Source organism: Physcomitrium patens, chromosome 19, assembly GCF_059467195.1.
Source record: "Physcomitrium patens ecotype Gransden chromosome 19, ASM5946719v1, whole genome shotgun sequence".
Lineage (NCBI taxonomy): Eukaryota > Viridiplantae > Streptophyta > Bryopsida > Funariales > Funariaceae > Physcomitrium > Physcomitrium patens.
The window spans coordinates 15,362,451-15,434,539 of NC_143428.1; the positions used below are offsets into that span (position 1 = coordinate 15,362,451).

The window sequence follows — 72,089 nt, forward strand, 5'->3', positions numbered from 1 at the left end:
AACAAATTTGGGGCTCTTTGGCCTTTCATTTCCAAATGCTTCACCTTCATTGCCACTCTCCTTTCCTCTATTGTTTCTTGATTGTCTGAGGTCTCGAATGCAGGAAGAATCTCCATTGTCAACTGGGGTTGTTTTTGGCTATAATGATTCCACAGACTTAAGTGTTGGATCCACGACCTCTCCAAAGATATTCTCTCTCAAAAATATTTTGAATAATATTTTTTTAGGCTTTGTAGTTCTTAGGCCCAGATAATATTTTTGAAGCAACTACAACAGAATCCATTGTTTCCATTTATGCCTTGCTACTGTGGATCTATTGACTTGCTCAAGTAACTTACACGTTATATTGTTGTACTTATAACTCTCATACAAAAGACAACTCGAACCAAATATTCATTCATCCATTTTCACATCCATCCTCGACGTCCTCCTCCTCCTGCTAATGCTGTCGCATTTGTTGCCCCTCTTTGTTTCGCTTGGCTTTGAGTGGCAGCTCCACGAAAATCTCCCAAGGGGCAACGTGATCAAGGTCATTCGGTGATGGATGGATGGATGGGGAACGCCCACTGCATCTGGTGGATCAGAAACCAATGGGCAGCAGGATGCCGCCGTAATGAAAAAAGGAGGAGGAGAAGAAGCAGCAGCAGCAGCAGGAGACGAGGGGATTGAGGAGGAGGAGGGAGGTGACCATGGATGAAAACATGGAGCCCAGAAGAAGGGAAACAGGAGCCAACGCAGGGGACGGGGGCGGGGGAGGGGGGGAGGGCGTGGCCCAGATGTATTGTGGCTCGCTCCTGGCCCCCTCCCTGCCAGCGTGGCGCTCCCCCACAGGCCCTCCGGATACGATAGGGGAACTCGGGGCGCCTGCCGCAGCAGCATCTCTCTGAAGTGCCCCCACCCCTCGGGCATCCAAGTCGGGTCGGAGGTGTGAGGTTAGGATCCTGGGCCTTGCGCTGCCTGCTGATGGTGCAGTGGTGGTGTGCTCTGGTGCCTGCGTCTCCTCGTCATCCCCCCCCCCCCCTTCCCCGCCTCCGTGTCTGGGGGTCCTTGCTCTGCCCTGCCTGTCATTCATTCATTGCCCAGGTGCGATTCTCGCATCGAGTTGGGACGTCGATACGCCACCACCACCACCACCAGGGGCTGCTCCTCCCTCCATCACCACCATCAGGTCGACCAGCACCAGCACCAGGAGGAGGTCGTCTGTCTGTCTGGGTGGTTCCATGGCGCCGGGGCTGGGACTTGCCGCTGCCCCGCCGTCCATGCGCGTCGTGGAGAATCCGGGAGTGGGATTGTGCTCGACGACCCATTTGGAGTGCTGCAGCGGGGGTTGCTCTTCTTCCATTGCAACTGTGTTTCACTTGAATTATGGTATGGCCGGTAAGGCTGTGTGGATAGGTTCTGGTACCCGGGACAGAGAAGTTGTTAGCGTGTGGAGGCGCTACGGCCATGGAAAGGACCAGGGGCGAGGGAAAAGAGTGGTGCAGTGCTTGGGGATGAGTGAGAGCTCCAGCAGGAAGGATCAGCAGGCGGGGATTGTGAGGATTTTTGACGTGGAGGATCCGCGTGGGGCTAGTTCGTCGCTGAAGAAGGGCACCATTGACGTGAATACTGCGTGGGAGCTGTTGCGCCAGGATGTGCTGTATCTGGATTGGAAGGCCCGGCAAGACGTACTCACAATTGTCCACGCCCACGACAAGGTCAGATTCCTGTTGCACTTGGGTGGGTTCTTCAATTTATGTAGTCTTTAGCGATGGACTCAATTGGGACCTTCTTGCGTCCTGCCTAGGTGATCACTTTTGCGAATGGGAATGTGTTAGGGTACATTGAGTTAAAAAAATGGCTTGCAACAGGTTGTTGAAGTGCTGAACCCTCTTGTGAGAGATGTCAAATCTGTCGAAACTCTTCGCTCCGAGCTCGCTGGACTGCAGGAGGAACTTTCCAAAGCTCATGCCCAGGTGCGAGTCAGGATTCCAGATCTGCTACTGTGTATTAGTATCATTGATACACATTTTACACCTCAATCCTAAAGCATTATCGTTACACTTGATACGAAGTACCCAAGATGTGACAACGAGGACCTAGCATTACATTCTATCCATGGAACCCGCACCATTGTGAAGTCGAAGTTGTTTATCAAGGATACCCTGGAATGCAAAGGTCCTTCAAGCATACCCTAGTCTGTTGATTAGTAGTCACAGTAACCAATCGTCCTTCGTCCATTCGGGGTTCCACGATCCTTCAATCAAATGCTACGCCTTCCTCAACAGTGCAGTCATTGCTTTTCAGAATGACAAAGATAATATATCTGTGAGGCAGGTCCATTTGTCGGAGGCCAGAGTGGAACATACTCTTCGGAAGCTTGGTGAGATGGAATCACTGTTCAATACTAAGTTGCTGCAGAACCAAGGCAGAGAGCGAGGAAGTACTGTTCCTAAAGCTACCTCGGCCCTGCAACTGGCCCTTACGGGAGAGGCGGAGGCTGATTTAAGTGCACGTCCCAGAACTAACACGTCGAGAGCAAAATCCCTTGAAGTCTCTGGTCCCATAGGTCCTTATCCTGCGCAGTTGAAGAATTATTGGTATCCGGTGGCCTTCTCTGCCGACATTGACGATAAAACCATGGTGAAGACCACTCGTGACTTTTTGTCCAGTATTGTACATGCGTTGTGAATCTTTGTCTGGTCTTTCAACAGCCTGGCCATGAACTTATTTGTCGCTTTACCCTGGCTTAACGAAAGGTTGATCCTGTAATGAGCTGTATCAGGTGCCGTTTAATAGCTTTGAAGAAGCATGGGTTATTTTTCGAGGGAAAGATGGCCGTCCAGGATGCGTGCGAGATTCTTGCGCACACAGGGCATGTCCACTATCGCTTGGGAAAGTTGAGGAGGGACGGATACAGTGTCCCTACCATGGTGAGTTAGTTTCAGTGATACTTTTGTATCTAGTCTCTCTAAACTAGAAGTCTATATCTATCGTCGATGTTGTTAACTGCACTTTGGGATTGGCATGTCAGGATTAAGCTTGTGTTAAAGATGTTGCAAGTTTTAAGAGTTGTAAGAGAAATGGACCTGTATCCATCAGTGAAACCATATATGTTTTGCTGAGATAAGTAGAATCAATCGACTAGATATGCAGTATTGTCTTAAAACAGGTAATAGCTGATTTGTAAAAGGTTGAGGAAACAGGATGGGAATACAACACATCTGGTAAATGCGAGAAGATGCCATCTACGAGGTTTGTGAATGCAAAGCTCGATTCTCTTCCTTGCATTGAGCAGGACGGCATGGTATGGATATGGCCTGGAAATGAAACCCCGTCTACAAATCTTCCTTGTTTGAATCCTCCATCGCATTATACTATTCATGCACAGGTGCGTTCAATGTGTGCAAGTATGCCTTCTTTATGATCTTAGCTTCTTGCTGGAAGTGCTCAATCAATAACCTCCTTAAAATAATCGAATTTCATTTGAAGAATGAAATCACGAAAACGAAATCTAACTAACCAAGAGATGCTGTACAGATTACGATGGAGTTGCCAGTGGAGCACGGATTGCTAGTAGAAAACTTATTGGATTTGGCTCATGCGCCTTTCACTCATACCACCACTTTTGCCAAGGGTTGGGATGTCCCTAAGTAAGTGTGATCGCATACGTATCTGTACTTCTGAGGTACTTGACATCCGTTGGTTTTCTGTTCCCCTTGTTCATTTCACAGAGATTAATTATACGCTTTACTCGGGTGTATGTGCTTTCAGCTTTGTGAAATTTAGGACTCCAATTGCAGCTCTGCAAGGTACTTGGGACCCGTACCCCATAGCTATGGAGTTTAAACCTCCATGCATGGTGCTCTCCACCATTGGGTTAGAGAAGCCTGGCAAGCTAAATGGTTCTGATGTGGAAGCTTGTCCTACACACCTCCACCAGCTCCACGTTTGCATGCCTTCATCAAAGGGCAAAACGCGTTTGTTGTATCGGATGGCCTTAGATTTCGCCCCGTACCTCAAGCATGTTCCGTTCATCAAGTACTTATGGCAACACCTTGCGAACAAGGTGTGCTTTCCAATATTCATATGAATGAGAACTTTAAACATTGACTTTAGGAAAGCCGTCAAGTTTGAGTAGTGTAGTCTTGACCTTTTGGAGTCTTTCTTTGTGGAAAGAAAATGAGGCAAATGTGTGGCATAGTGACCGAGATATTTAAGTTCGCTTCAGGTGTTGGGTGAAGACTTGAGACTCGTGGAAGGTCAGCAGGATCGGATGGAAAGAGGTGCGAACGTGTGGAACGTCCCTGTGGCATACGATAAACTTGGAGTCAGGTACCGAAGGTGGAGAATTGCAATAGAATCCGGAGATGAAAGAATTCCCTTCAGTTCCGATTAGGTGGAGGTTTGGAGGGGCTTTGCAGAGAAGCCCGAGTTATGCAACTGCACGCTGGAAGTTCCATTTGCAGGTTGAAGGCTGTCTTTTCCTCAAGGTAGCAGTTGTGCAGACTCTCAACTATCATTCAAGCGTACCCTATACTGTTATATTGTTGCATGGATTCCTGATGCACACTGCTTTGGAGATGGGTCCTTTTGCCACTGAGCAAGCAAGCAGCGGCGACAGGCCAGCAGTGTGCTTGTACAGTTGTATCATGTGTTGGAGTGCGAAGAAGAGACCCTTATGTTTTTTCATAAAAGAAATTATTTTCTCTTCTCATTCGGGATTGTAGCAGTACGCTGGCTTCACTAGGTGGTAACGGAAGCAGATAGTAGAATTATATGCCAGCAGTCCTCTGTTTGTTGGCTGCTGCGAGAATAGTGCTTAGAGATCTTCCATGCCTCTACTGAAGTATACGTAGTATTCTATCGGCATCTGTACTTGTTTCCTGGTGGAATGTCTCGGTTTCCATGTCAGATGCTTCTTTGATTGATACTCTGGTGTTCAGATGCTGCACGATACATGTTGATCTAACTGCGTCAGTTGTTTATAAGAACATGATACGAGGGTTATACTGCCCTGGTGTCGTAATGTCCTCAAAAGCCTTTGCACCTCTTCTGATGTGTGGAATTCCGCCACTGTTTTTGCAATTTTTGTGTTGGGATCAGTGTGTTGTGTGAGGCATCTCTCTCAGGTTCTGTTTCTGGATGAACGGTTGAAATTCTCAAACGTTAAATATTGAGGATTAAGGATGGAAATGTGACCCAGTCAAACTTGCAAAATTCTAGTTGATTTCTGCTGCCAGCAGTGCCATCGCTAACTATTATGCAAAAATCAACTGTAAATTACACCTCGCATTTCCAAATTTCCTGGACAGACACCGAATTGGCAACACGGTTTACTTAGTCTTCTTCTCATTTTTCTATCTAAAAATATTAAAAAATCTATAGCTATTTTTAAAATCATTATCATTTTGAAAAATAAATTACGTTTTGAGAAAATTAATGGTAATATTTTTCGTATTATATAAATAAATATTATTGAAAATTGAAGGATCATACCACCTTGCTATTTTTTATTTATTTTTTTTTTTTTCTATTTACTATCATTTGCATATAACTTCTTATTAAAAAATTACAAAGAAAATGATCTTGGCCTTTTATACTAATAAATGTACAGGTTGTATTTTCTAAATCTTTTTATTAGTAGTACAAGTTTCAATCACTACATCAAAATTTTGTTTGCTCTTCTAATGGTGTGGATATTATGTTACTGAATCTTTTTTACAAAATATATATATATATATATATATATATAATATTTTATTTTCACAATAGAAGATAAATTACTATAAATTTAATATAAATAGATAATAATTCAGCATAGTTTTTACAAATTACAAAAAATAATTACAAACTTTTTTTAACTTTTAAATTTGTTTTTATGATTATTTATTTTATATATATATATATATATATAGGGAGTTGTTAAAGGCACACCCTCCCTTGCCATCTCATGATTAATTCTGTCTCTATCCCTAACCTAGAACCTTCATACTCCCTCTCTCCCTCCTCTTTCTATTCACAAAACACCCAACCTACAAAATCTATTTGTGCACCTCAAGCATGGTACAAATATATATTGAACTCAAAAATAATACAGTCACAATTAAATAAGATGTAGTTGCTATTTACAAACGTCTCCTCAACCCCCACAAGACTATTTCCAATAATGTCAATAGTTGCTAGTAAGAAACTCTTGCACTTTTCTAGTTTGTTTCTGTAGATAACAATGTAAAGTGACTTTTTTTATGATTTTTTAAGATTTTTTTTTTCTTCTATCTCACCAAGTATTTATTATTAATTTTAATATTTGTCTTAAAATTCCTTTCATTTCTTACTTTTAATATTAGTTTGTTGATTGAGTATGCTTTACACTTCTATTTTTAAAATTCTACATGAAAAAATGTATTTGTTTAACTTGTTTTACAAATTATACATATTTGGAGTTAATAATATTGAGGTGATTTATGTCCAAGTACTTTAAGAAAAATCTTGACGATTTAGAAATCAATAATCCTATTTCAATTCTATTTTCATTTTACTTTTAAAAACTATTTTATTTATTGACTTCTAAATTAATAAAATAGATTATTACATAAAATCCTAACACTATTCTAAATTCTACTTGTACATTTAAGAAAAATGCACACAATAAAAATGATTACTAGTCATTACATCCTGAGGAAATATATGTTGCTAAAAAAAACCATAATAGCAATAATTAAATTAGTAGGAAAAAAAAATGCATTTTGTTTATACTCCTCTTTCTGATAATTATCAAGTTCTTGATCCAATTATTTTATCTTATTTTATTGAACTTTATACCTCATTATAAACGGTAAAAACCATTTAACAAAAAAAATTAAAAGTAAATAAGAAAGAAAAGAAAAGAGAAACTTGCTTAAAGTATCTTCTATTTCTGTTTTTCTATATACTTATCCAATAAATCATTATTAACAAACTTGTATAAAGGCTTATTATGTTTTGGATCAAATAATTATGTAATAAAATTTCATTTATTAAATATTTCAAAGTACAAAGAGTACTTCATGATTATTATTTTGAAAAAGATAATATCAGAATAGAAAATATTGTGGTATTAGCCTTATTTGTTGCTAATTTAAATCCAAGGCACTCTTATTCAAACACAAACAACTTGTTGATTTAAGAGGTTTACATTTGTAGGTTTGTATGATTTTATAAATTCTATATATATATATATATATATATATATATATTTAAAAATATATCACAATATTTTAATATTTTAAGTATATTTAAAGAATTTTTAAAATAATCATTTATTGTTGTTCCAATTTTTTTTAATATTTTCAATATTTCTCTAAATAGCACAAATATTCATTATTTGATTTTTTTTATTGCTAGTTTATTAGTAGATAATTTAATTATTTTCACTTGAACAAATTATGAAAAAGATATGTTCCTTGAATAAGTTGGCACTTCTAAATGTGATTCCCTAACTTTTATCTTAAGCTGATCTATTCTCTTTAATAATCCCTAACTTTTAGAAGTGCTTATTTATTCAAGGATCTATTATGTTAGATTATGACTAACTTTTCACCAACATTATAAAAATGAAGTGTCTTTAAACTTTGTATTTATTCAAAAACAAGCTACATTCTTTCCAAATCTTTCTTCTTTTTTTAATTATGTTAATTTAAAACACCATTATCCAATGCCACTTCCTTTCTAAGTAGGGGGGATATGTACTAATTTTTTAGAATATATCTTTTTTTTGTGTATATTTCAATACCAAATTATTTTATTAATATGTATGAGTTAAAAAGAAAGAGTAGAACTGCTTTACTGTGTTATTGAACTATAGCTGTATAAAATGAAAGTGTCCTTGGGCAAACAAAATAGATATTAGGGTTCTATTACAAAAAATATTTGAAAAGTGATAATGAAATGATTGAGACAAGAATTGATGGTATACACCTACACTTTACAACAGATATACAATGTTGGGCAGGTTAAATTCATATTAATTAATTTCTTGGAACAACGATAATATATAAATTGACACTCTGAAAGAATCAACTATGTTATTTTAAGTTTCCTTGTGGTGAGGGGAAGTTGTGGATACTGTATGCCACATCCATTAATAATTGGAATGCTGCTTTGAAACACATACCATGAGGTATGTAGACCAAGGAAGTATCAGTTAAGACACAAGGTGTGCACTCTCTTGCTGCCAGAGTGCGTGAATATTACATTAGCTCCGGAATTTCTCTCGTAGTGGAGTGTCGGCGGGTCAAAGCGCCTCGCAAGACGCAATGAGGAGCTCTGGCAATGGCCTCGTTCTGAGATGATTCAAGTTGCCACTTATAAATGCAGAGTGGAAAGTGACAGCATTTCTGGAAGGTCAACGTGACACAGGCTTCAAAAAGGTCAACGTGTATGACACACAGGATGCTGCTCGGTCAAGCCACCAGGCTGGAAAGAAATTGGCAGAGAAGAAGAGTGTATTGGACACATGAAGCATCTTGTGCCAGCAATTTGGTTGAGAGAATAAAATCAACGGTTTTTTTTGAAATGAATTCAGCCGCCCGCGAATGCACAAATCTTTATAGAGCGTACAAGAGATATCGTAAAATATTCAGTGAGGAAAAAAAATAGTTCGTGGTGTCAATTTGATAGTCGATCAGGAATAATAATACAAACTTGCTGCATCATTTATGGGTGAACTCCACTTTCTTCATATTAAAAGTCACTTGGAAGAAGGGATAAGGGTTTCACTTCTGGCAGCTCTTCACTTTCACGAGTTCTGAGTACTCGGCAAATGGAAATTCACTTTGACGATTGAACTTCAAAAATGTGAAAATTTCTTGCACGCAGGTTCATCAATACACAACGGTACCTGCACATTTACCAACGGAGCTCGCTGTCAGAACTTATTATCAAAACCCAACTTCGCAGCGTACAAATTGAGAGAACAGAGAGTACAGTATCTGTGGTATTGTGGTATCCTTTGACAAACCTCGTTAAGCGGCACGAATTGTAGCTTTACAGATGTGAATTTGGGTCTGTGGAAGCCACTGCTGTGGTTAATGCTCATTCCAGCGGCTTTGACCACGATTGATCGCAATCCCTGTGGCGAACAAGGATTAGCAGCTTTCCACAGGACACCTTTCCCTGATGATCAAACACCCTGGACCAATTTGAATAAATTCCTCAGTAACATCTCTATTCACCGCACAAGTCCTGCCGCCTAAAATCCAGAAACAGAATGCGAACTGACTTACTGGTGGATACTTCTGAACGATGTGCTTTACTAGTTTCCATTTATTCTCCGTGGTTTCAAGTTCACCCGATTCCCTGCAATAAGGCAACTGTGCTGAGTCAGGATGGAGAATTTGAGGGGGGGCACGCAGATTTTAACATGCACGTCCGAACTCATTCATAATCATTGTCGGTAAGGCTTGCATGGATGAAAGGGCGCCAGACCAACCTAAAAATAAACCGTCACAGAACGGTCTAATAAACTGACAGAACCCGCAAACGAAAACATACCAGCTGAAGATGACGTTTTTCAGCTCATCTCGGATTACTACTTGACATTTGAACACGCTAGGATCGCCTTTCCTGTCCGCGTACCAGATTGAAAACATCATGGGAGGACTGCAATTCAGGAACTTGTTGGAAAATGTTTGGAGACCAACATACTGCTGCACCTTACCCCAGTGCCAAGAGGTCGCCATAAGGAGTTTATCCACGGCAACAGGACAAGGAGAGCAGTCAGATGCGGGACACTCACGCAATACACCGTCGCCACCACCGCGCTGGAAAACTGAGCCACCCTCTGTTGCTCAGTAGCCATAGAAATGAGGCTCTTCGTCGCATTCATCAGTTCTACAAATACGGTCGATAATGAGCCGGTGCTTGGGCTCCCATGGCCGCAAGAATTGATGCTTGAGTCGGTCGGCGTCGAGGTAATGAATTCGTTCGAAGTATGGAGAAGCGATCAAATTGACGCCGTAGACGGAACCGAATAAACCCTTCCATCCGCCAAGGCACTGCATTGCGTCATTTCCTCTCAATCCAGAGCCCTCACACAATTCGCTCCACAGGGTCGCATCACAGGTGGAGTCTCGCCATGCTCTGCACACAAGTGCGCAGGAGCTCGCAATCTGCGAGGACGGCAGTAAAGCAAATATCTTGACAAGGACGGCATCTGGAATGCTCTCAAAAGTGGTTCCTACCCTTCCATTTCGCATTGCAAATGAATGGGAACGGAGAGAAAGAGCTCACTCCTGAGCAAGCGCAATCTCCAACAACTACTTCCTCCAAAATTAAGACTCAAGTACATCTACAACATCCACCGAAATCTAGCGATCGACGGTTTTGCATGTGCTATCAGACAGCGGTTCGAGCTAACGACTCGCCGATTCCCATTCACCTCAAGTTAACTTTTATTTCATTAAAGTACCCGCCTCCAAAGTGGCTGTTACAGTGCAATCTCTGACAAACGCCAACGATTCTGCATATATACTGGGTGCCAGCAACTATGCGAAAGAAACCTGGTTGTCGAGCCTTCCCCTCGCGGACAAAGCCATCAACAGAACATGCTACCCTGTTTCACAAGCTCAGACTTGCCTCACGATGACAACGCGGCTGTTGAGGCGGAAAAAAACGATGATTCTGAGCAGGGGAGAAGGAAGGAGGGAAGGAAGGAGCAGAGAGAGAGACAGTGCAAAGCCAGTAGCCAAGTAAGCAACAGCAGCAGCGAAGCAAGAACGCAGATGTGGGAAGGGGGTGGGGAGGTCATGGGGCAGACGAAGAGGAGATGAGGACAGGAGCTAGGAGAGTGGTAGTACAAGTACTAGTAGTAGGGAGAGGAGAGAGGCGCAAGCACGCAGGCACGCGCGGACACACACCCAGAGACAGACCAGGAGAGAGTGGTTGCGCAGACAACCAGCCAATCCCCCCCCCCCCCCCCATGGCCAGCCAGCATTAGCACCCCCCCCCCGGGCTACGCCTCGTCATCGTCGTCGTCGTCTTGGCGGGAATCGGACGGGAACTGGGTTTGAACCCCGCGACAACTAGCGACCCCAAAAAGGCGGGAACCCTAAGCGTCAATGGATGGGTGGATGGATGAATATATGATACCGTGGTGATGTAACAAGATGCATGCTTCACCTCTCCTTTTGTGACGGGGGCCAGAGAGGTGTAGAGTGTGTGCATCGATAAAACGACCCAAATTTTTACTAAAGCAACCCACCCATCATCACAATTATGAAAAAACAATTGTCTCTAGATTCATTTATCTACTATTGGTTCTACAACCAATGAAAAGAAAGCACATTCATCCACAACTATGATAATTTAATCTTCATTGCTGCCATCCACAATTATTAGCTGTGGTAGTCCTTGATTAGAATCCTAATTATTTGTTTAAAAGAAGGAGGAATGTGCCACATGTTATCTCATTACTTTGCTCTATGTTGAGAAGAGAGATGGGTTGGCCTTCCCTTCTTTACCACCTTCCTCTCCGCATGGCTTCCCTGCCACCCTCACACTTTGATGCAAGATCTTGGAAGTATGTTGCAGAAACTTATGCAATGATTATTGCAAAGACTAGCTTCTAAAGGCCTCATAGTGTTTGTGTAGGATCCATGAAAGTTTAAAGCTTGCCAATCGTTGTCAAAATGATTTTATAGCTCTTTGAGTATATGAGAGTACAAGAGCTTATGTATAATTAATATTGTGGTTTATGGACCATCAACAGTAGCTATTGTTTTACAACACCCATGTATTTGTGAGTTTCTTTCTCAAGTTTGCAATAATATATATTCTTAAAGGTTGACTTGATAGTGGTTGTTGCAAATGTAATCAATATCTTTTTCTTTCTAAAATTGAGATTTTATGATTGTGGATTGAAAACGTGGAGTTATTATTGCAATAATTGTATGTTCTCTCTCTCTTAGAAGTACAATGTGTGATGGCTGGCTTTGTATAGTCCTTTGATAGAAAAAAGGTGGAGGGATGGTGATGGTGTTGGAGAAGTTAGGATTTTCAAAATTAGAGGACCTTGTAAATGACATTCAAATTATTACATGAGCATGCCATTTTTTTTGAAGGTGAGATATATGGAATATATTAAAAATTGATACTATGTGTATTGATTATAAGTAAGTTAGTTGAAGGAAGGAGCTTGGATATGGCTATGATACTTTTTGCAACCACAATAGAGAAGAACCTTAATATTATATCTAGATCACATGCTTGGCTTTTTTTTTGTACTATGTTTGTTAGATTGTAGCCCTTGTTGTATGCTATAAAGTATAAAAAGAATGTCTAGATCTTAAAGTTTTGTAGTAAATTTCTTGCATCAAAGCTAATCTTTTGATGATGCTTAATATTTTTAGTAAATCAAGTATTAGGTTTTAGAATTAAGCAATTGCAATATTTAATGCTTTCAAATCCTATGCATTAATCATCTCTATGAGATAGATACTATAGCACAATATTATCTTTATTTTTTAAAATTTTTTAAATATTTTTTTGCTTTGAATCCAAAGTTTTGGAGTTAAGCAATTATAATATTCAATGCTCTAAAGTCCTATGGATCAATCATCTTTGTGAGGCAAATATCTTAATATGATTTTTTTTGAATTTTTTGGCATTTTTTTGTTTGAATTAAGGATTTTGAAATTAACTCTCCATGATGTTTTTTAATCCACAATCTTGCCATAGGAGTTGTTTTCATGCACTTATTACTGAGCTTTTGATAGTAACTAATACTCATGAATTCAAGTCGAGACTTTGTATTCCTATTCCAAATTCCAAAAATAGGTATCAACAACAATAATAGTATCACAATTGCCTATTCACTGCATTGCAACAGTGCATCTACAAAATATAATCTCTCAATGTTCCTTTACTAGCTAGTTGTCCTAACTTGAGTAATGCTTGATGAAAACTCTTTAAGTACTAATACTAGTGATTATCTAGTTGTGGGATATTTATTGATTGTTGAGGATATGGAGGTGTGAGATTTTGGATGGTATGTGATGGAAAGTAATGGTGGATTTTTTTTTTTTTCAAATGCACAGATTACTTCTACTATCGACATGTACATTTTCATGTTATTGATTGAAAAATATTGTATGTTGAGTGACATTGTGAAGCTGATCAAGGGTAAGGTTGGGCTTTTTAATAGGCCATTTTTTCACACTCATTACAATTGCAATTTAAACAAAATATTCTTTCTATATGGCCAAATTCATTTAAATTATTTTTTTAAAAAATAAAATTTGAATATCACTTAAATAGAATTTGGATGAAAATATTGTTTTAAAAATTTAATAAATATTAAATAAAAAATGATGTTAGATATATTATTTTTACTTTATTATTATAAAATTAATTAATAACTAATATTACTTGAAGTAATAATCATTTATAATTTTTTAAATGACTATATGTAATATTTTTTTAAAATAATTGTTCAAACATACTGTTGAACCCTATTTTTTTTGAATATTATTTCTAAACAATTATAAGAGAAATATTGTCCTTTTAGGATATGTGCAGATATTATGTTCTATTAACTTGCAATTGCTGCAAAAGAGCCTCCTTATTCTTGCCTCTATAAACTCAAACTGTGATGTAAATTGTTGTGTTGATGTTTTTGCATGCATGTCACTTCTAGTTCTACTTCTTGCTCCTTATGGTCTTCTCTTTGGGTGATTCACTTGTCAATTTTTCAATCACATAGTTATTTTTGAAAGTTCAACTTTTCTTTTATGTAGATTTTTTTTATTGATGAAGAGCTAAAATATCAAAAGTTCTATTAATAATATAATAAAGTAGACATTATTATATAATGTTTCGGCTACCATGTGACAATAATATACATATATATTTAATATATAATTTATTATACAATATAGTGAGAGCCACTTTTACTAGACATTAATGACTCTTGAAATTTTATTTTATTTTATTTATTTAGTACTTAGGATACTTACTATATAAAACTTATTAGAAAAAAGATTAGAGAAGGATTTTGTATAAAAAGAGGTAGTTAGGCCAACCATAAGGATGAATGGAAATAGATGATGAAAATTTTTATTCCTATTGGCTAAAATTCATGCCCAATGGATTTCAAAGAGGCTATCCCAGGTCTTATTAGGAATAAGGATTACCCTTTTGAGACCATTTTAATATCAAAGATTAAGATCATCAATTTTAGGATTTTGGATATAGTTTAAGTGAAAATTTTATATAATTTGGAATTTTTGTAAAGAAGATATAGAAACTCAAAATTAAGGTGTTGATTTCGTATCTATTTTCACTCTTTGGAACATAGCACATGCGTATAAAGACCTTTTGAAGATCAAATTTTCAGGTTGAAAATTTGGTTTAAAAGACTAAATTTTGCATAAAAAAAATAAAAGATTTGGAGTTGATTTAGAGGAGCAATAATTGCTTGAAGATTGCCTTTCCAAATTGAGGTTTGTTAGTGAGCCAATTTTATGAGGGATTTGGTTCCAACCATAACTTAGCCATTTAGACAAATTTTTAGGTAAATATTTCTATGAATATGTATTACTATGTTTTAAAACTTATACCAAATTTTTTGGCATTTGGATTTTGGATTTTTGAGATATAAAGAAAATAGTATTCATGTGTTTGTAAATTAGGATTTAGAGCATCTGCTAGGATTTCTTAGATGCCAAATGATTTGTAGTAGATTTACATTTTTTTTTTTTTTTTTTTTTTTTTTTTGTGGTAAAGCTTAAGAATAAATGCTAAATTTTTTAGAAATTTTTAAAAAAATTGAATGGTTGGATCAAGAAATATGATATTCTAAAGTTTAGAGAATAAAAATCCTTTGTAGGAGAAAAATATTTTGAAAAGATTTTGCTACAATTTGGACATTTTATGCAAAGTAAAGAGATTTTTGAGAGCCAAGACTTTATATATATGTAAAAGATAGAAATATAGAGCTATGGAAAAATTATAGTATAAAGATAGATTTTTGTAAGAAAATTATGGATTTTTTTTGAGCTTATGGAAAACCTAACTTATCAGCAAATAGTTAGTTATGATTTGGTATAGCAAAGGATGCTAGGGCATTTTTAGAGGCTTTAAAAAGCCTTATGTATAAACCTTTTTAAATATAAAAAAATATTAAAATATATTTTTTATATTATTATATTTATTTATCTTCTATAATAAAAATAAATTGCTTGTTGGAATTTGGCCGACGAATTAAAACTAAACTCTCTACAACTAGGTATCCAATGTATTCTTAGATAGAAAATTATACTATACAATAATGTAAACTAACAAAAGAGAATGAAATTATAGATGATATTAGAATAAATTGGTTAAGAATATTTACTAAGTAACATTGATGATGAAAATCACTAATTGATAAAAACATCTCTTCTTCTCAATAAAATTCTTATTTAATGCTTAACTAGTAGACCTAATTTATTTGTCATTTTTCTTGTGAAAGAAAAATTAAATTCATTGATTTTACTCTTAATTGTCTATATTGCTCAAATTTAAGATTAAAAACATATAAAGATACACATTTCACAACATTAGAGAAGAAACCAATATTGTATTGAGGTGCAACATGGATTTGTTTTGAACTTTCTTGAACCTTCAATTTTTTTATTGTATTTTTAAAAGAATGAAAGAGAGAAATTTGAACTTTTCTCTAAGGTCTTTGGTGGAAAATTTTAAGTAAGATTTTAATATTGAATATTGACCCTCTACTTGTGATATAGTCACACTTCTAAGATAAAGTAGATTATTTGTTCAAGCTTTAATAAATATCTTCCTATATAATATCCAAGTGTTTTTTAAATACTGAATATCTGCATAAGCAATAGTAGAAATGTACTTGTTGCAAATATTAGTCCACTCCAAATAAAAAGCTCTACAGAACATGTACTAATCACAATGGTCTAATCTATAAGGAATTAAGACCGTCCTTACTCTACTTTGTTTGAAAAATATTTTTTATAATTTATTAATATATATTTTTGTATATAAAAATACAAAGTAATGCATTTGAAGTGGAGAATATTAATTCAATGGCATTTATTAATGTTAAATCCCTATCAATACCAATGCAAATGGGTCGAATTTCTCCATGTACTTCTTAAAGTTAGATTAATGTCCAACAAAAGAAACGTTTCATTTCTTTTTAGAAAAAACAACACCAATGATAAATGAAGTATTGAAACTTGTGATCCCTACAACATGTAATATTGGCATTTCTGGTTGCACTTGACATTTAAAATCAATTGTAAACTTTTTGATTGATTTCTGGCAGTATTTGTAAGCTGTTGTTGCTACTGCTACTATGGTGCTGAGTGACTCTATTAAGAGCCAATTTTGCACATCACTCACTTATTTATAGACCTACTGAGCATCTCATGTAACTTAGCTTGGTCTCACAATCTTTGCTTTTTTTTTGCTTTGCTTTGCTTTGGTGAGCCAATCTTCCTCACTTGTGTCTGCACACCTCAACTGCATTTCTTGCTTCAACACCCACAACATTGCCTATGTTAAAACTTAAAAATGTATTCAAGATTCAATTTTTGAATGAATATATATATATATATATATATATATGTATGTATATATATTGAATAGAAAATCAATAATGTGTGGTGTGGGTGTGATTAAATCAATAGTATAGTTGCAATAAGTAAAAAGAATTTAGTATACAAAGTTTTAATATTTAGTGTAACCTTCATCTTTCTTATAAGCAAGATTATATTATTGAAGGAAGGTTGAGTTTTGACTTTATTAATTTTACTTGATTTTGAAAATATTCTATATTATAATCAATAATTTAGTGTTATTAGTAGATATTTTCCATCACGACAATATCTTTCTTATAATTGTACAATGGCTGATAAAAAAAAGAGCTGTATTTAGAAAAAATATATTCTTAGAAATATACATTTATAAGAATGTTAAGAAAAATTTATTTACGATTTAAAGTTCTCAGTATGTTTGCTACTGTTTTTTATAATTAATATTTTTAAAAAAAATATCAAAAAAATTGTATAATATTTTATTGGCTAAAAAAGTTGATCATAAAATCTTTTATCTTATATTTTAAGTATTTGATATTTATTCCTAATTAAATAAAATTAATTTTTTTATTAAAATGGGTCATTGAAAACATACCATTTAGTCAATTATGTTTTAAAAAATTGTTTGTTATTTCAAAAATATATAAAATAAACATATAAAATATCTTCATGTATCAAGAGAGTTTTTATCATTTTTTAACAAAAAATTATAGTACATTGTAAATATTGCTTTAATAATTTGAAATTAGAGCTTAATAATAAAACTTATGAAAACATATAATCATAGTTGTTTTAGAAAAGATAATGGTCAAGAATGTTTATATAGTTAACATGTAAAGACTTTGTCTATGAACAATCACCACATCATACTTATTTTTTTGATGACTTTCTATATTCTTGGTTGTCAAAAATATCTTTAAATAAAAACTAAAGTTTTGTTGCATTTAAAAGATGTTAAGGACATGAATGTAGAAAAAACTTAAAAAATATTATATTTACATATCACTAAATAAAGGAGAAAGTAATGAAAGAATAGATAGGTATATAATAATAATAAAGTAGAATACTTTTTGCCAAATACAAAAAGAATAGAGAGTCTTGAACTAAGATTGAAATACAAAAAAGGCATTGACAAGATTAAAGGTGATCTTACTCTTATCTCCATTTACTAACTACCACGAAGACCCTTTGGAAGCTTCTTAAGGACCATAAGACTTGTGGCTCAAGTGTAAAGTTGTAAGTTGCTTCCAATGTTGCTCTCTAAAAGTAAGAAAATTGTAGAACAAGTTCTAATAGCCAAATTACATATCTATAGGAATTTAAAGATCCAATTTGCATTTAAAAAAACTTTCTTAATTTATTTTTAAGAAAGATATTATCTACATATCATATTTTACTTCTACTTCTAATTTATTCTATTTATATAAGTGATATAGATATTTGCTACAAAAGGTTGTTTGTTAATAAATTCATATTGAACTTAAAAGTAATGTGATCATACTTAATCTTTCAGATAATAAATTTGTGGTTGATAAAATTAAAAGGTCTATTTTACAGAAATAAAAATATCAATAATTTATTCAATCTTTATTCTAAGGCATTACAGAAGTAATTGAGAAAATTTATAAGAAGATTATTTTAAAGAAAATTGATTAATTATTTTTGCATTATATAAATTCTATTATCATCTTTCATTAATAGATAATATATTGAAAGAAAAGCAGTCTTTTTCTATAAAAAAACAAAATAATTTTCTTAATAAAATGTTTAAAAGTCTCTATATATTCATATAATTTTTTTTTTGGAAGTAAATGTTTTTTAGACAAATCATAAAAGATGTGATTTCAAAATTTTACAAATTCCAAGTCTTGGTATAATATTCTCAAAATTTTTATAACTTATACACATTTTAAAAAATAATAATATGCCATAAAAAGTATTTGTTGCATATATAAAATTATTATTCTTCTTTAATCTTTTATAATGTTGTAAAAGTGTTATTATTAAATATTAAAAAATATAACATGTTATTTAACTTACATATTTTATAATAACTTGATTTAATTTTAAACAATATTTCTTATTTTAATAAATTTTTATATATATATATATATATATATATATATAAGCTTAACAATAAATAAATATAATTATAGTATTTACGAGAATTGTTAAATTGATCCAAGTATTTTTCTAGATTGACCTATCCATCCTAACTATATTAATGAAAAATAAAAAATTTCTATTCTATGATCTAAATGTATATTTAATTCAAGAATTTATATACATTGAAAATTTCTTGATATGCCCATTTATCTTGGTAGCTTAAGGGTGATGAGAGTAAACTAATAATGAAAGGTAATGAGAGTAATCCAAAAAAAGACACCTTGCTTCAAAAAAATGTATTATTGTCCAAGTACAATATCAAATTAAAATATACATATGATATTTAATTGAAGTGAAAATTCTTAGAGTGATCAAAATTTGAAGAATCTTGGTGGTTAGGGTACAAGACAGAATATCAAGAAGATATATATATATATATATATATATGGACATCTACCTACATGTGTATTTTTTAAACTTCACATTGCTGCTTAATGCTCAAACATGTTGAGCCAGTTCAAGAAGGGAAGAATTGAGTAAGTGGAATGGCACAACATTTACAAATTTTGCAGCTAAATCTAAACTGCAAAGAGAAGACGAGTTGGATAAAGTAAGGGTTACTTCATGAGCTTACGTTGACGCACATGGGAGTAGATATGCAGCACTGGCAGGGTGCACTTCAGTTTTCCATCAAGTTACCTTCAAGTTAAACACAAGGCCAGGTTTCTGTACCGATCATGCTCGTCTAATCCTTCCCGTTGGTCTACATATTTTGTCTTACGAGGACTGTGATTGTAGCATTCCATCACGGACGGGCGAAGGAAATGCTCATTTTTGAGAGGTTAGAAAATGAAGTTGATCTGCACACAGTTGTATTGCAGAAGTGTACAGTATTTCCTAATTTGATACACGTACATTGAATGTTACTGCAAGACAGACCAATTCGTATTGAATGTTAATTCTTTCTATTCATTGTTTGGTACTGAATCTTATTCCAGGCACCAGGGTCGACTGCTTTCATACTAAAGGGGGATTCCCCGGATAACTCGGCTACACACTTAGAACCAAGTCATCTTGATGCCTTCAAGTGCACAAGCAAGACAAGCCAGTAATATCGATTTTGGGAACTCGGAGATCTGATTCCATTAAGCAAAAATTGATCAATCTTCCTCCGCACCACAATTCTTGCTATATGGTAAGGCTGCTTATCCACTTCTAGCGCCTCGCACGAAATATAAGAAGGCGGGACAATTACATATCCCAAACAAAGGGATTCCAATTCACTCCTCCTACCCCAAAATGAAGAATCTATGCACATTTACACACCCTGACAAATACTTCACTTTGCGTATTTCTCGGGTCGAAAATACAAATAAAGTGACCCTTAGGCAGGTTGGCTCTCATAAGATAGAGAATCATAAGAGAATTCTGGATGAGATGACCTAGGAGAATGGCCTGCCAAGATGTAACATCCTAAAACTCACGTTGGTATCCCAAAAATGTAGATAAGGTAAATCATCGCCCTTACGGAAAAATAGTGCTAATAGGTATACATAGACCCAAGTTTCAATACTAAACCTCTCGCCAGGACACAGCCCAAACCGATGTCAAGTTAAAAGAGCATTAATAGCACTACCTAATTCTAAATGAGCCAATCCCTCTAAAGGTGTAGTGTCGCATCCAATCCATATGCCGAAAATATATACACCAAACGCAATACACAAACTGTGGTAGCTTTAATGAGGGAAGATAGACAAGATTGTAAGAGTTCATTATGTTAAAACTGAAGATAAACATTCTGACTAGTAACGAGCATATCGTTCTATACATCATCACCACTAGGGTTACGGTAAGAATTCATGGATAGAGGTGGAGGGAAAGAAGCAGAAGTGTCCGTCATACTATAAAACATCTCAAACCTCACAATTGGAAAGAGATGGTGCTCACGCATGAAACCATTACAAAAGGACACTTCCAGTAATGACCTAGAGACGATTCACTCATGATCAATTTCTACTTTTAAAAAACAGTGATGCATAGATGGAAGAAGACAATCAGTGCCTTCACGAAGTAGCGCATATAAAAAGTTTTCGCACAAAGACAAGTAATATGCAGGCATGTGCTACGCATAGGAGGACACATACAAGGGAATCATAACCTTGAAAAAGAACACGTGCAGAAAATGAGGAAGCTCTGTCGTGTACCATTAGGGTTAACGTCTCAATGCATATCCGCATATGTAGAGATTCAAAGAATCTCCGGTTAACAAACTAAAAATTTAGGTTACCAAAATCTAGCACCTCGGGTATTTTCTCAGAACGGCATGCATTATAGCAACCACCTCGAACAAAACAGTCGCCTTGCCGCTTAACGGTAAGACTTCTGGAAACGAGAGCGGGCACCACGACCTCCAAACTTCTTGGGCTCGCAGCGACGAGGATCAGCCACAAGCAGAGTCCTGTCGTACCTCAAGAGAACATCCTTGATCTCCTTCTTCGACTGCTCATCGACGTACTTCTGAAAGTATGCTACGAGAGCCTTGGCAATACTCTGTCTAATAGCGTAAATCTGCGAAGTGTGACCTCCACCCTTGACACGGATGCGCATGTCCACGCCAGAAAACTTCTGCCTCCCGAGAAGCAGGATGGGCTCAAAAGCTTTGTAACGCAGAATTTCGGGCTCAACCAGCTCGATGGGACACCCGTTGATTTTGATCAAACCCCTGCCCTTCTTGCAGTAAGTCACAGCCACGGCTGTCTTCTTCCGGCCGAAGCATTGCACGGACTCCGTAGCTGTCGCCATTGCAAAAGGAACCCTGAACCTGTCCGATCAAGCGACGATGCAACGAGGCGAAGCAGAAAGAGAGCCCTTGCAGCGATACACGCGAAGCTTGAAGCAAGAGAGGGCTCTCTCAGCGCGCCGCTCTGTTCTTAGGGTTTCCCTTCTCCCGCTCTCGTCCCCGCATGATACCAGGACCCCACTTGCCCCCGCCTACATATCTGCCCCCTTCCATACCCTACCCGGCACTGCCCTGCCCTGCCCCTCCGCCTGGTTATGCATCTTTGGACACCTTGTGTCCTGCTGTTCCAGAAATTACCTCACAAAGACAGTGGAACAAATCACTTGCAGAATCTCTTCAACTATTTTAATGCTTGAAATAGAAATCCTCTGTACTATTCCAAAAGTTCGCATTTTAACATACTGGTCTTCATTTTGAGAAAAGCCAAACAACAATCGAACATCGAAAGTATATAAACTTCTCCAAAACTCATCTCAAAGTTAGCAGCATGACTAATTGTATATGAAAATATCAATATCAAATGAAATAAAAATCTAATGTTAAGATTTCACTCAACTCGGATGAACGACGAGTATAATAAGTACTACTGATTCTTGACCAAATAATCATCAACATAGAATAAAACTATTGACAATAAAATTTTCACAATTTAAAATAAATGTATGCTCAAAGATTGGAATCCAACCAAGAAAAATACATACATTCTTATATTTTGATACATATTACTTATATATATATATATATATATATATATATTGAAAAGAATAATTTTAAAATACATATATTTTATTTTTCAAATTTTAAGTTGAATTTTTAAATATTATTAGTATATCAACTATAAAATCTTGATCTTAATTTTATTAAATAAAAATAATTTGTAGTGTTAATTTTTTCTAAAAAATACTATACAAAACCATGAGAACTAAAGCTATTTAGCTAATGTTGTATTTTTATCTAAAATTAGATAGTTTGATGATGGTCTATTTTAAATAAATCCTATTATAAAGAATTCAAAATATATCATTTAAATATTTTAAAATAAATTTAGATTATTTTATAATAAATTTGATTTTTATATAAAATAAATTAATAATACACAATCTAAAAGTATAGAAGATATGTAGATTTTTTTAATTTTTAATTTTTTTTACATAAAATTCATATCAATTATTATTTTTTTAAATAACAAATTTATGAATAGTATAAATAAAATCTCAATACAATGTTTGATAGAGAATTTATATTTGATTCTATGAATTTTTAATGATATCAGATGTTCATTGAATATTTTTTATCCAATTAATATTATGTTTTATTTTTTAAAAAATTATTTTATTGATATTTTAAAAACCAAAATTTAAAAATTCTTATTATAATTTTTTTAGATTACTTAAAGCACAATAGGATTATCTATAGTTATTCAACATATAAATAATTAATTAGTTTCATTTAATCAAATTTATTGATAAATATCTTTAACTATAAAGAAATGCACTAGGATTTTAGATGCATCAATAGCTAAGTTTTTGTCCAAAATATTTATGGTTTATATCTATGAAAAAGAAGTATAGAGTGATATCTATATTAATAACCTTATTTGGAAATGTCTTCTTGAATATGGACAAATAAACTAGCAAGCTATGACAAAGAAATTAAACAAACATTGTGAACACAAGACAACCATGTTTTTTCATTTTGTATAATATTTTCTATTAAAAATAATCTTCATTGTTTTTGCTCTCAATATAATTTTAACATACTTAAACCAAGCTACTGCACTCTTTATGTTGAGGTTGTCAATTTAACAATACTGGACTTCTGACTTGTCTTGATTTGATGTAAATAAAAAGAATGTCAATACTTTAATTCCATTCACCTTCTTGCAAGTGAAGAAATACATGCAGTTTTCCTTCAAATCAGGCAACCACTAATTCTCTTCACTGATCTTGTATCAACGCAAATATCAATCATTCCAGTAGATTGTGTGACCTTTGAACACCAATATGAGCTCTAGTCCAAAGTGAAGTGGGGAAGTAGTGGAAGTAAGTATTCAGCCAAGGCACCATATAAATGTGGACCTTACATGTATTTATTATTTGATGCCTGCATACACGTACTGAGTATTCAGCTAGTTTCGAAATGATGACAACAGTGTTAGTAAAAAATTCGATTTAGCGACCACTAAAGTTTGCTGCGATTGCTGCCCACTCTCGTGTTAGCCATCTCTAGGGGACGGTGTTCCTCTTCGTGAGGTAGTTGATGACGTCAAAAGTATCTAGCATGATCTTAAAGCAATCGTCGAGTGTATGTACAGCATTACAAGTTGAGGACCAACTCATGAATTGTATCTTCCTAAGACAGAGTTTTCAGTGATATATGCCAACATTAGCTCTCATGCTACCCAAGAATGTAGAATTCTAGGAACAAACCATTGGATACACCCTGCATGAACCCTTTGTAGTAGGTTGATAAAGAAAATTATGTTAGATGAGAACGTAGGTTCTATACAGTTGTTCATTAAGCTAAAGACCAGCTTTGGAAACAATATGAAATCTCGTAATGACTCAAATGACGAAGTAATCCAAACATGCATCTTCGTAATGCGTTTTTGGTAAAGCGCGACGCAATCATGCTACAGTGGTTTCCAACAGCTTAGCTTTGAGTGATCCACAACCCGCTGATTATTCTTGTTAATCAGAATCATATCTTCAAAATCTGCATTCCATATCACCTGATCATCACATACAGAGTAGAACTGCACATGGGAGATAGGTTGCATGGATGAGCGCTCCATCCCAGCCTGCCAGTGTTAATAGTTCTTTAGAGTCTCTTCCTTTATGCGTTTTTGGAACAATGACCGTCAACACAATCTATAATGAAATTGTGATTGATTGAATAGATGCCCAGTGTTCCAGTGCCATACCCCGTAAACGAGGGATAGAGTTCTTGAAAAGCATACACGACAGGGTTGGAGTGTAAGTCTAGAAAACACACGATCTAGCCAAGCGAGGACAAGATGCTCACCACACTCAAAACAAAGATGGCATCATCTTGGCACAGGGACTCTGGAGTTTGAGAATACAAAGGGCTGGTCGCATCAATGATGTGTCGAATTGTCATTCCTTTGTCAAGAAGAGCTACCTGTGACCGCACCTACGTTTTTCCAACATAATGAACATACAAAGCACATCAGCCAAAGAAAGTACGTTCATTTAGATTGCAGCTCTGTCAGAACTAAGTGAGAATATCCATTCCATAAGAACCAACAAGAAATTGTATTTCACACCTACATATACTTGATAACTACAGCATGCGTAAAAATCAGAGGATGAGATTAACTTACCAGCTTCAAGCAGTAAGAACTACTCAAGAAAGAGCCCACACTGGAAACCATGTTAGATTTGTAAGTCAAATCCACCTTCACATTTATAAGCTCGCATGGCTGAGGTCCCGCTAGCACGCACCTAGTCACCAACACCCTGCACGCTCAAAGTCAATATGAAAGAAGAATCCATCCTCGGATCAATTATGGTAACGGTGAGGCTAACAGATTCCAAAAAAAAAAAAAATCACGTTTTAAGAAAGCTTACCTGTTCAAACTTTGCCCTTTTTGACCCGCGGGCTTTTTCAGAGAGTAAATGAGCGCTACACTCGAACATCTCACAGGTTGTGAGGGCTGCGACAACCTTGCAAATACTGGCACACAAGTTGATGTATGATTTCTTATCTATAGACATCACGGCATTCTAAACTGTTTGCTAAGTTAACCAAACAAAGAAGAATTGCGAGCCAGAATTTATGACAGTCAAGAATAAGAAATTTAAACTAGATCAATATCCAGCCTCACATGGTCAAGGAGATAGATTATAGTCTCAAATGCTCTGTAATCAGTTAGAGAAATGGCAGACTTTAATATAAAATTCCCATCTGCACACACTGCTTCATGGTTCTGCGTCCATGGAATGCCACGTACCTGCCGCACTTAGAAAAGCAAGAATGAGTTGGGCGATTAAGGCATTGAGATTTGCAACCACCAAAGTGTAAGGTGACAAAGGGGCAAGGTCCGGTTGTAGACCCGTTGAAAGAGAGAGGCTAAACATAAAGACTTGGAAAACAGTCATCCAGGACACCTTGAGTCCAATTGCACGCCCATCGTTACCTGAAAAAGCCAACACTAAGAACCCAATATTCGTACTGATAATAGACTTTTGATCGGACAATGCACAACACAAGGTGTCTCATGACAACACAAGGTATACCAACAACCTTGCGTTGAGTATCGTACCATCTGCAGCCTTTAGAAAGTCCCGTGCCGTTTCATCATATGCTAGTCCATGGAATTCCGGCAAATACAAGAGAGTGAAAACCATGCTGAGAGCAAGAGGACCAGCTATCATTCCCATAGAAAAATTCGGAAGAGGCTGCTTCATCATGAAGAAATAAAAGTCACGTATCATGACAAGTATCCCTTGATCATCTTGAAGAACTTTGTAACTGTTCAGTCCCCTCAATCCCAGGAATTCAGGACGATCAGAACTATTGGACTCAAATTCGTCTTTCATATCCACGTCGTCTTCCGAAATCTCACTAAAATAATTGGACAGTTCGGCTGCTTGTATGGTCACTGACTCTGTTACTGAGTTGGAGGTTAAGCTCTTTGACTCAGCCACTTGGTCAGCGGTAGTTACTGATTTCTTGAAAGAAGCATTGGCTTGGACCTGCTGTACTTGCTCATCAACCTGGGCCCCCAAAAAGAAGATTTCATGGTCATGGCAAAAGTCTAATAAAAATGTATTACACATGGTGTCAACTTAGCGGAGAGACTAACGAACATTGATACAATGTGTGCAACTTATTCGGAAACTGCTGTAAGTTCATCTTCGCTAACATAAAAGAATTTCTCAAAAAATAATGAAATTCATAATCTCTTACCTTGCGTTAAATGATTGTTACAAAATTCGCAGTGTGTGCGCAGATACTGATCACTAAAGAAAATTATTGGAGACAAGATACTTCATTAATAATGTCAGCAATTTGGTCAACAATCTAATGGGCAACATCAAGAACTTGTTCGACCACTTTGAATCATCGCACGTTTGAAAATCTAAGAATACTACCTCTGGTAAAACTAACAACTACAACGGTTGGTTATACTTCAAAAAATAAATCCACATAAAACATTCATTCTCGTGAAAACGTTGGTAAACCGAGCTGCGACCTTAGACTCGCACATTAAACTTATGTAATTTTATAATGACTTACGGCTTCTTAAGCCCTGTGCACTAAGCCGAGTAGACCTAACTTCAGCACTCCTGGGTCGAATTGCCCACCATCAATCTTAGGAATGACTTCAACAACCTACAGTTCACTCGATACCGACGACTGAATTATCAATGCTGGAATAAGGAATCGATCGAAAAACCAGATATTATTTCATGGCGTAACAGAGGCGTTATTTCTTCTCACAGATTGACATATTCTGACAACGACTCTCCCACAAGTTACCTGATAATTCACTCAGTCATATCTCAGACCTGGTCTACTTCCTCACAAAAACTACTGAAGTTGGGCGAGGAACTCCAGACACGAGCGACTTATTCCTACGTGCAGAAACAATGAGAATCTACCTCTGTCAGCAAGCTTGGGATCGAGACTTGGATACCAAAAATGACATAGAAAATCGAAACATCAGTCAAGACGATAACATTAATTTATGTTCTCTGTTGTTTAAAATCGGACTCGCTTCCATGATCCTCAAGGAACAGTCAGATAGATGATCAATAGCAGAGTCGATATTGTGATACATCGTATCTCACTGGGCTAACGTATACACACTATTTTCAAAGCCTAAGTAAATCAAACCCTCGTGCATCCAGCAAACTTCTATACCCAGATTAAGTCAATTCTACAATTATTTACTGGTTGATCTGTGTGTGGATAATTTAGTGAGAGATATCATTCATCAAATTGTATGAAAGGCAAATCTGTCCATCTTTCATTTTCTTTTCGTTACTTCTCCTAATCATCTACGCTATCCTCGGTCTTGCATATACTACCATGAATATATCTAGTTGTAGGTCTGATAGGAACCTTTCTCACCTTGCCAAGAGATGCTCCAAACATAGATTGCAAGCTCCGATTTGGAGTAAATGAGGATGGCTGCTGCTGAGCGCCATTATCAACTGTAGACGGTGTTCTCGTCTTCCGAGAAAGACCTACAGTTTGCGAGATCTTCTTGGCGGACTGAGAATTTTGATCAAATCCATTAATATTTGAGGCTTTAAAAGCTTCAGTAGATTTCCTTCCTCGTATTCTTTTTAGAACCACTTCCGAGACGTCGGCAGCACATTCTTGGTTAGGAGCACCCTTGTCGCTTTCAATTGTAGGTTGTGTATTGCCAGTTTCTTGCATGACTACCAATCCAGAGAGACGAGCCGCTTCCCCAATTCCTAGAAAACTCTCATTAGATCTGCTAACTGAATACAACTCACATGCACACTCAGTAACCTCCTCAGGAGATGACGCCTGCCACACAGCTTTTGCCTCCACACTCTGCATTCTTTGATCAGTTAGCTGACGTTTGCTCGAAGTTGGATTTCTCTGACGTTGCTGCTTCAGGTTCACGCACTGTGTCGGAGTTTCGGTAACGGATTCTTTGAGTCGAACAGAATTGGTATGCGAATCATAAATGGCAATTCCTGCAGCGTATGCATTCTTCTTTCTTTTTCGCCACCATCTCCGTTTCCTACCTAAAGGAATATCTTGGCCATTACGTCCATTACATTTCAGAGCTGCGCTGTCTCCCAATCCAACATCACCACTCTCCGCTTGACTACCATTCTCAGTATTTGAGTTCCTTTCGTCAGATTGTCTTCCATTCCCAGAATCTGGATTTTCATAAAGAGTCGATTTTGTTTTTGAGCTACTTGAAACATGTCTGTAATTGCTGTTCTTCGAAATATCTGAGCACTGTTCGCTTATGGAAAACTTTTGGTTGTCCTCTACAACGTTGTTGGTGCCTTTAACATGACTCGCCGCTTCATACCTAATTCGTGGAACAAATTCCTAAGGTGACACCGTGTAAAGATTAGACTGGTTTTTTGGGGGGTGGCGGGGTTAATAATAAAGAAAATAATTGATTGCCTTTTGTATCCCAAGAATCAAGGTTATCAAATCTTCAGATAAATTCACGTTAACAAATTCATAGCATAACTACAAACTTCATCTCCCATCAACGAGGAAGTGAAACATATGAAGCTTGACATAATTGATTACACACAGAAGTGGACTGAGCCTAGTCTACCAAAGCGAATTTGTGTCTACAGAGAATCTAAGCAAACAAACCTGATAATCCTAAAAATCAATTGGGTTATGAACTCATCCAGAAATAGGTGCAATTCCACACGGGCCAAATCATAGCATTGATGAAGAGAACTCCAAAGCATTGACTTACAGAAAAGGGGTTGGGGTTGCAAAAACGGCTACAGGAACCGAATTGAAAATTGTGACGCACTTTTAATTGCCTTCTTTGACGCGACCAATTCATCGCCATCTCCTCACGAATACCTGTGGCCGTCATGGTAAAGGCCATGCGTCTGATGTCTTCGCCACAATAGGCCATCAACCTCCCTCTAGCCAAGACGTGCCACCTAGGAGTGGAGTCGATGCAATTCTCACGCAAAAGCATGTTTCCAGTTGTGAAGTGAAACAGCTCACCACAACATGGCACGGTCGTGTCCAAGGTCAAGATTCTCAAGCTAAAAAACGGAGTTGTCTACTTCCAGAACAACCCACCATACCCATGGAATTTATTGCTGAGAGTATTCTCTATTACTGTAAAGAGCCAGAAAGCAGAAGGAAAAACTAATCGATCAGCTTCTAATGAAAATTGTGAACGAAGTTGGTCATACTACTCTGAGCGCGATTCATCGTTCTGTAATTGCTGGGAGCCATTAGCAAACTATCATGGGGAAAGGTAAAACCAGTCGCCGAAACGAGACAAGATCATTAATTTTTGAAAGGGACTCTTCAAAGCAGGAACAGAAAAAAGGATCCAATCCGATAAAATAAATAAATAAATAGGAGGTGGGGGGGGGGGGAACGGTATTTCAAGCAATCCCAACGAATTAAATCAATGAAGTTCAGACTCAGGAGTTACACATTTCTAAAAACGAAATCGTCAGCCCAACCAGTTCATTCAGGCTCAATCGCCGGGGAATTATTTTTGTAGAGGTCGAAATCCTGTATTGATCATACATTGATCTTGTAAATAAGTGTTGTCTCAAGTAACTAAAAGCTATTCGAGCCACGATGATTCAATCCGTTCTACATTATTGAATAGCACTGTGAAACCCACTACAATACCACTGTTGATACATTCTATGAGAAATACCTAGCTGGTTTCGATTAAGCAGTAGGGAGTCGGCAGCGCATCCATCCAGAAGGAAAGGGCATGTAATCTCAAATATTTCGTATATTACCAACTGATTTTGACAAGAAAATTGACAGTAAGAGGCCTGATTCTACATTGAGGTAGTTCATACACTAGAAACATACGAGGTCTAACACAACCTAAGACAAGCTCATTCTGAAAATGTCGGCATGGCAAATCATAATCAAATTCAAAGGTAGCTTGCTATAGAAACGTACACTGTTCACGTTGAGAAGAATAGGAAAAATCCATAAAGTCCTACGGTAAGCATGTTCTTCATGACGCAAACCCCATCTCTCACAATACCGGCATGCCAGATCGCCAGCAAACAGCTCCAAACCACGCCGATTTAAGTTTATATTTTACTTGCCACCGCAACTGGGGCTCAAATTCTCAACTATCAGGCATTGAGACGACACCTCACACTGTTTGCATGCGTAAAACTCGAAACTAAAACTAGAGAAGGCTACAGATCATACATTTCCCCGACACCGCCGCCCAGGGAGCATGCGGAAATGGGGACTCCTTGCAACATCCCAAAACGCCTGCTGCTAGGCATACCGGTTCGCAATACTACTGCAGCCGTGCAAAGAGTTCCGCGGCCTCGACTGAAAGGGGGCGCACACAGAAACACACACACGCACACGCTCGTGCCTTACAATTCTAACTGGGATGGAGCAAGACATGGAGACGGGCACACACACAGACAGAGAAACAGACAGCAACACGACGAATCATGCATGGCACGGGCACCTTCCCCTTCCCTCCCCTCCCACCCCCTGCCCTAGGGGGTTGTAGGTTAGGGTAAGATTAGGATTGGATTGGGATGGCATCGTTGGGTCGGGCAGGGCAGGGGTCGGGGCTGGCCATGGCTGCTGCCACAGAGGCGTCCTTCCACACGCGCCATGGCGGCGCTGCGTGCTTGCTCACACTCCCACTCCACATTCTCTCTCTCTGTCTGTATCAATCTATCTATCTGTTTGTCTGTGTGTGCGCGCGTGTATGTGTGTCTATGTGTCTCCCTCTCTCCCTCCCTCCCATCTTCTGCCACTCCCTCCCTTCTTCTGCCACTCCCTCACTCCCTCCCTCTCTCCCTCCCTCCCTTCTTCTGCCACTCCCTCCCTCCCTCCCTTCTTCTGCCACTCCCTCCCTCCCTCCCTTCTTCTGCCACTTCCTCCCTCTCTCCCTCACTCCTTTCTTTGATCCACTCCTTTCCTTCCTTCCTACCACCTCTTCTTCATGATTTCAACAATCCCTTCCACCATTTCTGCCTCCTTCCCTTCTTCTGCCACTCCCTCCCTCTCTCTCCCTCCCTTCTTCTACCACTCCCTCTCTCTCTCCCTTCTTTTGCCACTTCCTCCCTCTCTCCTTCCTTCCTTTCTTCGATCCACTCCTTTCCTTCCTTCCTACCACCTCTTCTTCATGATTTCAATGATCCCTTCCACCATTTCTGCCTCCCTCCCTTCTTTTGCCACTTCCTCCTTCTTTCTCCCTCCCTTCTTCTACCACTCCCTCCCTTTCTTCCTTCTTCTGCCCCTTCCTTCCTTTCTCCCTTCTTTTGCCACTTCCTCCCTCTCTCCTTCCCTCCCTTCTTTTGTCACTTCTTTCCTCTCTCCCTCCCTCCCTTCTTCTGCCACTCCCTCCCTCTCTCCCTTCTTCTGCCACTCCCTCCCTCTCTCCCTTCTTTTGCCACTCCCTCCTTCTCTCCTTCCCTCCTTTCTTCTACCACTCCCTCCCTCTCTCCCTCCCTCCTTTCTTTGATCCACTCCTTTCCTTCCTTCCTACCACCTCTTTTTCATGATTTCAATGATTCCTTCCACCATTTTTGCCTCCTTCCCTTCTTCTGCCACTCCCTCCCTCTCTCCCTTCTTCTGCCACTCCCTCCCTCTCTCCCTTCTTTTGCCACTCCCTCCTTCTCTCCTTCCCTCCCTTCTTCTACCACTCCCTCCCTCTCTCCCTCCCTCCTTTCTTTGATCCACTCCTTTCCTTCCTTCCTACGACCTCTTTTTCATGATTTCAATGATTCCTTCCACCATTTCTGCCTCCTTCCCTTCTTCTGCCACTCCCTCCCTCTCTCTCCCTCCCTTCTTCTACCACTCCCTCTCTCTCTCCCTTCTTTTGCCACTTCCTCCCTCTTTCCTTCCTTCCTTTCTTCGATCCACTCCTTTCTTTCCTTCCTACCACCTCTTCTTCATGATTTCAACGATCCCTTCCACCATTTCTGCCTCCCTCCCTTCTTCTGCCACTTCCTCCCTCTCTCCTTCCCTCCCTTCTTCTACCACTTCCTCCCTTTCTTCCTTCTTCTGCCCCTTCCTTCCTCTCTCCCTTCTTCTGCCACTTCCTCCCTCTCTCCTTCCCTCCCTTCTTTTGTCACTTCTTTCCTCTCTCCCTCCCTCCCTTCTTTTGCCACTCCTTCCCTCTCTCCCTTCTTCTGCCACTCCCTCCCTCTCTCCCTTCTTTTGCCACTCCCTCCCTCTCTCCCTTCTTTTGCCACTCCCTCCCTCTCTCCTTCCCTCCCTTCTTCTACCACTCCCTCCCTCTCTCCCTCCCTCCTTTCTTTGATCCACTCCTTTCCTTCCTTCCTACCACCTCTTTTTCATGATTTCAATGATCCCTTCCACCATTTTTGCCTCCTTCCCTTCTTCTGCCACTCCCTCCCTCTCTCTCCCTCCCTTCTTCTACCACTCCCTCCCTCTCTCCCTTCTTCTGCCACTTCCTGCCTCTCTCCTTCCTTCCTTTCTTCGATCCACTCCTTTCCTTCCTTCCTACCACCTCTTCTTCATGATTTTAACAATTCCTTCCACCATTTCTGCCTCCCTCCCTTCTTTTGCCACTTCCTCCTTCTCTCTCCCTCCTTTCTTCTACCACTCCCTCTTTTTCTTCCTTCTTCTGCCCCTTCCTTCCTCTCTCCCTTCTTTTGCCACTTCCTCCCTCTCTCCTTCCCTCCCTTCTTCTACCACTCCCTCCCTTTCTTCCTTCTTCTGCCCCTTCCTTCCTCTCTCCCTTCTTCTGCCACTTCCTCCCTCTCTCCTTCCCTCCTTTCTTTTGTCACTTCTTTCCTCTCTCCCTCCCTCCCTTCTTTTGCCACTCCCTCCCTCTCTCCCTTCTTCTGCCACTCCCTCCCTCTCTCCCTTCTTTTGCCACTCCCTCCCTCTCTCCTTCCCTCCCTTCTTCTACCACTCCCTCCCTCTCTCCCTCCATCCTTTCTTTGATCCACTCCTTTCCTTCCTTCCTACCACCTCTTTTTCATGATTTCAATGATCCCTTCCACCATTTTTGCCTCCTTCCCTTCTTCTGCCACTCCCTCCCTCTCTCTCCCTCCCTTCTTCTACCACTCCCTCCCTCTCTCTCTTCTTCTGCCACTTCCTCCCTCTCTCCTTCCTTCTTTTCTTCGATCCACTCCTTTCCTTCCTTCCTACCACCTCTTCTTCATGATTTCAACAATTCCTTCCACCACTTCTGCCTCCCTCCCTTCTTTTGCCACTTCCTCCTTCTCTCTCCCTCCTTTTCTTCCTTCTTCTGCGCCTTCCTTCCTCTCTCCCTTCTTCTGCCACTTCCTCCCTCTCTCCTTCCCTCCCTTCTTTTATCACTCCTTTCCTCTCTCCCTCCCTCCCTTCTTTTGCTACTCCCTCCCTCTCTCCCTCCCTCCCTTCTTCTGCCACTCCCTCCCTCTCTCCCTCCCTCTCTTCTTCTCCCACTCCCTTCCTCTCTTCCTCCTTCTTTTCTTCAATCCACTCCCTTCTTTCCTTCCTACCACCTCTTCTTCATGATTTCAACGATCCCTTCCACCATTTCTGCCTCCCTCCTTTCTTCTGCCCCTTCCACCATTTCTGCCTTCCACCCTTCTTCTCCCACTCCTTCCCTCTCTTTCTTTGTCCTTTCTTCGAACCACTCCCTTCCTTCCTTCCTACCACCTCTTCTTCATGATTTCAATGATCCCTTCTACCATTTCTGCCTCCCTCCCTCTCTTCCTCCCTCCCTCTCTTCTTCCCTCCCTTCTTCTGCCACTCCCTCCCTCTCTCCCTCCCTCCCTCCCTTCTTCTGCCACTCCCTTCCTCTCTTTCTCCTTCCTTTCTTCGATCCACTCCCTTCCTTCCTTCCTACCACCTCTTCTTCATGATTTCAACGATCCCTTCCACCATTTCTGCCTCCCACCCTTCTTCTGCCACTCCATCCCTGTCTTTCTTTGTCCTTTCTTCGAACCACTCCCTTCCTTCCTTCCTACCACCTCTTCTTCATGATTTCAATGATCCCTTCTACCATTTCTGCCTCCCTCCCTTCTTCTGCCACTCCCTTCCTCTCTTCCTCCTTCCTTTCTTTGATCCACTCCCTTCTTTCCTTCCTACCACCTCTTCTTCATGATTTCAACGATCCCTTCCACTATTTTTGCCTCCCTCCTTTCATCTGCCCCTTCCATCATTTCTGCCTCCCACCCTTCTTCTGCCACTCCCTCCCTCTCTTCCTTTGTTCTTTCTTCGAACCACTCCCTTCTTTCCTTCCTACCACCTCTTCTTCATGATTTCAATGATCCTTCTACCATTTCTGCCTCCCTCCCTTCTTCTGCCACTCCCTCCTTCTCTCCCTCCCTCTCTTCTTCTTCCACTCCCTTCCTCTCTTCCTCCTTCCTTTCTTCAATCCACTCCCTTCTTTCCTTCCTACCACCTCTTCTTCATGATTTCAACGATCCCTTCCATCATTTTTGCCTCCCTCTTTTCTTCTGCCCCTTCCACTATTTTTGCCTTCCACCCTTCTTCTGCCACTCCGTCCCTCTCTTTCTTTGTCCTTTCTTCGAATCACTCCCTTCTTTCCTTCCTACCACCTCTTCTTCATGATTTCAATGATCCCTTCTACCATTTCTGCCTCCCTCCTTTCTTCTGCCCCTTCCACCATTTCTGCCTCCCTCCTTTCTTCTGCCCCTTCCACCATTTCTGCCTCCCATCCTTCTTCTGCCACTCCCTCCCTCTCTTCGTTTGTCCTTTCTTCGAACCACTTCCTTCTTTCCTTCCTACCACCTCTTCTTTATCATTTCAATGATTCCTTCCATCATTTCTGCCTCCTTCCTTTCTTCTGCCACTCCCTCCCTCTCTCCCTCCCTCCCTTCTTGTGCCACTCCCTCTCTTTCTCCCTCCTTCCCCTCTTCTACCACTCCCTCCCTCTCTCCCTCCCTCCTTTCTTCGATCCACTTCCTTCCTTCCTTCCTACCACCTCTTTTTCATGATTTCAACGATTCCTTCCACCATTTCTGCCTCCTTCCCTTCTTCTGCCACTCCCTCCCTCTCTCTCTCCCTCTTTTCTTCTGCCACTACCTTCCACTCTCCCTCCCTCGTTTCTTCTGCCACTTCCTCTATCTTTCCCTCCTTCCCCTCTTCTGCCACTCCCTCCCTCTCTCCTTCCCTCCTTTCTTCTCCCACTTCCTCCCTCTTTCCTTCCTTCCCCTCTTCTGCCACTAACTCCCTCTTTCCCTCCTGCAGGGCAGGGGTTGGGGCTGGCCATGGCTGTTGCCACAGAGGCGTCCTTCCACAAGTGCCATGGCAGGGCTGAGTGCTTGTTCACACTCCCACTCCACATTCTCTCTCTCTGACTGTATTTATCTATCTATCTGTTTGTTTGTGTGTGCGTGCGTGTACGTGTGTCTATGTGTCTCCCTCTCTCCCTCCCTCCCTTCTTCTGCCACTCCCTCTCTCTCTCCCTTCTTCTGCCACTCCCTCCCTCTCTCCCTTCTTCTGCCACTTCTTCCATCTCTCCTTCCCTCCTTTCTTCGATCCACTCCCTTCTTTCCTTCCTACCACTTCTTCTTCATGATTTCAATGATCCCTTCCACCATTTCTGCCTCCCTCCCACCACCACCATCTCTGCACCATTGCAACTCATCTCTTTGTTCTTGTATCCTTGTCCCTTTGATGTCTTGCAATTCACACACTTCACACACTATTAATCATTGCTTTATTTTAATTTTTTAAAATATTATAAAACATCTTAATTCATACATGCATGTATTTTTGTTTTTATCTTATGGAATTTTTTTGCTTATTTGTTATGTTTGGGTAAATTTATGAAATAGCGCAAGTTAGTTTTTACAGCACAAAGAAACTTATCAATCATTGATATATTGTAGAAAAAACCATATATTAGTGTAGAAATAATATGTAGAACATTCATAAGAATCTTTCTATAGAATAAATTTTATTATACAACTATTTTAAAAATGACTAATAAATAAAAAAGAAGTAAAAATATAGAGAACAAATTATATAAAATCATTTTTGAAAGTGTAAGAGACCAATAATAATTATACAAAAAAATTTCATCAATTAAGAACTTAAATACAATAAGTATTATTTTTGTAATATGGTAGACTTGTGTTAGCTTTGCAATAGAGATTTCAACCATAAGTTCTATAAGATTTAAATTTATGAGTAATAATAATAAGACTACTAAAATAGATGCAATGTCCAAAAATATCTTATTTGATCCTAATAAAATATCATTTTATAATAGATAAAAAGAATAGTAATGGCATTAACAATTTGATTTGTAAAAATTATATTCAATTGAGAAGAAATAGATATAAATTCACATGTATATAAATTCTTGCTATTTGATTCATTATTTTTAAAATTAAATATTAGTTTTTTAAATGATTAAATAAATAAGTATAAATTATTAAATTTTTATAATAATGATATTTTTATGTTATTATCTTTTAATACATAATTGATATTTATAATAATTGATATTTATAATAATGATATTTTTATGTTATTAAATATTTTAATAGTTTAAAAAAATATAATATTAAATATATCATGTTATATTTATTAAGATATTACTTAAAAATTTTACATCTTTTAGAAAATATAGTAGGTTATTACTTAAAGTATAATAGAGATTTTTATTTTTAGATATAATCTTTATAACATGATTTTATTACATTGTACTTAAATAATATTATATATATATATATATATGAATATATATATATGAATATATATATGAATATTAAATAGATTCAATCTTTTATTAAATCAATTCTTCTATTATCACAATCATGAAAAAAAAAAAAACTTCTAAATTTATTTTTCTTCTATTAGATTTACAACCAATGAAAACCAATTACATTCATCATGATTATCATATTCTTTAACATGATTACAATCATGGTTGCTTTCAAATTCTCTCAATTTCTTTAGAAAATTCTAATTTAATGTTTAAAAGGAACTAAAAAATAAACCCAAATTAGTCTCCTTGCCTCATCTCGACATCCTTGCTTATATTCTCTACTCTCAAGATAACACTCTCTTAGTCTCTATTTTGCATTCGACATTTGGTTTCTCACTATGCTTGTTTGAGCTTTTTTGTATCTATTTTAGAGTCATAATAAGCAAGGTCTATTATAGCAATTGTGGCACGAAAGAAGTTTGTGGAGGCCATTGTTATTAAGTGGAGCCTAGTTTATATTCACAACAATTGTATAGGAATTAGAAGGGGTGATGAAGCTAATTAGCAAATGAGTGAAGAAGCAATATTCCTTACAAGAGTTTTTGGAGGCAAAGCTTGTAGTAGAAATTTTGATTTTAGTATTTGGAATGTATTGAAATTTCTTCTCCAAAAATAATATTGTATGCAAAATCCTATTCTAGCAAATTTAAAAGTATCCTTTGTTGATTTTGTTTTGTCAATTTTTTTTTTTCAATGCCTTTTTTATTCTATTATGTAGATGAATTTCTAATAGCTATATATGTTATAATGAGATAGCAAAGGAGTTCACTATTAAGTAGCACAACCTACTATCTATAGTCTATAAGAATGTAGTTGGTAGCAAAAAGACCTTGTGACTGATTATTTCATTGATCAAATAGAAAGATGAGAAGAAAATTAATAACAATTATTTTGCAACTATCAAAGAATATTAAATCAATATAGAAATAAAGTTGATATCAAAGATTATTAAAATAAATAAGTATTATCATAGACATGGTAAAGTAAGTAAGTATTACCTTATATAAGTTGTTAATGGTTAAAGATCAACAAAAAAGTGAAGGGAAGTAACTAAGATGGCGGCTAGGATTTAGGTGGCACTTAGGGTTTTAAGTGGCAACTAGATTAAGTGGCGGTTAGGATTTTATTAGATGAAGCAAAGATGGATGAAGATGAAGTTCAGCCATAATAGATGTAAACTCTACTTATAAATAAAAGATGTTGGAAGTGAGAGGTATCTCATTCCACACTTCTCTTGTGTACAATCTTACTGATTTCTACTTACTTGTGTCTTGCTTGTTGTATTCGTTCAATAGATTATGGGCCCACTCACACTTTATTGTGCCATTTAAGTAAGTTAATATCATTCTCTTATCATTGTACTTATATGGAATAGATCTTATGGTGTTTGTTGATGTTAGAATTTCTAAGATTGAAACTTATGTTTTGGGCATGAAAAGGTGCTGACTTTGACTTGATGGATCTCTAATATTTTTTTGTAGATTCTTATCTCCAAAAACTGAGAGTTTAAGATGTTACAGAAAGACCTTGATAATGTCTTTTGTTTCGCTGATATTCTTTCACTTATCTTGTATATATAGTGAAATAATTGATTCCAAAGAATGAAATTTCATGACAATGAGGTTTATTAGAGTATACATACTTATTAAAAGCTTTAAAGCTGGAGTTGAGAGTGTTTTGAGTAAAAAAGCACTTATTTGTTCATAAGAAGGCATTATGAGATTCTACTAGTGTAAAATTATTTTGGTGATTTTAAGCTTATAGTGACTCTTTTTCTTGATATTTTTAGATAGAGCCCTTTTTAGACATGGTTTCTAGTGAAGATGAAGATTTGAGAGTGATTGAAAAGCTTAGAGGAGAAAATTTCTGCCATTAGAAGATCAAAATAAAGCTTTTATTGGCATCTTTGGACCTTTGGAACATTATAGATGAAAATGAAGAGGTTCCAAGCATACATGCAGATTCCAAGGAAAAAAAACATCAAAAGATGTGAAAAGAAGGATTTTGGCATAATTGCCACCAATTTAGATGAAGCCAACTTTTCTCACATCATCTCTTGTAAAAGACCAACAGAAGCATTAAAAATTCATTGTAACATATATGAGAGTAATAACTTGTCTAACGTCATCTTCACAAGGAAGAAGTTCTTCACTTTTAAGATGGAAGAAGGTGAAGATCTTATGTCTCATGTCAATAAGGTAAAAGCTCTTGCAAATCAACTAGCAATTGTTGATAAGCCTTTAGAAGAGGGTGATATTATCATGATTTTGTTGATGAGTCTTCTCGAATCCTACAACTACCTCATTATGGCATTGGAATCCATTAAATTGAAAGAACTTATAATAGACTATGTAATAGCAAGACTTGCCTATGAAGTGACCAAGAGGAAAGAAAAAGAGCCTCAAAGTAAAGATTCAACAGTCTTCTCGTGTCAAAGCAAGGATAATATTTCATACCAATAAGGTAATGTCAAAACTTACTTCATTTGTAGAAAACCAAGTCATTTTGTACAAAATTGCTATAAGGCCAAAAGAAATAAAATAGAAGAAGTGCCAACAATGTATATGAGTAAGTTGGAGGAGATTATTTTCCTTTCATAGAAAATAAAGGTACTTCCATGGCTGCCATATCTAAGTGGATTGTTGATTCAGGTGCGACCAAGCACATGATACTATACAAATGTTCATTTGATACTTATGAAGAAATTTCAGCAACAAATATCTTTATGGAAGACAATGGCATAATACAAGCTATTGGAATAGGTTCCATTCTAGTGAAGATTGTTGTGAGAAGACAAATGAGGAAGATTAAATTGAAAGATGTCTTGCATGTATCTAAGATCAAGAAAAATATCTTTTTGCTGAGTAATTTAGTTTCACATGGTTATAAGGTACAATTTGATAAGAATGGGTGCTTTATAAAGACATTAGATGGAGATGATGTTGCTAAGGGCTTTAGAAATAGAAACCTTTACTTCATCAAGTGTAAGATGGTGAATAGAGTTGAAGTGGCCATATTTGTTGAATTTTTACTTGATCAAGACGAGTTTGATATTTGGCATCAACTCCTTGGTCATTTGAATGCCAAGAGCATGAAGGAACTCTAGTCCATGGTAAATAGTATGGATCTTAGTCAATTTAGCCATAATGCCAATATACTTGCTTGTAAAGGTTGTATCAAAGACAAACAACAAAAGGCCTGATGTCAAGGACATATACTAGGAAGTTGTAGAAGATTCTAAAAGATTTTAGAGAAGCTTTGTAGTTTGTAGAAGCTGCTTGAGAAGCTTTCTAGCTCATGGAAGTTACTTGAGAAGCTTCCTAGTTTGTGGAAGCTACTAGAGAAACTTCCTAGCTGGTAGTATATATAAGAGCTGAGATTGAGGGGATCCTCAATTTCGACAATACACTTCTTGGAGCTCTAGCTCACCTCTCTAGTGTTGTTTTTGTACTCATCTGATTAATCTAGTTCTTACCAATTCTTCTTGAGTTTCTTGTTTCTAGTTAGTATTCTATATTCATGACAGTTTGTTGAGACTGCTCTCATCTTCATATCAAAGCTAGTTCCTTCTTATTAGAGTGTGGATTATTCTCCTACTTGAAGGTACTGGCATTTTAGAGGTTACGAATTACCCTCTTCTATATTGATATTTCTTCTATTATAATATTGGAGTCTTATCTTTCTTAAAGAGAGTAAATTATCCTTCTTTTAAAGGTATTTTAAGGCATTTTAAGGCGTTTTAGAGGTTGCGGAGTACCCTCCTCTAAACCAATATTGCCTTCTTCTAGAGTCATTTCTTGCCTTCTTTTAGAATGGCCGGAGGTCAAGATATTAGTATGACTGAAAGTTCAAAATCTAAGTTGGATGCCATTATGAATGCTCTTGTTACGTTATTATAAAAAACTGCAGAGATTAAAGGAATCATTGCAAGACTTCATGATGATGGAGCATTCGGAATGGCACAATCGAGGATTCACCAATCTCAAGCTTCAACACTAAGAGAAGCAACTTTGCCTCTAGTTCAACAAGGATCGTTGGTCTAACAACGAAAGGAGCCCCAAATTAGCCTTTTAGACAAGTTTGATGGTACGCATTCCAAGTTTCAAGGTTTTATCAATCAAATTAGATTCATAACAGCTTTAGAACCCAAACGCTATCCGACAAAGGAGTCATGTATTAGACTAGTTAGAACTTTGCTTACAAGGCAAGCTCTATCATGGTTTGCTCCTTTGTTTGAAAAAGGATCGTGAATTTTGAACAACTTCAAAACTTTTTTAGAAGCATTTACGAAAGCATTTGGCAAACATGATAAGGCGTGATGGGCTACAACACAAATCTAGTCACTACGACAAGGAGTACGCTTTGTGTCAGTCTATACATCAAATTTTAAATAATTAGTATATGACATCAATTGGGACGAGGAAGTATTGATGAGTCAATTTTATTGGGGCTTGAGGGATGACATGAAGGATTTCTTATTATCTCTTCTCGATCCACGAATGCTCAACAAAGCCATTAGCCAAGCTGTGAAGTGCGATAATCACCTATTCCAATGTCGCCAAGATCAACGCTCAAGACAACATACGGCTCATTACATTCCAACTATATCAACAAGTAATCTGAATTCACATTCAGAGGTGGAAGACATGTAAATTGACGTGGTACTTGTCAAATTCCTAATTCTAGAAAAAAAAAAGTGGGGTATGGAAGAAGGATTATGCTTATATTGTGGTGAAGAAGGCCACAAAGTTGGAAACTGTCCCAAGAAGCAAAATCGACGCATTGTGAGGACCAAAGACACATTTATTCAGGAAAACGAGGATGCCCAGCTACAATAAGGACTGTGCGACTAGACAATTCAATACCACAACAAGAATCAGGTTCATCTCTTTTTGCTCAACCTGTCCATTGTTTTATCATTCTTCTATCTTTTGGCCTTTAGAAACTAAAAACCTTAGCGTTATTAGATTAAAAAGCATCTACTTGCTTTTTAGACAAAGAATTTATTAAGCGTCACAAGATTTCTTTGGTACAAAAACCTAAACCCGTTCATGTAGAAGTAATAAATGAACAACCTTTATTATCTAGTAGTGTCACTCATGAATCAGAACATATAGAGGTGACGTTTAAAGACCACATTAGTTATATTATTTTCAATATTATCAGAATCCCCTCAAATCCTATTATTCTTGGTCTTTCTTAGTTAGAAATGCATAACCCATCGATAGATTAGAGGTTACGAAGGATGACAATTCTTATAGAACATTCCGAGAGTAAGCCTGTTAATAGATCTTGAATCAAAAAATCCTTATTTATTGGAGTAAGAGCATTTGTAACATCACCCAAGGAAGGCACACCATTTGTTATTTATGCGACTCCAACTAGCAGAGAGAAGATTTCGACAACAAGTATACCAAAGCAATATAAAGATTTTGAAGACGTATTTCAAAAGAAGAATGCCGACATGCTATCGGAGCATCGACCATACAATTGTGCAATAGACTTGCAGGAAAGAGCACAACCACCTTTTGGCCCAATCTACAATTTGTTGTAGATGGAGTTACCAGAGTTGCAAAAGTACATTGACGAGAACCTAGCCAAGAACTTTATTTGTCATTTGAAATCACCAACTAGGGTACCAATCTTATTTGTGAAGAAGAAAGATGGCTCGCTACGGATGTGCGTAGATTATCGAGGTCTCAACAAGGTGACAAAGAAGAATCGTTATCCATTACCATTGATATCACATCTTTTAGAGTAACTTGGATGTGTAAGGATCTTTACAAAGATTGAACTAAGGGGAGCTTATAACCTCTTGCGAATCAAGGAAGGAGACAAATGGAAGACAGCTTTTTGGACAAGGTATGGCCATTTTGAATATAATGTCATGCCTTTTGGTCTTACCAATGCTTCAACAGTTTTTCAATACATGATGAATGATATCTTTTGGGAGCACCTTGATAATTTTGTTGTCATCTATCTAGATGATATTCTGATATTTTCCAAGATCATAGAAGAGCATCAGAAACACATTTGTCTGGTCCTTGAAAAACTCCGCAAGCAAGGACTTTACGCCAAATTGAAGAAGTACTTATTTAATCAAACTAAGATGGAATTTTTGGAATTCATTTCAACTACGAAAGGTTTGAAGATGGATCCTAAGAAGGTGGAAGCAATTGTATCATGGGAAGTTCCAAAGACGATTAGAAATGTACAATACTTTCTTTGCTTCGCTAACTTCTATCGGATCTTCATCAAGAATTATTTTCAAGTTGCTGCTCCGCTCACTCCATTGACATATAAAGATAAGCTCAAATGGAGACCTCTAGCGAAAAAATCATTTCAAGTTCTTAAGATGGCATTTACTATGGCTCCAATCTTGGTACATCTGAACTTTGTAAAGGCCTTCTATTTGGAGTTCGATGCTTCAGATTTTGCTATAGGAGCTGTACTTTTGCAGATAGGTGCAGACAGAAGCTTCATCTGGTTGCATTCTACTCTCGAAAGTTTTTTGCTATCGAGATCAACTATGAGATCCATGATAAAGAACTTCTTGCAATAGTCGATTATTTTCAATAATGGCGTCACTTTCTTCAAGGAGCTGCACATCTAGTGACCGTATACATGGATCACAAGAATTTAGAGTATTTCATATCGGCTCGGGTTTTGAATCATCATCATGCTCGATGGAATATATTGCTATCCAAGTTTGACTTTGTTATTACATATCGGCCTGGGAAGCAATAAGGACTATCCGATGCATTATCAAAGAGATCGTATCTAGCACCAAAGGCTGGAGAAGCAGCATTTGATCAACAATGTACAACATTATTGAAGTCAAAATAATTCAGGCTTTGCTCTGCTATAGTGCTAATTGATACTGACTTCCTCAATTAGGTACATATTGTGACTATTGGAGATTTTGTAGCCCTTAATATCACGCAACGTGTCAATAATGACAAGTTCAAGGTAGAAAGAAATCTTTTATACTTTAAAGAGCAGTTGTATATTCTAAAGGGATGAGCATGACTCCGAGTTTTCCAATCTCGACACAACTTTCCAACTGCGGGATATTTTGGATTCAATAAGACCTTGGAACTTATTTCTCGAGATTTTTGGTGGCTCCAAATGTGGAAGGATGTCAAGAATTTTTTCCTTTCTTAAGATATTTGTTCAAGATCCAAGAATCCTCAACATCGTCCTTATGGTCTTCTTTAGCCATTGCCTATTCCACATTGGCTATAGTCTTCGGTTTCCATGGACTTCATTATGGATCTCGAATTCATTTGACAACATCTTTGTTGTGGTAGATTGACTTACAAAGATGGCATACTTTTTTGCTTGCAAGAAAATATCGTTAAGCAAAGATATAACAAGACTCTTCCTTGATAGTGTATATCAATATTATGGCTTACCAGATGATATCATGTCAAATCGAGGAACCTAATTTGTATCAAAGTTTTGGAGATCTCTCTTTGAGATATTGAAGGTGGATATCAAGCTTTCTTCGACTTTCCATCCTCAAATTGATGGCCAAACGGAACGGGTGAATCAAACTTTGGAATAGTATTTACGATGCTACATCAACTATCAGTAAGATGATTGGACTACATATCTATCGTTAGCTAAGTTTACATATAACAACACCCTTCATGCGTTGACTCAATAAACACCATTCTTTTTCAACTATGGATATCATTCAAAGCTTGATTTGTTGAGTTCGTCAACTAATAACAACCCGGCAGCTAAAGGATATGTGAAACAACTATCGAAGCTTCAAACTACGTTGAAACTTCAATTGCAAACTACCTAAGAAGCTTACAAGGTGTCCACAGATAAATTTCGGAATCAGGCACCTACTTTCAAAATTAGAGATAAAGTATGGCTGCTTCGACGAAATATCAAAACTAAGCGACTATGTAATAAATTAGACTACCGAAGATTGGGACCATTTGTCATGTAGAAGCAAATCAATCTAGTGGTGTACCATCTAGGATTACCGGCTGCTATGAACGTACACCCAGTCTTTCATGTTTCTTTGTTGGAGCCTTATCGAGAGTCATCTTTTCTTAGAAGAGTGCAATGTTTGCCACCTAGTATTGAAATTGAAAACTACAAGGAATACGAGGTGGAAAAGGTACTAGATTCGTGGCATAAGTAGAAGAAATTGGAGTACCTAGTGTATTGGAGCGGTTATGATATCAATGAGCGTACATCGGAACCAGCGGAAAATCTTATCAATGTGTCACAAAAGATATAAGAGTTTCATCGACGCTATCCTCAAAAATCGAAGCCCTTTTGATGAAAGTTTTTCAGTAAAGTTCCTTCTCCTTGAAGCCTCTTAATCCTCGATCTTACAAAGAAGGGAGAGAAGGAACCTCTAAAAGATATAATTAGAGATAATAAATTAGTAACATGAGCCCATTCTTCTATGTTTAGTGCTTGTACTTTTCGGTGTGATATGGATAGCCAAGAGATAGATACCCTACCAGTTATGTCTTCTCAACTGAGTATCTCACAAAGACGACTCCAAGATGAAGAATCGCTTATATCACGAAGATAACAGAGGATACCTAGTAACAGGTCACTAGTGATTGTGTTTGAGGTAGAATCTGCCTAGGATGATCTTCTCGAAGGAGTGTTTGCAGGATATTTTCTTAATGAAGATACGAAAGTTCATGCCTGGTCAGAAATCGAAGAGGTAGGATACTATTGTTGATTACAAGGACCAATAAATTACTTGCCCCACGAACAACAATTGAAGTATATTGCAGACACTATGCGACAAATTTTCAACTTCTTACATTGATACTGACTCGCAATAGGAGTGCTTCTCGGAGACCTCAAAGCTAAAGGGGGGGACGTAATGTCAAGGACATACACTAGGAAGTTGTAGAAGATTCTAGAAGGTTCTAGAGAAGCTTTATAGTTTGTAGAAGGTGCTTGAGAAGCTTCCTAATTCGTGGGAGCATTCTCATAGAATTACAAGAGACAATCAATATTTGCAAGGTCGATAATAAAGGTAGAATATATGGCAGTAAGTCATGGTGTAATGGAGGCAATTTGGCTAAGACAAATTTTAAAAGGTATTAGACTCGTATAAATAGAAGTAATTCCAATGAAGTGTGATAATCAAGGATGTTTTGCTTCTACAAAGAATCCAAAGCATCACTCCAAAATCAAACATATTGACATTCAATATCACTTCATAAGAGAGGAGATTGAAATGGGAGTTATTGATATAAAATATTGTGCAACGGAAGACATAATTACTAATTTGTTCACAAAAGCACTAGTAAAGAATAAACATGAGAAGTTAATAAAGATATTAGGATTAATAGCCTTTGATCAATAGTAAAGTGGGAGTGTTAAAGTAATTAAGTACTATCATAGATATAGTAAAGTAAGTAAGTATTACCTTAGATAATTTACTAATGGTCAAAGAGCAACAAAAAGATGAAGGAAAGTAAGTGAGATGGCGGCAAGGATTTAGGTAGTGGTTAGGATTTTAAGTGGCAGCTAGGATTTCATTGAATGAAGTAAATATAGATGAAGATGAAGTTCAATTATAATAGATGTAAACTCTGCCTATAAGTAAAGGGTGTTGGAAATGAGAGGTATCTCATTCCACACTTTTCTTGTATGCAACCTTGTTGATTTTTACTTACTTGTATCTTGCTTGTTGTATTTTTTTAATAAAGATAATAATCTCAAAGAACTTAAATATTAATGTACTCTTATGTCACTAAAAAAGACTAAAAAAATATTCAAAGATGATATAATATTAAATTAGAATAGCTATTGCCAATGAAAAAAAAAGACTAAGAAAGTCTTAAAAGAAGAATAAAAATTAAAAAGGCATTGATAAGAGTGAAGAAGGCTTCACTATTGCTACCATATATACTCTTAATTAGGTGCTATGTGGCAATATCTTTTATGAACTCTAAAACATAATGACTTTATAAGACACATATCTTAACTTGCAATGCAAATTTTATATATATACACTACATAGTTAGCTGATTCCGTAAGCTATAAGTACATGGTGAATTTTTTTATTAAGTTTCTAACCTATTAATCAACTACAAATATATGTAAAGTCAAAACAATGTCTAAAAAGCTTCTAAGAAATATCTCTTAAAAAAATATTATGAAATAAATTTAATTTTATTTAATTTTATTTAATTATATAGATAAATATTAGAATAAATATATATATTCTTAAAATTACTCTCTTTTCTAAAGATAAATTCCATAAGGAGTAGTTATTATATGTTGAAAAAATCTAATATGTCACAAATTATATTTGTCACATATTCTGATCTTTGTTTTCTTCAAAGATAATTGATAGGTCTTCTTAGCCATTGATAGTATTTCATATTGGAGAGAGAAGACCACCTTGTTATTTGATCAATGTTGAGGTCTTCGTAACTTTTTTCAAATAAAATATTTGAAATACTATCAAGAATTGTTCCTATCTCTAATAAAATCACCAAATATTGGGAGTCTCTTTTGAGGTTGTAATATTAAACATATTATATTTTACCATCTAATCAAAGAAAGTTATGTTGTTTTTAAGGAGCTTCATCTTAATTATGCCATCTTGAAGGTTGTGACAATTATAATGTCTCATCTAATAAGTCATCAAATCATAGTTTTTGAGCTAAATCTATTGATTGTTGATTCTCCATGTCCTTAGCATCAAAAATATACAAAAATTACAAACAAGAATAGAAGATAGAATTATATCTTTCTTAGATCATATTTTTTTTATATTAAATATTTGCTATTTTTTATCTTAATTTTGATGGATGTTGTTGATGAAAAGCCTCAATTTTCTTAATTGTATTTGTAATATTCTTTGTTGGCTTCTATGTGTATTTACTAATATCATGTCTGTGCTAATGAATAAGATATTTTAATATATTTTGGCATTGCCTTGAATCTAAAATTTCTTCTATTTTGAACTCTTGATTATTATCTATTTCTATAGGAAGAGGTGGTATTTGTCTTTTTTTTTTTAAATATTCATTATTTTATATGGTTTAAAAGACATATAGAGAATGTAGAATGGATCTTCATAGACTTTGGTAGATGTAATAAAAAAATAATAAGATTGATTTATTCACTAATAAAAAAAAATCCAAGCCTACAACTATCCAATTCTGTACAAGAATAAGTAATCTTCATTTTGTGACAAAGTAGCCATACCTTGTTACCTACATTGAATTATAATTTTTCTTTGTGATAGGCATCAACATTGATCTTTTGTTGTTCTTAAGCTTCCTTTAACTGTGCCTTTATTGTTGCATGTAGCTCTAACAAATAATTTGCTAAACCTTCTATCATAGGATTATCAACTTTTAAAAAGTCAAAAATATCAAGTCATAGATGATAACCATATTTGGCAAAGAAAGATATTTGTTAAGTAGAAGAATGTACCAAATTATTATATATAAATTTTACATATGGTAAAAGAGTTGTCCAATCATTTTTAAGATAATTGGTGGTATACCTCAAATACTGCTTTAAAATTTGATTTACCTATTTTATTTGCTCATTAGTTTTAGGATGACAAACCAAAGAGAGATTTATATCTATATTTAAAATCTTAAAAAAGGTTCTATAAAATCTAGATACAAATTAAATTCCAACATTTGATATAGTATCTTTAGAAAATCCATCATAGTAATTGATGTTGTTAAGAAAAAGCTTAGCTATTTTTTTTACATGTAATAGATTTTATATATAGTATAAAATATGCCATATTGGTAAAATAATCTACTATCATGAATATAAAATCATATGAATCTAAGGTTAGAAGAACAATGATAAAATCCATAGAAACAGAAGACCATAGTTGTTTCAAAATATGTAATGGCTGAAGAAGTCCATAAGGTCAATGACAAGGAGTTTTGGATCTCAAATAAATATAACATGACTATTTGAAGTCATTGATTGCCTTTCATATTTGATGCTACTAAATATTTTTAGATATTAGCTCTTAAATTTTATTATATCTAAAACATCTTGGTGATGAAAAGTCATAACAAGCTTAAAGAATACCTAATTATTCTTATCCTTTTAAAATATATAATTATTCTTCAAAGTAGACTAGGTTATTCTTAAACTTAATCTTAGAAGTATAATGAGACTTAGAAGAATTATTCTTGATATCATAAATAAGAAGATTAAAAGACATACTTAATTGAATATGCTTCACAAATGTTGAATCAATAGTTAATGTTGATTTTATTGTTCAAAGATAAAAATACTTTGGCTTCAAGAGAATTATTCTTTATTGATCAAAAGCTGCATTTCTTTCTTTTGGTACAAAATAAAAAATGTCTAGAAAAGACATCTAATAAACCTTGTCATTTTTTTGAATCTATAGGTTATTTTAAAATCAAATCTTGATAAAGACATATTTTAATGGACTTGGCAACAATTCAAAACACGTGCCAATATAAAATACTAGAGGTTCTTATAATCCATATATATAATAACTGGAATAGAAGTATCTTTTAGATAATGATGCTATTCTTAAAATAAATCTACAATTATAAGAAACTCTTTATCATGAATCTTGTAGTTAATCTTGGCTATTAAAAATTTCTTGGAATGAAAAGCTATCAGATAGAACTTATCATTTGTTTCTATTTGTGACAAAATAACATCCATAGCAAAATCTGATGTATTTTTTTCATAAGAAATGCCTTAAAAGAATTGATGCAATAGAAAATTGGAGTAGAAATAAATGCCATCTTTAAGGCTTCAAAAGGTATTTTAGCTTCTTTGCTCCACTTAAGTTTATTTTTACATATCAGATGTTTATGAAGAGCTACAATTTGAAAAAAAATTCCTCATAAAGATTTAATAATAATTAACAAATCTCAAAAAATATTACACATCTTTGACTATATTTAGAACCTTTTAATTCATGATAGTTTGGACCTTCTTAGGATCCATTATTAATTCTTTATTAGAAATGATGTATCTTAAAAAATCAACTTGAATAATATGGAATACACACTTTTTTATGTTTTCATATAATCTTGCATCTCTAAGTTTTTGTAAGATACAAAAAATATAAAATTTATATGCTTTTATATTTTTAGAATAGATTAGAATATTGTCTAAATAATAGATAATAAAATTATCAAAAAACTCACAAAAGATGTCATTCTTAAGATGTTGAAAAGAAATTGGTGCATTTATGAGTCAAAAAGGCATGACATTATATTTAAAATGTCCATATTTAATTTGAAAAGTAGTCTTCTACTCATCTTTTTTTTTGATACAAATTAAGTTATATGTTCTTTGTAGATCTATTTTTGTGTAGATCTTTGCTAGATTGAATTAGTCAAAAAGTCTTAAAATCAAATATAAGAGATGCCTATTCTTGATGGTGAACTTGTAAAGTCATCAATAGTTTATGCACATTCACAAAGATCCATCTTTTTTCTTCATAAATAAGTTAGAGACTCCTGCTAGAGATTTTGAATGGCATATGAAGTTTATAGCTAAGTTCTTATCAATGTACTTCTTTGGTGAAATCAACTCATTTTACAATAAGATGTAGATCAATCTAAATGGTGGTTGAGCTCTTTTTTATAGATCAATTATACAATCATAGGATCAATGCTTTAAAAGAATATTTACATTTTATTTTTCAAAAATATCTTAAGAATATTAATATTAGCTAATAGTATCTCTTAATGTCTTTCTACCATGAAAAATCGATGTGGCACATATAGCAAAAGATGATCCTTCTTTTGTTCTATGCATGAGAGTTCTTACACCTATTAGTAAGAGTTTGGATGTACTAGACTTATCTATTTCTATTTTACTATCAAGATTTTGGATTAAACTATAGAAAAAGTTAAAGTTACAATAAATCCAATCCATGTGAGAGTTATAGTTTTTTAATTAAAATAATTTTAAAATAACTAGATTAGAGAGAAATTTTATCACATTAAATATTATTATACTATTATGATCTTTAATTATTACATATAAAGGATCAGTCTCATGAGTAATATCTTAAGATGATAATGAATGACCATCTATAACTTCTACATATACGGATTTAGTTTTCTTGATTAAAGATATTTCTTATTTCTCAAAAAATCTTTGTCTATAATATAGGCTGAGGCTCTTGAATCTAATAATATAAAGAATTTTTAGTTTTTATGTTCTAAATATATATCTTTTGTAAAACAAGATGAAGAATCTAAGGAGAAAATATGAACTCTACTAGGTATTGCATATGATTCTAATTGCACGATAATATATGGTATGATTTTTTATCTAAAAATACATTGAGTACCTAGTTGTAGAGAACTTAATTTTAACTTAATCGATAAATTTGAATAAGTGATGTAATCTTATTATAGTGACCAAAGATGTACAATAGTATCAAAATATATTCTATTGATAAAATCTTTTTATATTTAAGAAGATTTATACATAAGGCTTTCTAAATCATTTACAATTACCCTAACATCCTTTGCTATTCTAAATTATAATCAATTATTTGCAAGTAAGTTTGATTTTCTATAAGTTCAAAGAAATTCCATAATACTCTTAGAAATATTCATCTTTATATCATAATTTTTTCATAGCTTTATATTTCCATCTTTAACATATATATAAAGATTTGGCTCGTAAATATTCTTTTATTTTGCATAAAATATCAAAATTGTATTAAAATCTTTTTATAATGTTTTTTTTCTTCAAAAGATTTTATTTCTCCAAAATTTAAAAATTTATATCCCTTGATCCATCCATTCAATTTTTTTTAAAATTCTAGATAATGTAGAATTTATTTTAAAGCTTTACCACAAAAAAAAATTATAAATCTACTATAGATTATTTGGTATCTTAGAAATCCTATCAAGTACTTTCAATCCTAATTTACAAGTGTCCAAATGCTATTTTCTCCATATCTCAAAAATCCAAACTCCAAATACTACAAAAATTATGTATAAAGTTTAGTAACATGATAACACACATTTTTAGAAATATTTAGATAAAATCTTGTCAAATTACTCAAGATATAGCTCAAAACACAATGAGTAGGAAATTGGATTACTTATTGCCTTTAGATTGTAAGCACTAACTTCAACTTCTAATAACTCCTTTATCCTAGCTTAAAATTCATCAATGAGTATATAAAAAGTTTAGTCAAAAAAATACTTTTTTCAACTTCAATCATCAATCCTTCATTGCATTCTCTATACATGCAATATGTTGAAAAGAATGATAGTAGATACAAAACCAATAACTTAACTTTGAGAGCCTATATCTCTTTTATAAAATCTCCAAATTATTCAAAAATTATACCGAAAACCTAAATTCTCTAATCTTAGTCTTTTTAATTCAAATTGCCTCTAAAAAGTAACTCTAATCTTTGATAAGGCTTCAAGCAGCCTTATTAAAGCCCATTGGGCATGCCTTTTGGCCAATAGCAATAGAAATTTTCATCATCTATCTCCATTCATCCATATAAATGCTCTAACTATTCTTTTTGCTACCAAAATCCTTCTTCAATTTTTTTTTATAGAATTTTACATAATATATGTTCTAAATATCAAATAATAAAAACAAAATAAGATTTTAAGAATCACCAATATCTAATAAAGGTAATTTTAAATACATAAAACTATTATTAACATGAAATCAACTTTAATAATAGAATTTTTAAATTAATCACTTCAAAATAATAATCTAATCATATATTGTGATTAATTAAAATCTATTAATATGACTTTTATCACATTGTATGATAAATTGAATATTAAATATTTATGTATATTATTTTCACATGGTAGCTAAATCACAATATGACAACAATCTATATTATAGTTGAAAAAACTTATTTTTTGATATATTGTCTTCTTTGGCAATCATGCTCTTCTTTTTGTAATTATATTGCTTCTTTAGATAATATTGAACAGTGTGCTTAGCTTCTCTACACTATAAGCATAAACCTTCTTGACAACATGGAATCTTTTCTTGCTCACTAAGTAGTTTAAAATGTATTATATCAATTTGTATTGTTTCTAACCTTGATAAATATATTTTTGAAAACTTAGGAGATGCCTTTATTACTTAGCTTGTTCCTCTTTAGCCAAGTCTTTGATCTTAATGCCTTTCAAATAATTGATTGTTACATGCAATGGCTTGAGTAATAAATTGTTCTAAAGATTTTACTTTTGATATTTCATTGTCTTCTTTGGCTGACATTGAAATTGATTAATAAGGACTTTGTCATTCGAATCCATTTTGTAAGTGAGGTCTTGGAATTATCAAGGATATGAATTGAAAGAAGATGCATAAACTTATGAAATCTGTAAAAAAAAAAGTAAAAAAATAGGAATAAAAAAGTATGTATATTAAAAAGAAATTAGAATGGCTATTGCTAAAAAATAAGAAAACTAGAAACTCTTGAATTTAGACTAGAAGCAAGAAAAGAATTGATAAGAGTGAAGAAGGCTTCACTCTTGTCTTTATATATATTATCTACTTAGGATCTATGTGGTGACATTCTATAAGACCTCCAAAAATATATTGACTTTGTATGACACGTATCTTGACTTGCAAGGTAAGTTTCTTATATGGACACTATATAATTAGCTTATTCTATAAGCTACCTATACATGTGGCATGTGGTTAGTTTCTTGAGCAAGTTTCTAATCTACCAATCAACTACAAATACATGTAAAATCAAAACAGTGTCTATGAAGCTTCTAGAAAGCTTCTTTAGAAGATATTATGAAATTAATCTATTTTTTTCTATTCCTATCTATTTATATTATCTAGATAATAATTACAATATTTATATTCATGATAAGAATTTAGCAGCATATATATTGATTGATTGTGATCTTTATCATAAAGATAAGAATTTGATCTTTGCTATTTTTTTTATCACTATTTTTGAATGTTGTCATAAATATTTATAAGAATAAATTCAAATCATAAAATAATTATAAATCTTTTTCTATTAATATTAAAAATCAAGAAAAAATTCTTCTAAATAGAAGTATACTTATGAATTCAACTTGAGTAAATCCTTTAAGATATTGAAAAGAATGCAACTTAAGATAGAGCTTGACTTGTTGTAGAAATCTCCAAATTTTTTATCTTCTTCCATCAAACTTATTAAGCATATTAATTTGTATCCCCATCATACTTGTAGAAGCACAACTTCTTAGATTTAGTTGTTAAGTCAATCTACTTGCTTTCTTCAATTGCACAACTTTGTACTGTAGATTTTGAACTTTTTTTATAGACATAGGATTTATGTTTCTATCGTTGGCATTGATGATGCATGAAATTTTCAATCTAAGAGTGTTAATAAGTTTGTGAATATCTATAATAGTTACAAATCTATTTTTATTTCTATTAATTATTGCATCAACGATTTTTTCTTCCATTTCAAATAGCTTAATAATTCTACAAGTCAAATTTAAGGAAAGTAATTCACAATCTCTAATATTAAAGAAAATATTTATAAATAGGAATAATTTTTTCTTTTTAAGGAACAAAAATTGGTGTTAAGAAATTGAAGAGTTTGTTTAAAGGTAGATAATAGGCAATCTTTATAATACAATAAAAGAAGTGGGATAATCCACTCACTTCTATATATACTATATAGTTAGCTTATTTCACAAGCTATCAATATATAGTTAACTTATTGATTAAGTTTCTAACCTATCAATCAACTATAAATACATATAAAGTCAAATCAACATCTATGAAGCTTCTAAAAAGCATTTCTAAAAAATATTTTGAAATAAATCTATTTTTACATACTTCTAGTTAATCATATAGATAAATATTAGAATAAATATGTATATCTGTGACACCTTTAATCTACTAGCTATTAAGACAAGAAAATAAAATAAGAAGCTTTTATAAAAGCCATATTTAAATATCTTGAATTATTATTGAATCAAGATGATTAGATATTAATTAAAAATTTATTTTTGATTATATTTTTATTATATAGTTGTCATACAATATGACAATGTACAATACATGGCTAACTTATTGGCTAAATTTTCAACATAGAAATCAATTATAAACATATATAAAGTCAAATACGCATCTATGAAGCTACTTAGTTTTTTTTATAAAATTATATCAAATCTATTTACAATTATTTTCTACCTAATACTTCTTATCTAAATAATATATATATATATATATATATATATATCCATAATATTATGCCTCCTTCTACGAATGAGTTCTATAAAGTAGTATCATGAGACTTAAAAATATCATGAAAATTAGAAGGAAATCAAAGAACATATCATGATATCATGAACAAGCAGATCAAAGAACATACTTGATTGAATTTTCTTGAGAAAGGTTGACTTAACAATCAATGTTGATTTTATTTCTCAAAAATAAATATGCTCCTAAACATGTAAGAAGAGCTACAATTTGAATTTTTTTTTTTAATGAAGATCTAATAATGATTGGTAAATCTCAAAAAACATTACAGATTTCTGATTATTTTTGAGATCTTCTAATTTATAATATTGTGGTCTTTCTATGGATCCATCATTAAAATTAATTTAATATTTTTTAATATTTTTTTTATAAATTATTGAAACTTTTTTTGGATTCAATCAAAGATTAATTAATATTATTATAATTTAATTAGAATTTATTTAGGATTCTATTAGAGTTGTTAGGATCATCTTGTCATAAGTTCTATTTTTTGTTTTACAACCAGGTATCTAGTGCATTCTCAAATTGACTTAATATAATATAATATTATTTTTTGTTTGTTGGATTGTTTGTTTTTGTTTGTTTGTTTGTTTTTTTTTTTTTTTGAGCTCCGTACATTACAGACTGCATTGCAATGGTGGTGTTATAAGAGAGGACTCCAAGCTTTGGAACTAAGTGCACTGTTGGTATTAGATTTTAGGGATTATCTTCTATTTGGTGCCCACTATATTTTCAAGCAAGAGTACATGTAATACAATATAAGTAATAAACCTAATGTGAAAGCTTGAAATAAGAGGTCTTGGAGTTTGTTTGTTTGTTTGTTTGTTTTTTTTTTAATTTAATTTAATAGAAAAAAATAATAAGAGATTTGAAGGAGCTACAGAAGTAGCTTCAAGTTGGATAACAAGTAGAGCTTCTAATAGAACTTCAATTAAAGCACAAGATATATATATATATATATATATATATATATATATAAGGATCCAATTATTACAAGTATGTTTCAAGATTTTACATTATCTATGCAATAATAGTAAAATAATGATTGTAAAGAAGCTTTGGCAACCAAAACATTACAAGCAGTGATTAACATAGTTAATCAATTTAATGGAAGAAATATTTCAAAGTATTTAAGATGTTATATGAAAAAAATAGAATTAAATTAGACTTTTGAGAAAAAGATGATTGAGCTATTTGGTTTGCCATGGTACTGGAGATAAAAGAATATGTTATATCAATTATGAAGTATTATTTGAATTCATGGGAGATATTTTTACATATATTAAAAGAAAAATAATTCTTAAAAAATATTAATTGTATTACTAAGAAATTATTTCTAGAATAGATTGAGCAATCTAATAAAAATTTATAAGCAACAAAGTTTTCAAAGGAGTTTAAAAGATAATATTCTCAATAATCAAAGGTAAAAAAGTTAACATTGAAGGTGAAAAAGGATGAATTATTTCATCAAGGTGTTGATAGAAAATTATAAGAAAAATTAGAATTTCTTCTTAAGGACAAAAATGAAGATGAAGAATTGAAAATGAAGATAAAAAATATTATAGATAATATATATTTTTTTACAAATAAAAGAAAGAAAGAAGGATAGAATTAATATTCTAAAAGTATTATAAGTACCTAAAACTCAAGTGTATACAATATAACTAACAATGCATATTGTTAAATTTTTAGCATCTATATCAAATAAAGAATATATAGGAGTTGAAGAAATTATATATGGAATGCAAAATCTTCAAATCAAACTGCGAAGACTTAAAAAAAAGACTTCTATAAAGAATTTAAAGGCTATTTTTAAAAAAAGATATTTACAAAGATGCATTTGATGTGATGATGTTTTTCATACTATGAAGGATTATAATGAATTTAATGACATGATGCAATAAAAAATTATTTTTTGAAAAGATAGAAAGATAGCATTAAAGGATACTAGAGACCTCTTTCAAACCAATTTTGGCAAGAGAAGTATGAGAGTATTGGCTCAAGACTATTTGATAGCATATAGAGTAGCAACATGAGATAGTATAAGTTATAGTGCTAGGATGGATGATGTCTTCCATAGAAATATAGAAATAAGTGGATTTTGGACTTTTTCATTTTTAAAATCCAAAAAAAAGGAGATACCTCAAGAAGCATTATTGAGAACTATTCCTACAATATAAAGAATAAAAAATTAGAAAGATCTAATAGAAAATCTTTGAGTTCATGCATATATTCCTAAGAGCCAACATAAAGCCTTGATAGAAGAAAAAAAGAAAAAATTTTGATGATAGAAGGGAAGGAAATTCTTCTAAGAGGCAAACTTGAGGATAAAAGACTCGTGAGATAGCTTCACAAGAATTATCCACAAAGCATATTTCAACAACATTGAAAGAAAAAACAATAGAGATAAAAGATGAAAGTAAATCAATAGCTTAAAAACTATTGTATGATATTAAAGCAGAAATAGATTTAAAGGAATATTAAAAGAATATATATTAAATACTAAAATAGTATTTATATTAAAAAAATATTAAAAATTATAAAAAAAGAGTTTTATAATATTATTATTGATAATAATAAAAAGAAGAGACAATCAATAGATGAAGTTTGAATAAATCATACTATCAATGTTATGATATATAAGGATGAAGAAGAGGTTGATAATTATTATAAGTAATCAACAAATAAAAAAAATGGTTATTATTAAGGAATTTATTTTGATAATTATAGCAACAATGAAATAAATGCTTCAAGCCATTATACTCAAAAATATTAAACAAAGGAAACTACAAAAATATTGGTAAAAATAGAAGATATAAAAGAACTAATTGATGCTTTAGTTGACTACAATTTTGAAATAAATCATATGTCTAAAGATTTTTTATAAGAAACAAAAGTGGCCAATTCATATGTAATATGGATGGATAATATGAACAACTAATAATATACAAGGTGAATTATATGGAGCTTCTGCAGATGTTAAAATCCAGATTAGAGATGTTGTAATAGAATAATATTTTTTAACATAAGATAAAAGTTGTTATTAAATAATTTTATGACAATCATATATTATGGCAATACAAATAAAAATAAAAGTATTTAATGAGGATTCAATCTATGAATGAATAAATAGTAAAGATAGAAGAAAAGTAATATAATTTTTAATTATGCTACTTAATCATAAATAAAATCAAGATAGATTAGAAGAAAAGCCATTGCCAAGACTTATTGCAAAATTTAAGGATTTTAAAAAAATATTACTATAAAGTGAGATTATAGAAGTATAAAAGAGAAGATACTCTTGCAAGATGTAGCTGTCTTTGATGCAAGCTTTATTAGTATTTTTAAAAATAAAATATTATATACAAAAAAGTTGAAGATTTAAAAAGAAAAAAAAAGAATATATAATATTAAAAAAAATTTATATAAATTAAGAATATTAAAAGTTGGTGAGAGGATTTTTAATATTTATGAAAAAAATAAATTGAAAGATTTTTTGAAATTAATTGCATCTATGGGATTAAAAAATAATGATTAGATAATAAAAGTTTATTTAAGAGAGGTTTATTTTATACTTGAATCTTTTCAAGCTTTAAAAATTATTATAGGAAAAAATATAAAATAATAGATAAAAAAGTAAAATCTATTTCCAAATCTTTATGGAAAGATTTTATAAAAAAAATGAAAGAAACATCACAAGAAGAAATTTTAAGAGATCCAAAAAATATTGGATATCAATTTAAAGAAGAGACTTTTGAAGAATTGAAGGTTAAATGTGATGATTTCTTATTACCAATAAAAATTAAACATTTTAAAGAAATATTTGTAAAATAAGGTAAATCATTTGTCTTTCAATTTTGTAAAATAAGATGTATAAATCCTAATATTTTTTCTCTCATGATTATTTTCACAATACCACATGTGATTTAGAAATTAAGGCCAATTTATGTACTGAAGGCACACTTGCCTAAATTAGTGAAATTATTGAAAAAAAAGATGTAAATAAAGATTTTAAAACCTTCTTTTGCTTCATATTCTAATTTTTAATTTTTGGTATTGTATTACATGTTATCTTATTTGGAAATGCATTGGGTATCTAGCTGTATAAGGTGAGGTTGTGTTTCACAAGTATCCAAGAAACTCTAATAGATTTCATCCATATGAAAAGAATATAATCCAAATTTCAATTCAAAAGTATTAAAAAACACTCTTTTTAGTAGTTTTAATTATATATAAATCTCAATTATCCTGTTATTTTCATATTTAAGCAATTTAGATTCTTTTTCTAAGCCTTAATTCTAATTAATGAGCATCGACAAGTTGTAACTTCTAATCTGACCATCCACTTGATGTAAAATTTTACATGCAATTGTCAATGTAAGTCTTCTATACATTCAAGAAACTTGAGCCCAATCTAACTTATAGATTGTGAAAAAACTTCTAAAAACTACACTGATATTACTTGGCTGCCAACTTGAAAGATGATGCAAAAGTTCCAATAATGATTTCTCCTTCTCTAACTATTAACTTCAATTCAAAATTGGTGTGTAGCTTGATCTTTAAGTCTTTCAAAACCATACTAAATTTCACCTTGATCCAACTAATAATTCTCCAAATATCATAGAAATTCCTATTTAATCCAAAACTGCTAACTTTTGGTATGTTCTTATACCAAAATATAGATATCTCTCAATTGCACTGTTGAATTATCACAAAATTTTACATACAATTATAACACATAATTAACTAAGCATTGCCAAATTTGAATAGTAGATGTGATACCAATTTTACAAACTAGCTGAAAGTACTAGCCTTAATTTCATTGCACAAATCTCAATTTGCTAATACAAACCTCAATTTTCAATAGCAATTACAAAGCCCAAACAAATCCTACTAAAACTAGTCTTATGTCTTTGATAAAAGCTCTAACCTAACTCTCAAATTCTAATCTCTAATCTTCAAATAAAACCCTATTTTACCCTAGGCAGTCGTTTTAGTAGTCTAAGGTCTAAATTCGACCCTTACACACAAACAGTTGATCCCTGGATATCAATCTAATCTATCCTAAGGATTTTTTAGCCCAATCCTACCTTTAACTGAATCCTAATATCAACCATACTAATTATTTATCTCTTTTAATCTGATTTTACCAATTTATGATCTTTCTAAGGTAGTAAAAGAGTCTCTACAGCCTAGAAGATAAAAGTACTAATTAACCTTCAACCTACTAACTATTAAGATAAAAAAATAATTTAAGAGGCTTTTATAAAAGCCATGTTTAGATATCTTGAATTATTATTAAACTAAAATAATTAGATACTAATTAAAAATTTAATTTTGATTATAATTTTAGTATATTTTCATATTACATGATGACAACAGTGTCAGGGTAAAGAAAATTTGCCTCAAGAAAGTACTCGGCTCTTAGCTATCACTAATTCTTCAATCAAGCCTTGAGATAAGAAAGACTAAGTTAATATATATGTATATATATATATATATATATTTCTATCAGTTTTAGAAGCAATTACACCAAATTTATAAGTCTTAAGTTTCCAAAAACATCCAAAATATGATAAAAAACTCTAAATCTTTATATATCCTTATAGAATATTATTCTAGAACTTCAACAACTCATATCTTCCAATCGGACCATTCAAATATACTCAAATTTCATATGAAGTACTGATGTACTTCTAAAAACTATCACAACAAATTTCAATTGCAAATTTGTTGCAAATCTTAAAATATTGCCAAAGCCCTAACAGTAGCTTCAAACTTTAGTTTTTATATACCTATGTGCATTTTTCTTCATATCTCACAAACTAAACACTTAAATGTTACAAAATTTATATGTATAGCTTCTGAACACAATAAACTATCTTTTTTAAAAAAAATTTGAGCATCAAATTCATCCAAAAATTCAAGATATGGCTCTAAGCATTAATATTAATAAAATTAGTCACTTATTGCCTTTGATTTGGATACAGTGACTCCAACTCTCTATAATTTCTTCATCTAAATTCCAAATTCATCAAACAGTATATAAAAAGTGTAGCCAAAAAAGTTCTTTCTTTAACTCTAGTTGCCAATTCTTTGTTGCTTTGTGTAAATATCTATTATGCTCCAAAGAGTGACAGTAGGTATGAAATTGGCCCGTTGTCATGTTATAATTTATTTATAGTGTAAAAATAATGGTTATTATATTAATGTTATTTAATAATGATTTTAGAAAATAATGAATTATTTTCTATAGAATTTCATAGTTTATAGAAATCTTAAATAACTTGTGTAAGTTTTATAAGTAAAAGTAGAAATAGTAGGGTATTTAATATAAAAGATGTAGAAAGATATGGGTATTGATATTATAGTATTATGGTCTTAGGCCATCTACGTGGATAGATAAGGCAAGTATAAGTGGATCTTCACTCTCATTGGCTATAGGTCATGACCAATGACTTTCAAGGGGCTGTCCGAGAGAAAACCGAAGGGGAGGCCACTTCTTCGAGGGCATTCAAGGATTTAGAAGAGAGATTCAGAAAGCTTGTGTTTTGGGCTATAACTTTGGTGTATAAAATTTGTTATTTGAGTTTTTTATGAAGAAGTTAAGGTTGTTTGAAGTTACTGTGTGAATTGTTTACCGACTATCACTCTTTTAAGCATACAAAAAGTTGTAGAAGGTTTTTTGGAAAACGAAAGGTGTCGTTGGAAAGCTGGTTTGAAGGACTACAATGTTTGTGAAAGAGTTGTTAACTTTGAGTCTACAATGAGAGAGTTATGGCTATTTAAAGTCTAGATGTGAAATTTGTACCTATTGTCACTCTTTTAAGTACACAAAGAGTTGTAAAAAGGCATTTAACCATAGGAAGGTGGGGTTGGAAAGTTGACTTGAAGGACTTCAACTATTGTGCAAGATTTTATAAAATCAAATCTGAAATGAGGAAGAAATGGCTGGTCAAAGTCAGAGCTTATAAATTAAGGAAATAAGTGAACCGAATTATTGATGGTTATGTTTTGAGCCATTTTTTTTGAACATTTCGAATGAATTTTGGCTCAAACTTTCCAAAAGCGTAGTTATAATATTTTAAAGCTATATAAAAAAAATTTCATGTCATTTGAGCATTGGGTTTGTAAGAAATCGCAAAATCAGTATATAGGTGTTTATAAGTCAATATGTAAAGGCTGTGCTACTGAAATTGTGTTATGTAGAGTTTTGTAAAGAATCGATGGTTGAAATTTGGATATGAAGGAGTTAAGGATACTCCCTTACTTCTCAAAAAATTTGAGCTCAATCTAACTGTTGGATTGAGAATTATCAAATTTTAAAGTTCAGTGCATCAAAGGGATTCGGTATTGAAGGAATTTTGGTATTACAAGGATTTTACTACCACAAAAATTATTTTGGAAATTACAAAAGATTTGGAAATTATTGATTGATTTTACTATCACTGGAGGTTTGATAATTATTATTTACTACTACAACTTTTATTATTATTGGAGGTCCGGTAATTATTATTTATTCCTACAACTTTTACTATTATTGAAGGTCTGATAATTATTATTTACTGCTACAATTTTTATTATTACTAGAGATTTGGTAATTATTATTTATTGTTATAAAATTTACTATTATTAGAGGCTTGACATTTGATATTTATTACTACTATATTTAATATCATGAAAAGGAATAAAAAAAAATTATAAATAATCTTGGAGTATTTTTCATCTTATGATTAATTGAGAATTTAGTATCAATCAAAAGCCTAGTGCTTTCTCAAGGCAAACTCTGTTTTCCTCGATATTATTGGTGCTTCCACTGAGAGCGCCTTGAGGCATTGAATTCTCTACAAGTTAAGATGGGGATTCTAGATTTGGAGAAACAAGTGCTGGTGGAAGTCAAAATTTTGCTGAAGATTTTTTTAAGGCCATGCAAATGTTTATGAATCAACAAGCCACAAATATAACAGGGTAAGGAGCTATAAAAGCTTTAAGAGGAGAAATTAGTAAGATTGGAAGATTTAATGGTAAGAACAACATGGACTTTCTCAGAATTTATATTTGCGAGATGGAAATCTATCAAGTGCCTGAGAATAAAATGATTGAAACCTTTAATTTGGTAGTTGTGCCAGAGATAAGGGAGAAAGTTAGTCAACTTCATGAAAAAATCCATGAAAATATATATAGACCAAGTTTGAGGAAAGACTTCATGATGAATATTTTGATGAAGATACTGAAAGAATATCAAAGAAAGCATTTCTTGATTGCATAGAACAACAATCAGGCAAGTATATGGGACCTAATGAGTTGCTGAGAGAATTTGAAAAGAAATTTGTGCAACTTCCATTCTCTGAGAAGCGCCTTTTGGAGGTTAGAAAATCAGTGTTGTTTTTACAAGCTGTAGATGAGACTTTAAAAGACAAATTGCTTCTTCTTCTACGTGATGTAACAACAGAAGGTGGATTTACAAATAACTGGAGAAGATTAGAAGAGGCAATAAGTCTTATTGCAAAGCAACGGTGTGTGAAGGCTAGAGGGCTAGGAATAAGGATGGAGGCAACTCCAGTAATTGTCACAAAAGCTCTAGTGGCATCACAAGATACTAGTTGAAATGGAATAGAGTTGGTAGTTACTTTATATGCAGTATGATACACCCACAAAGCCGTAAAGAGTTTGGTCTCTCAATTTGTATCTGCCTCTGAAATTATCTTAGTCAAGACCTTGTACAAAATTTTGTTAGTCTTTTTTGTTTATCCATTAGTACAAGGATGATATGGAGTGGTTTTTCGATGCTTGATCTTGTATGTGTTCGTCAAGGCTGCTATAGTAGCATTGAAGAAATGGATGCCTCGATCACTAACCAATTTCTTTAGATATTCAAATCGAGTTATAATATTCTCATATAAAAAAGTAGCCACCGTACTGACATAATCGTTGCGAGTAGCAATAGCCTCAGCTCATTTGGTTACATAGTCTGTGGCAACTAAAATATACCGCTTCTGGCCAAGTTTGGATGTTAGTGTGACGATATCGGGGTAGAGAGGTTTTGCCTCAAGAAAGCGCTGGGCTTTTGGCTATCTCTAATTGCTCAATCAAGCTTAAAATAAGGAAATCCTAATTTTATATATATAATTTCTCCTTTTGGGACAATAACACCAAATACTTAAGTCTTAAATAACCAACAACACTCAAAATATGGTAGAAGTACTCTAAAACCTTGTATATCCTTGTGTGGAAATTCTCCCGAACCTCAACAGCTCATAACTCTTGATCCAACCGTCCAAACAAGATCAAAATTTACATGAAGTATTGATATGTTATTGTTAATTTGTACAACAAATTTCAACCGCAAATTCGTCGCAGATCTTGAGATATCCTCAAAACCCTAATAATCGCTTCAAACCCTAATCTTTATATACCCGCACACAATTTTCTTCATATCTCACAAACCATACGTGCAAATACTACGAAACTTATATAGATAGCTTCTTAACACAAATGTTTACATTCTTCCAAAGTTTGAGCCAAAATTTCGTTCGAAACTCAAGTTATGGCTCCTAACACTACTTTGAACAAAACCACTCACTTACTGCCTTTGATTTGAATGCGTTGTCTTTAACTCCCTATTACTCTTTTACATTAACTCCAAATACAAAATTTCCTTCGCAAAAGATGTATGTCTTGAAGTTTCCCTTCCAGCCGCACCTTCCGATCTCCAAAAGCTTCCGTAAGACTCCTCTTAAACTCAAAAGAGTAACAGTAGGTCTCAAATTGACACCTTAACTTCAAACGGCTATAACTTATTCACCCTAACTTCAAACCCTATAAAATTTGCACAAAAATTGTAGCCAAAATCCTAAACTTTACAACCCTTTCCTCTGATTTCCTAATGGCATCTTTTAAGTCTCCGAAATCCTTATCAAGGTCGCGGGCAGCCTCCTAAAAGCCCATTGGGCATGGATTTCGACCAATGGGGATGAAGATCCTTATTTCTACCTTCATCCAACCATGCCTTGGTTTCATCCCTCCCAATTAACCTCCTTTTAGTTTAAATCTTCATCTTTAGGCCCCTATCTCCTCTCAAGGCTTCATACTAAACATTTAGGTCCTATATATATATATATATATATATATATATTTAATGTCAAAATAAAAAAAAAGAAATAAAGAAACAAAGTAAAGTTTCTTATACCAACTCTTTTTAATTTAATCTACTAGCCACTCTAACACACATCTAGATTTATCAACATATAATATATTTTAACTAATTTTTACATACTGTAAGCATTTATAGTACGACAACGGGACTGACAAAATCAATATCCTATTTTTCAAACAATGCTTGTGCCAAGATTGGTACTAAAAGCATGGCTAAAGTACCCGTGGATTGATCAATTCGTTGATAGGGATTACAACAACGAAAAAATTGGTACACATTAGAAAATATTGTGAGCCACCAATTATCGACTATTAAAGTTCTACGAGCAGTACTATCTTCCGCAAAATAACCACCACAACTATCCAAATAGCAACCTTCTAGGATCGACTGTACTTTACTTAAAAAGATATAGCATCATAAAATGCCATCTTTGCCTTGTTTATACAAAACATCGTGAATCATCAAGTACGGGGCATTCTTCAGAATGAGTCACTTCTTAATCTTGTGAGTGAAAGTCAACGGGAAGGTGTGGAAGGTCAAAAACTGAATGATTTCACTATACTCGAGGGAAATTACATCCACCACAAATAATTTGGCGTTAAAAAGAGAATCCGAGACAAGCTTGTTGCTAAGAATATTAGACAACCGAGATACATGATCAGCATTTGCATGTTTCTTCCCAGGTCGTACGACAATCATAAAATTGAACTCTTGTAGGAGTGTAGAATAAGTAAATAAATTTTGAGGTAAGTTACTGGTTGGTTATTGACAACCTTGAGAATTAGACTGATAGTTAAGTAGTTTAGTTGGTAACAGTAGGATATTAGTGAAACAAATGGTTAAGAATTCAAAGGGTCATAACCTTTGAAATTTGTTGGCCGACATATCATCTTTTTGGTAGGATAAAGAGGTTGAGAAGTGGGAGATCAGAGCTAGATTGAGAGTCGTAAGCCGAGAGCCAAATTGAGAGTCGTAAGTCAAGAGCTAAACTGAGAGTCATAAGCCAAGAACAAGACTGAGAGTCGTAAGCCGAGGTAAGCTTGGTGCTACCTCTTTTTATTTTTTTTATGAAGAATTGTGATTGATGGAAGTATTATTGAATCGATAGTCGTAGAATGGATTATGTGTTGAATTAAGATGGAAGTAATAAGCCTTGGTGTTTTATAGTTTGATAATTGATTTCAAATAGCTCAAGTATAGTCAATTTTGACACTAACAGACCCCAATTCATATAACCAGTCTTTTTCCGTGTTTGAATCTACATCTATTAGTTCAATTGCTTTGATATACTGAAGCTTGAACATAATAAGAACAATATTTTGGCGCCACTGCCGGAGAAATGATAACAATATGAAATGTTAGAAATTGATTGTATGAGAGATGGAATTATATGTTGAATGAGAACGTGAGAAGAACCAGTTTTAGGATTACAAGTATGTGAGTTGTAATTCAAGGCAGTATTGATTTAGCCGGGAATGAAAGATTATGAGTGATAATCATAAAAGGGAGGATTATCAAAGAATTAATTGACAAGCAAAAAAAAGACAGGAGTGATTATGCGTAAGAAATCTCCTATGGGAACGACAAAAAGGAATTATAGGTCCAAATAAAACCAAAAGAAGAAAAAATCAAATTCAAATAGCAAGGAGACTAGTGATAATACCAATGGCCGCGGGAGTGCCAGAAGTACCAATTGCAGTATAAATGGGAGCAGTAGGAGATCGAACTACAAGTGTAGCACTATTACTTACTTTTAGTGGTTGGTCGGGCTCTGATCTCGATCACTATATATCTCAATTCTTGACAACCTATATAGTTAATAATAGTAGAACTAAAGATATTTGGTTGAGATGGTTGCCAATAACTTTAAAAGATAGAGCCTTTGAATGGTATATTCGGTAATCAGTGGATAGATTTCCAAATTGGGAGGCCTTGAGGAATGCCTTTCTAACCCATTTTAGACCAATTAGATTTGAAGATCGACTTTGAGAAACTTTTATGAATAGCAAGATATTTGCGAAGGAATGAATAGAGTCTTATTATTGCCGGATTGTGGATATAATTTGTAAATGGTCAAACAATCAAATGCCAGATGCGTTTATATTATCGATATTAATTAACGGTTTGCATCCACCAAAATTAAAAATGTTTGTAAAAGAGGCTCGACTAGCTATGGTAGAAGCATCGTTGGCACGAGCAAAGATGTGGAAAGAATGTCATTATGACCAATTATTAACAATGGGGGCCACGATGATTCCAAGTTTAGGAAGCAAAGAAATACAACCGAAAAATGTATCAATAGATAATTATCCACAAATGGTTGCCTCTAATGTGAAGAATATTATGTTGTAATAACCAATTAATGCTACACCACTCCAAGCAATAGCGCCAATAAGAATGACACCTTATTTTACATTGCTCGAATTATTCACAAATACGATTGTTAAAGATCCAAATGAAGCCTTGTTATTAAATCTAACAAAGCAAATGGAAGAATTGGCCGTCAATTTAGCTAAAGATAAAGAAAAATGACATATGCCTTCTAATACGAGACCTAATGTATGGTGTAATAATTATAAGGAACAAGGTCATTTTCATACGGAATGTCCATCACCCAGACAAACGGGTGTTCAAAGCATATTTTACGGAGGAAAGCACCCTACCCAAAATAGCTAGCATTTACAAAGGCAACAACAATTCAGTAATCAGACCATGATCCCAATAACTCAGTGAGAAGTCAATCAAATTCAAATAAAAAATAGGTATGGATGGAATGGAAATCGATTTAATTGACAAAATCGAACATTCAATAACTTTCAAAGTTCCAATTTTAATCAGGGGTCTATATAAAACTCCCAGAACTACAGGAACGAGCAGCAAAGGTATCAACAATATGCTCTATCAGCATCATCAAATCAAGTACCCTTCTTATAAATGGGACAATTAAGATTATTTTCTAATCCTACATGGAACAAGCCTAGTAGGTATATACCAGTGGAAACACCCAATATGCCAGATGGAGGTGCAAGAAGACCACTTTGTTGTTTCCGTTGTAGACAGATTGGTCATTATGCTAATGAATATCCCAATCCTAGAGCCAGTGACAATTATGTGCTAATGTGTGCAAATTATAAGTAGTTGAGACATACCTATTAGCAATATAATGCTCTGTTCAATTTCAATAATCGAGATCAGCAGATCCAAAGCCAAGGAACAATGAAGGAGATAAATCAAGGTCCTCAAGATTCACCAATTCATCGGGTAGAAGTAGTCGAAGCTGTCTTTACAAGAAGTGAGAAAAAGCAGAAAGGACCAATTCAATATTTGGGTGATCCTGAAGCGAACGGCCAATTACATCCAATTACGGGGCCATCCAATCCAGGTCCTAACATGGGCCTCTTATTCAGTTCAAGACTTGAATCGGTTAGGCAACCCAATGAGGTATCGATTATGGAGGCTTCGATTTCGTGTCAAGTTGTTCCATTCTCTATACAGTTTCGGAAAATATCCTTTCCATTGAAAGATTCTCTTAGAGGCATGAATTCCAAGGAATCAATAGAAGCCCAATTGGGAGAACAATCTTACCCGTTGAAAGAATCAATTCTACGGACTTCGTCAAATTCAGTTCCTATTACATTATCAATTTTTAATATAGAAAAAATCAATTTACCTGCGTCGGTGTCTATGACTGGGAAGAAGAAACAGAATTGGGAACTACCACTAATACAGAATCATATGATATCCTAAAAGATTTGGGCACTATACAGCCTACACTCTCTATGAAACAACTATTGGTGATAGCACCTGAGTGTCGAACTATCTTGAACTCATTAATTCATCGCAAATCTCAAAATAAAGAAATCCAAGAAGTGAGTTTGAATCTTGATCCAGATGCACCAATGATTGATGTCTCAATTGATGGAGTGTTACTATCAGGAGTGCAAGTAGATGGAGGATCTAGTGTAAATCTTATGAATGTTGCTACAATAGAAGAGTTGGATTTGAAGCACTTATTGTCAACTACAGTAGTTTTGAGAATGGCTGACTTCAGTCGAGTTAAACCTATGGATATTTTATAGAATATTGATACAGTAATTCCAAAGATTACCTATATAATTGATTATATTATTTTTTGATTACGAAGCTCTATACTATCATACCCAATTTTATTGGGGCGAACATGGTTGTATCAAGCTAAAGCTTGAAATGACTCGGGCTGTGATATATTGACAATTGAGAAAGGTAACGATAAAATTGTACTTCAAATATACCCTGTCCAATATCACGGTGTCGTGTTGTAACACGAGTATACAGTGAAAATAAAAAAAAGGGGAATTTTATTAATATTCAGTTACCTCGAATATTAGGAGCAACGACCAACTCCTGTACAAATACTGAGTGGCCAGGTTCAGTCACCCCGTTATAGTCAGCCGAGGCATACTGAAATGCTCCATTCAATTCCAATAACAAGAGTCAGTAGGAAGAGAAGGACCAATTCACACGACTGGTTCGAAGAGCCAATTGGATCCAATTTCGAGAATCCAATCCGGGTCCTCTTACCTAATATGAGATCTGAATTGGCCGGTCAACCCAATGCAATCTAATTACGGAAAATCCAGGTCTTACTACGGATCTTAGCCAATCTGACGTGAGGACCAATTTGACCCAATTATGCGAACATCCAGGTTACTACGGGCATCTTTTCCAATATAGGACCTGAATTGGTCGGGCGACTCAATGTGGATCCGAGTACGGGGTTTCGATTTTGTTTCAGGCTGTCCTGTTCTCTGTGCCGTTTCAGGGAACGTTGTTTGCGGTAAATGGATCTCTTAAAGGTAAAAACGGAGGAGAAGGCCTTGATGACGTGAGCCAATTTTGGATCTAAGCTCTGACGGCGAGAGCCAATTTCGGATCCAAGACGGAAGATTGAAGGAATTCAAGAGGATAAGGTTAGGGGGAGAATAAGTTTGAAGGGGAATCAGTTTTTAGGGATTTTTTTTTTTTTAGATCAGAGATCAGGGGGGATTTTTTTTTTCTCTGGGAATCAGGGGGAGCTAGTTTTCAAGCTTTTGCAAGGTTACTAGTTCGGTTTTCATTGGAGGTTTTGGGAGATCAAGGGGATTAGAGAGAGGAGCTTCATGCTTCGGGTCGGGGAAGGAAAGACATAGAATTTGGATTTTTTTCTTTGTAGAGTTTTGAGAAGACTGAGGCAATCGCTACTGAAGTCAATATTGTAATGGTGAATTAGGATTTTTAATGAAGTGGGTTTGAATACTCTTGACTGTTTTGTGAAATCGAGTTACATCTGTGATTGAAGGATTAAAAGGATGTCTATAGGATTGAGTATGCGGAGTGAATGAAATTTATTGGGTTAATCTAACAAGATAGTCAATGGATACAAGATCGTAAGTACAAAGCGGTATTGAAGATTAACAGTTTGGGTTGTTCGGGGTTCTCTGTAATGTCTAGAGATCTTCCGGCTGGGGTAAAAAGGACTTCGACAAGCAGTCGAAGAGTATCCGTATAGATTTACAGTACATTATTGCAGTCGTTTATATTCCAGCAGTCAAAACTACTAGACTGCTTGATTATCGATGAATTTCCATATTACCTTCTACAGCCAGACGCCCGACGCGTTCTCGAGCAAGAAAGCACGTAATACGATAAAAAGTGGTGAACCCGACGTGAAAGCTTGAGGTGGAAGGTATTGGATTTCGGTTGATTTTATCTTTATTTTTATGGAAAATAAAAATAAAAATTTTGAAGGATTTTTGGGAGGAGTTTCTGGTGGGGAGTCTTCTAAACGACAAGGTATGTACATGGATCCATCTATTGCTAGTTTGTTTCAAGCCTTCTCATTGTCAATGTAGCAACAGCAAAGCAATAATCGAAAGGAAGCTTTGGCAACCAAAGCATTGCAAGCAGTGGTCATTAAAATTGATCAATTTGATGGGAGGAATATTTCAAGGTATTTAAGATGTTATGTTTGTGAAATGGAATTAAATCGGGTTTCTGAGAAGAAAATGGTTGCACTATTTAGACGTGCCACGATATCGGAGATAAGAGACCACATTACATCGATTATGGATCGTTATGGAAATTCATGGGAGGATTTTTCACATGCATTGAAAGACGAATATTTCTTAAAAGATGCTGATCGCGTTACTAAGAAGCTGTTTCTGGGATGGATTGAATGGCCCAATGAAAATTTGCAAGCAACAGAGCTACTAAGGAAATTTGAGAGGCAGTACTCTCAATTATCGAAGGTAGAAAAATTGACATTGGAGTCGAACAAAGTTGATCTATTTCTTCAAGCTGCTGATGGAGAATTGCAAGAGAAATTAGAACCCCTTCTTGAAGACAAAGAAGAAGATGAAGGATTGACAACGAAGTGGAAGAACGTTGAAGATGCGGTAGGGTTGCTTACAAAAAAAGAAAGAAGGAAGGATAGGAGTAATATTCCGAAAACAGTACAAGCACCTAAAGCTCCAGTACGTACAATACCACCAACAATGCCTACAGTTCAACCTTCGACATCCTTGTCAAAAAAAGCAGATATGGATATAGAAGAAATTATACGAGGAATGCGAGATCTTCAAATCAAATTGGCAAGACTTGAAGAGAATACTTCTATAAACAATTCGAAGAATATTTCAAAACAAGGATATGTACAAAGATGCATTTGGTGTGATGATGCTTCACACACTAGAAAAGATTGCAATAAATTTAATAATATGATACGGCAGGGAATTATTTGCTGGAAAGATGGGAAGATAGCATTGA

The 72,089-nt window shown here is 34.4% G+C and overlaps 4 protein-coding genes across 7 annotated transcripts; 1 reads left to right on the forward strand and 3 right to left on the reverse strand.

Moving 5' to 3' along the window:
• Window positions 1–1,166: 1,166 nt before the first annotated feature.
• On the forward strand, window positions 1,167–4,893 carry LOC112296166 (chlorophyllide a oxygenase, chloroplastic). The gene is made up of 8 exons (XM_024548457.3): window positions 1,167–1,697; window positions 1,851–1,955; window positions 2,317–2,622; window positions 2,765–2,912; window positions 3,186–3,370; window positions 3,520–3,632; window positions 3,754–4,048; window positions 4,211–4,893. Exons 1-8 carry the CDS (start codon window positions 1,221–1,223, stop codon window positions 4,376–4,378), a joined length of 1,797 nt encoding a protein of 598 aa, XP_024404225.1. The 5' UTR covers window positions 1,167–1,220; the 3' UTR covers window positions 4,379–4,893.
• A 3,064-nt stretch (window positions 4,894–7,957) lies between these two features.
• On the reverse strand, window positions 7,958–9,701 carry LOC112295807 (uncharacterized). 2 transcript variants are annotated; one of them, XM_024547774.3, is made up of 4 exons: window positions 9,514–9,701; window positions 9,246–9,318; window positions 8,981–9,091; window positions 7,958–8,860 (listed from the first exon to the last, which is right to left on the reverse strand). In XM_024547774.3, exons 1-4 carry the CDS (start codon window positions 9,699–9,701, stop codon window positions 8,810–8,812), a joined length of 423 nt encoding a protein of 140 aa, XP_024403542.1. In that variant the 3' UTR covers window positions 7,958–8,809. The 2 variants fall into 2 exon arrangements, 1 of the variants encoding a protein (XP_024403542.1); XR_002973736.3 differs by having other exon boundaries at window positions 8,499–8,860; window positions 8,981–9,135.
• Window positions 9,702–20,828: 11,127 nt separating this feature from the next.
• Window positions 20,829–21,629, reverse strand: LOC112272821 (small ribosomal subunit protein uS9). The gene has a single exon (XM_024500956.3). It carries the CDS (start codon window positions 21,474–21,476, stop codon window positions 21,042–21,044), a length of 435 nt encoding a protein of 144 aa, XP_024356724.1. The 5' UTR covers window positions 21,477–21,629; the 3' UTR covers window positions 20,829–21,041.
• Window positions 21,630–23,928: 2,299 nt separating this feature from the next.
• Window positions 23,929–30,256, reverse strand: LOC112272632 (uncharacterized). Of its 3 annotated transcripts, none has more exons than XM_024500586.3 (8): window positions 28,928–30,256; window positions 27,574–28,539; window positions 25,760–26,213; window positions 25,448–25,633; window positions 25,065–25,170; window positions 24,818–24,938; window positions 24,499–24,627; window positions 23,929–24,274 (listed from the first exon to the last, which is right to left on the reverse strand). In XM_024500586.3, exons 1-8 carry the CDS (start codon window positions 29,159–29,161, stop codon window positions 24,107–24,109), a joined length of 2,364 nt encoding a protein of 787 aa, XP_024356354.1. In that variant the 5' UTR covers window positions 29,162–30,256; the 3' UTR covers window positions 23,929–24,106. The 3 variants fall into 3 exon arrangements, with proteins under 3 accessions (XP_024356354.1, XP_024356355.1, XP_024356353.1); XM_024500587.3 differs by having other exon boundaries at window positions 23,929–24,189; window positions 24,818–24,953; XM_024500585.3 differs by having other exon boundaries at window positions 24,818–24,953; window positions 28,928–30,083.
• Between the last annotated feature and the right edge of the window lie 41,833 nt (window positions 30,257–72,089).

Coding starts and splice junctions, on each gene's coding strand:
- LOC112295807 (XM_024547774.3), bottom strand. CDS start 9,701: ATGGCGACCTCTTGGCACTGGGGTAAGGTGCAGCAGTATGTTGGTCTC. Junction 9,319..9,513: donor AAAAACGTCATCTTCAGCTG/GTATGTTTTCGT, acceptor GCCTTATTGCAG/GGAATCGGGTGAACTTGAAA. Junction 8,861..8,980: donor AATTCGTGCCGCTTAACGAG/GTTTGTCAAAGG, acceptor GTAAATGTGCAG/GTACCGTTGTGTATTGATGA.
- LOC112296166 (XM_024548457.3), top strand. CDS start 1,221: ATGGCGCCGGGGCTGGGACTTGCCGCTGCCCCGCCGTCCATGCGCGTC. Junction 1,698..1,850: donor TTGTCCACGCCCACGACAAG/GTCAGATTCCTG, acceptor GGCTTGCAACAG/GTTGTTGAAGTGCTGAACCC. Junction 1,956..2,316: donor TTTCCAAAGCTCATGCCCAG/GTGCGAGTCAGG, acceptor TCTGTGAGGCAG/GTCCATTTGTCGGAGGCCAG.
- LOC112272821 (XM_024500956.3), bottom strand. CDS start 21,476: ATGGCGACAGCTACGGAGTCCGTGCAATGCTTCGGCCGGAAGAAGACA.
- LOC112272632 (XM_024500585.3), bottom strand. CDS start 29,161: ATGCTTTTGCGTGAGAATTGCATCGACTCCACTCCTAGGTGGCACGTC. Junction 25,634..25,759: donor CTTTCTAAAGGCTGCAGATG/GTACGATACTCA, acceptor TGGCTTTTTCAG/GTAACGATGGGCGTGCAATT. Junction 24,628..24,817: donor GTTCTTACTGCTTGAAGCTG/GTAAGTTAATCT, acceptor GGAAAAACGTAG/GTGCGGTCACAGGTAGCTCT.